The sequence below is a fragment of the Drosophila novamexicana genome, unplaced genomic scaffold, assembly GCF_003285875.2.
Source record: "Drosophila novamexicana strain 15010-1031.04,08,12 unplaced genomic scaffold, DnovRS2.1 tig00002192-arrow-arrow-pilon, whole genome shotgun sequence".
NCBI lineage: Eukaryota > Metazoa > Arthropoda > Insecta > Diptera > Drosophilidae > Drosophila > Drosophila novamexicana.
In genome coordinates, this window is record NW_020824957.1 from 24,341 (window position 1) to 96,429 (window position 72,089).

The following is a 72,089-nucleotide window of genomic DNA, read 5'->3' on the forward strand; positions in this document are numbered from 1 at the left end:
TAAATGTCGAGTTTGGTTAAGATATCTTGAAGAACAAAATGTTTTTTCATACATCAACTAATTTTCGACCGATCGTTCCTATGGCAGCTTTATTATATAGTGGTCCGATCCATATAAATTTTTGTCCATGTAATAGGAGTATAGTAAAACTAATAAATGCCGAGTTTGGTCAAGATATCTTGATAAACAAAATGTTTTTTCATACAAAAACTTAATTTTCAACCAATCGGTTCTATGGCAGCTATATGATACAGTGGTCCGATCCAGCTGGTTTTCACATATGTGCTGCGTGCAGCAGAGAGAGGGACTTCTGCAAAGTTTCATTAAGAAAGCTTTAAAACTGGGAGACTAGTGCGCATAAATTGATGCTGATCAAAAATATATATACTTGAAATATATGTAATATTCTAGCAGCAACATATCATGTTTGGGGAGTCTAGCTCTTATTATTTAACAAAATTGCCCAAAACTAGGATATCGATATCGATTTTTATCGATTGGTTGGAAACGGCGCAAGTTATCTATTATCGGAAACAAACTCGATCTGTGCGGGAACTAGATGCATCTACATCTAAAATTTCAGGTCTCTAGCTTTATAGGTTCTGAGATCCTTGCGTTCATACATACGGAGGGACGGATGGACGGACGGACAGACAGACGGACATGGCTAGATCGACTCGGCTATTTATGCTGATCAAAAATATATATACTTTATGGGGTCGGAGATGCTTCCTTCTGCATGTTACAAACATTTGGCTTTCGCACAAATACAATATACCCTTATATAATAATAATATGATATAGTGGTCCGATCCAGCTGGTTTTCACATATGTCCGTACAACAGAGAGAGGTAGTTTTGCAAAGTTTCATTAAGAGAGCTTCAAAACTGGGAGACTAGTTCGCATAGAAACAGACAGACGGACAGATGGACATGGCTCTATCGACTCGGCAATTGATGCTGATCAAGAATATATATACTTGACATATATATAATATTCTAGCAGCAACATATCATGTTTGGGGAGTCCAGCTCTTATTATTTAACAAGATTGCCCAAAACACAGGATATCGATATCGATTTTTATCGATTGGCTGGAAACTGAGTAAGTTATCGATTATCGGAGACAAACTCGATCTGCGCAGGCACTAGGAGCACCTACATCTAAAATTTCAAGTCTCTAGCTCTTATAGGTTCTGCGATCCTTGCGTTTATACATACGGACAGACGGACGGGCAGACAGAGAGACGGGCAGACAGAAACACGGACATGGCTAGATCGACTCGGCTATTGATGCTGATCAAGAATATATATACTTTATGGGGTCGGATGCTTTCTTCAGCCTGTTACATACATTTGCATTTTACACAAATACAATATAGCCTTTTTAACCATTTTCAATGGGTTTTCGACCGATCGTTCCTATGGCAGCTATATGATATAGTGGTCTGATCTAGCTGGTTTTGACATATGTGCTGCGTGCAACAGAAATAGGGACTTCTGCAAAATTTCATTAAGAGCTTTAAAACTAAGAGACTAGATCTCATAGAAACAGACAGACGGACACACGGACATGGCTCAATCGACGCGGCTGTTGATGCTGATTAAGTTTATATACTTTATGGAGTCGGATATGTCTCCTTCTATGCGTTACGCATTTCACGACAAAATTATAATACCCTCTGCAAGGGTATAAGAACAAGTAAGATGTTCTAGTCGGGAGCTCCCGACTAGGGGATACCCTGAACCCTCTTCTTCCAACATGCATATATATATTCTATTTATATATTATATATATTCTATTTTAGAAGCTATATGTCAAGTTTGGTGATTCTAGCTCTTATTATTTACCATAATTGCGCAAAAAAACATTATATCGATATCGAATGTTACCGATTGCGTGGAAACGGAGTAAGTTATCGATTATCAGAAACAAACTCGATCTTGCGCGGGAACTAGGAGCATCTACATCTACAATTTCAACTCTCTTCTTATAGGTTCTGAGATCCTTGCGTTCATACATACGAAGGGACGGATGGACGGACGGACGGGCGGTCGGGCGGACTGACAGACGGACGGACAGACAAACGGACATGGCTAGATCAACTCGGCTATTTATGCTGAACAAGAATATATACACATTATGGGGTCGGAGATGCTTCCTTCTGCCTGTTACACACATTTGGATTTTGCACAAATACAATATACCCTTATACCCATTCTTAATGGTTTCAGGGTATAAAAACTTTTCCCGGTAGGGCTCGATAAAAAAAGGAAATAAATAGAATTATAGAAGCATTTACCATGCTTTTAGAATGCGAAGCAGAACGTGTGTGTGTACATGTATACGGAAATTCTTAAAGCTACTGCCCCATCTAACTGCGCAGTTGCGTTTCTTCTTAACCGATCTTTATGAAATTTTCTACAGTATATCTTATCGTACCATAGAATATTTGTGTATTCTGAAAATATCAATTGCATTTAAATTGTGGATTAAATTGGTTGGCAATAAAAGTTGATTTATTGCTCTGGGGTGGTAGCGGGGAGGTGGCGATAGGTATAAAATGAAAGATACTTGACATATGTATAATATTCTAGAAGCAACATATCATGTTTGGTGGCTAGCTTTTTATTTACCCAATGTGCTCAAAAAACAGAATGTCGATATCGATTTTTATCGATTACTTGGAAACGATATCCTTGCATTTATACATACGGACAGACGGACGGACAGACGGACGGACAGACGGACATACAGAGGGATAGACGGACGGACGGACAGACAGACTGACAAACAGATTGACATGGCTAGATTGTCTCGGCGTTTGATGCTGATAAAGAATATATATGTATTTTAGGGGGTCGGAGATGCTTACTTCTACCTGTTACATGCATTTGCACAAAAACCCTTTTACCCATTTTCAATGGGTTCAGGGTATAAAATGGTGTATCTATACCTCGACACGCCAATTGAAAACGATAATTAAGGTCATACTGACTTCATCTCCTTCTGTTTATGACTCGATGTGACACTGATATTAGTTTCACATTAAAATATTAACATAAGCGAGTAAAACTCATTCACGCGTGCATAGATAACTTACCTGAGCGTCCAAACGTTCTAATATAGAGTAACAGCTTGCCGTTTACTAAATTTAATGGCTTTTAATATTCGCAACAATTATATTGATTTTGAGTGCAAGTAACAACCGAGTATTTAATCCATTTATATTATACTTTTTGCAAATATGTATGCTCATATTTAGATTTGATTGTGACAGTGTTTATTAATTTATTTAATTGATTTACTAGTTTTTATTTATACCAGTTTGAATATCGATCTAGCCAAACCAAGACTTGTTTTAGGGGTCCTGGTAATATATTTTAATTGGCCAGTTTTGGGATCATGAAGGGCTGGGCGAATGTTTAAACCAGTGCATCGATGTTAAATATTCCGGATGTACATAGCCGCTGTTCTATACTTACGCTGTTCTTTACTTATCTAACCTAACCACAGTGCGTGATTTCGATGAAAAATAATTATAACAATGGAACATCTTGCCCGGCGGAAATTTGTTCTTCAACACCCCCTCATGCCGACAAATCACAGCCGATGACGCCAGGGTGTACTCCGATCAGAGTAAGCCAACCCACTATTGTCACTAAGTCCCATTGGGTCAAGAAAAAAAATTTTGTTGAAAGCAATATTCGCTTTATACACTGGATGACAGAAGCGCGAGCGGAAAAAAATGACAAAGCTCTTTCAATGGCTGGTGCGTTTATAAGCCTAAATGGCTTAGTCACAGATTCATATAATCCAATTGGTATTTCTGCTAAATCCTAGTTACTAAAATACTGGGGTTAACCAAGTTTCTATTATACAGCGTCCAAAAAAGATAACGGGTACTCATTGTAAAGGCGCTTGTTAACAATAATTAGTTGAATATTTTTTTTGTGGGCCAAAAAGTAGGCAATGGAATTTTCGTAATGCAGTTGTGACTAACAATTGGTTTGACACTTACTAATTAGTAGATTTCTTTTAGTTTTAGTAGTATTTTTGTAAGTTATTGTAGTTTGCCTACCTACGCAGAAAATGACAGCAAAAATAAAATATAAATATAAAATAATATAATATATATAATAATATATATATATATTTATATTTATTTCAAATGTTAGCTGAAATATAAAACTACTCGATTACACTTGGAAATTGCAGACTTGTGTTCGATCTACAAGAAAAATGCGTGTCTGCGAATTTTTGACAGACTTGACCTTTCTACCAGTGATTGTCAACCAGAGCAGTCGCATTTAATAATTTTGCGTAAAGCTTAGCCTAACCTGCAAGCACATTTTTCTATGATTTTTTTTGTGCTAAATTTAAAAATACAAGGCTGTAAGTTTAAATACTACAGAAAAGAAATTCATGCTTAATGGCATTGTTCCACAGAACTCCCATTGGACGGAACAACCTTTCCATGTTTTAATTTTGGTGCCAATCCCAAAAGGGTAAATATTTCTTTCCTCTTGCGGACCAGCCGCTCATTGCTTTTGCGCTGTGTATGTTTTTTTTCTAATTATCATTTTCTGTTGTACACAGATTATCACTTATGCAGAAACTCCTAAGCTAAGTTTCTCACTCTCTGAAATAATCGAGCAGAATCGGAATTACGGGCACAGGGAGCCTGGCAGATCATCGCCACCTGACACAGTAGTGTTCGGCATGTTTTGAACAAGCACGGATCGACGCACACAAAAAAGAAAAAAAAAATGTTATAAGTTAGCAAACGAAAGTGCCGCCGTTTGTAATAGTCCGATCCATAACCCACCGTGAAAAATATTTTTGATTTAACAAGTTTGTTATGCTCGAATAATTTAATTGAATAAGCCATAATAGTTAATTACCGAGCGGCCAACCTGGCGACTAAGAAGTTACATATTTTTTTTCGTTTTGCTTTCTATAATATTCCCTTTAATTTTTTTTTATTGTTTATTTTTGCGTTGGGTATAATGTGCTAAAGCGAAAAGTTGCCGAGTTAACAATAAGTGAAAAGCAAAGTGATTTTTGTCGGCAAATGAAAATTTTAAAACTTTAATTCATCTTAAGCAATGCGTCAGAAAAATAAACCCTCCCTTAATACATATTTATAAATACCACTCGTATGGACACCGCCGAAAGTACTTTCGTCGCTGGATCTGCTAAATGGTAAGCTGGAGCACCCCATTATAATTTACAATTGTTCTGTTTAATCAGGGTATTACTTGGCAGGTTCACGATCCAAAATAAGTTTTTTTCTAACAGCCAAATGAGCATGCGTACGATAACTTTAAACAGTTGTTGTTTTTATCGTCTTGTTGTGCCAAAGCGTGAACCGAGCTTATGTGAAACCTGAGTAAACAACGGAAAAAAAACAAAAAAAAATGTTTATTTTGATATTATTTTTAAGCTTAATTACGAATGTAAAATATAACTGCTTTTAAGAAACAGTGGCAAATTGGTCATGTTCGTAGTCCGCAGTTGTGAAAACTTAGCTGGTGAGGTTCAGTGCTACATTTGTCTTAAAGATATTGATCACAGAGCTCAACTTTTATCGACCAGCTGCAATCATTCTTTTCACTGGGTATGGCATATTTGTTGAAGACTTTACATATCGCGTAGACGCAATAACCATCCGAACATTAGACGGAAATTACGAACTATTAGCACGCTATGTTAGTAATTTGTTTGAGGGAAGCGCAACCGAGTGGTTTTGGCGCTATCACAAAAGTGTACATGAAATAAAATGGAAAGAATTGAAAAACGCCTTACGAGTTCAGTTCAGGGAAGAGCGTACAGATGTAAACATTCGAGCTCCAATAGACCGTCGCAAGCAAAAGGCCAACGAAACCTTCGATGAGTTTTACGAAGCTGTTGTTGCAATAGCAGATAAATTATCTGAGCCCTTGCCGAAAGGATATTTATTGGCCTCTATTAAATCAAATCTATTACCGGAAATCCAACACGAGCTTTTATATGAAAAGATCGAAAGCATAACTAAGTTGAGAAGCGTTGTTAGGAAGCGAGAAGTGTTTTTCCAGACAATACCTCAAGTGGCGAAACCACGACCTGCTCCAAGGCCAGCACACCGACTTGTACACGAGGTTGATACCAATTCTGATAATGAATCAGTTACAAGCGATAAAGATGTAGCAGCCATAAGTCTGACCTGTTGGAATTGTGGCAGCAGTGGCTACGACTCTTTGCTTCGTGCACCGCCGAAAAGTGCATGCAGACTATTAGTATCGAAAGCGACCAACACAGATTAGAAGCTTCTAGTGCTTCTAATATATATCTACCGAACTTTACAGACTTACCAGAGGTACCTTTACACAATCGTCTTCAAAATACTAATAATCAAGTCGTCAGCCCCCATAGTAAGAGAATGGCACGCTCCAAGTTTCGGAGAAATGTCTATCATAAACACCGAAAACTCGAGAATAAATACCTGCTATCCGCTATAGTAGGCCACGATATTCGGCCGGACGCAGAGGTGTTAATATTAGGCAGATATGTATCTATTTTATTGGATACTGGTGCGTCCGTTAGTTGCATTGGTGGGAGCTTTGCTAAAAACATATTACAAGATCGAATACCTCACAAACTCATGTGCTCCACTATACGAACTGCAGATGGTAACACACAGAGGGTTGTCGGAAAATTACGTACCGAAGTACAGTATAGAGGAAATACCAAGACGTTGACATTCTATCTAGTCCCATCGTAAGTTCAGCATCTTTATTTAGGTATTAATTTTTTGGGCCGAATTGGATTTACTGCCGTCCGTCTTGACAAATACTGCCAATTTGGCCAGCCTCGAAGGTCCAGATATGGGTGCATATCGACCATTGACGGAATCGCAACAAATAATTTTGAATAAGACTATTCAGTGCTTTCCATCTTTCACGAAAAATGGCTTAGGAAAGACAAACCTTCTTGAGCATGTGATTGATGTTGGCGATTCAAAGCCAATTAAACAAAGACACTATGCCGTCTCTCCAGCGATCGAAAAGTTAATGTTCGATGAACTCGATCGCATGATTGCACTAGGTCTAATTGAGGAGCCATACAGTGCCTGGTCGTCGCCAGTGCTTGTGCGCAAGACCGGCAAAGTCAGACTTTGTATTGATAGTCGTAACGTCAATGAAGTAACACGAAAAGACGCATATCCCATGCCGCTAATCGACGGGATACTCAGCCGTCTTCCGAAGGCAATAAGATGGCAATAAATAACTATCCAGCGCCCCGCTCATTAAAACAGCTTCTCCGTTTTCTGGGTATGACTGGATGGTAGCATCACCGCTCACCGATGCCCTCAAGCACAAACGTCGTTGCGAATGGTCGGAACAAGCTGAAAATGCCTTTCAATCTCTGAAAAGAGCGATGTGCAAAGCTCCTGTATTGCATACACCAGATTTCGAGGCCGCATTTTATATTCACTGTGACGTGAGTCACAACGGTGTTGGAGGAGTCCTTATGCAAATAAATAAACAGGGCGATGAGATTCCCATTGCCTATATGTCACGAAAACTTAATCAATTTCAAAGATGTCAATTTCAATAGTATGTATAAAAAATTCCGTGCATATGTTGAGGGTCAGTCTTTTACTGTGATTACTGATCACGCGTCCTTAAAATGACTGATGGCCCAAACAGACCTAAGCAGCCAATTGGCACGATGGGCGTTGAAGCTGCAGGGGTATACCTTTTCGATTCAACATCGTACAGGATCCAAAAATATTGTGCCCGACGCGTTATCAAGAACTTACGCTGACGACTTATCGGCCATCGACGTCTCCACCTTTATAGACCTGCAATCGCCTTGTTTTCAATCGATCAGGATTTGCGGACAAAAATAGAGAAAAACCAAAATCAGCTACCTGACGTCAAAATAGTGGATGGTTTTATCTATAGGCAAGCTGAGCACGCAAAAGGAGATAAAGTTGCCGATGATTTAGTTTGGAAATTATGGCTTCTATAGCATTAAAAATGACTCATGACACTTTCCGCTCATGGGGGAATCAACAAAAACTTAGAAAGAGTGCGAAGGTATTACTATTGGCAGAGAAAGTAATCGGTTCTTTCAAAAACTTTATGTTAACTTTCTCGGTCCGTATCCGAGATCCAAGGCTGGTAATGTAGGAATTTTTATTGTACTCGCACACTTTACGAAATTTCCTTTTCTGAAAGCCGTAAAAAAATATACTGCAGACGCCATTATACAATTTTTGGAAGAGGACCTGTTTCATTGTTTTGGTGTTCCCGAAACGGTAGTCTCTGATAATGGAGTACAGTTCAAGTCGCATGCCTTTAATAATTTAATGCAAAAGTATAAAATAAACCATGCCTATACAGCGGTCTACGCACCACAGGCTAATGTCTCCGAGCGTGTTAATAGGTCTAGTGGTATTATATATACGCAGAAAATGACAACAAAAATAAAATATAAATATAAAATAAAAAAATAAAAAATAAAATATAATTATATATATATATTTATATTTATTTAAAATGTTAGCTGAAATATAAAACTACTCGATTGCACTTGGAAATTGCAGACTTGTGTTCGATCTACAAGAAAAATGCGTGTCTGCGAATTTTTGACACGGTGAGGTTAGATGACACTTCCACAAGCCAGACTGGGCCTTTCTACCAGTGATTATCAACCAGAGCAGTCGCATTTAATAATTTTGCGTAAAGCTTAGCCTAACCTGCAAGCACGTTTTCGTTTTTTTTTTTGTGCTTAACTTAAAAATACAAGGCTGTAAGCTTAAATACTACAGAAAAGAAATTCATGCTTAATGGCATTGGTCCACAGAACTCCCATTGGACGGATCAACCTTTCCATGTTTTAATTTTGGTGCCAATCCCAAAAGGGTAAATATTTCTTTCCTCTTGCGGACCAGCCGCTCATTGCTTTTGCGCTGTGTATGTTTTTTTTCTAATTATCATTTTCTGTTGTACACAGATTATCACTTATGCAGAAACTCCTAAGCTAAGTTTCTCACTCTCTGAAATAATCGAGCAGAATCGGAATTACGGGCACAGGGAGCCTGGCAGATCATCGCCACCTGACACAGTAGTGTTCGGCATGTTTTGAACAAGCACGGATCGACGCACACAAAAAAGAAAAAAAAAATGTTATAAGTTAGCAAACGAAAGTGCCGCCGTTTGTAATAGTCCGATCCATAACCCACCGTGAAAAATATTTTTGATTTAACAAGTTTGTTATGCTCGAATAATTTAATTGAATAAGCCATAATAGTTAATTACCGAGCGGCCAACCTGGCGACTAAGAAGTTACATATTTTTTTTCGTTTTGCTTTCTATAATATTCCCTTTAATTTTTTTTATTGTTTATTTTTGCGTTGGGTATAATGTGCTAAAGCGAAAAGTTGCCGAGTTAACAATAAGTGAAAAGCAAAGTGATTTTTGTCGGCAAATGAAAATTTTAAAACTTTAATTCATCTTAAGCAATGCGTCAGAAAAATAAACCCTCCCTTAATACATATTTATAAATACCACTCGTATGGACACCGCCGAAAGTACTTTCGTCGCTGGATCTGCTAAATGGTAAGCTGGAGCACCCCATTATAATTTACAATTGTTCTGTTTAATCAGGGTATTACTTGGCAGGTTCACGATCCAAAATAAGTTTTTTTCTAACAGCCAAATGAGCATGCGTACGATAACTTTAAACAGTTGTTGTTTTTATCGTCTTGTTGTGCCAAAGCGTGAACCGAGCTTATGTGAAACCTGAGTAAACAACGGAAAAAAAACAAAAAAAAATGTTTATTTTGATATTATTTTTAAGCTTAATTACGAATGTAAAATATAACTGCTTTTAAGAAACAGTGGCAAATTGGTCATATTCGTAGTCCGCAGTTGTGAAAACTTAGCTGGTGAGGTTCAGTGCTACATTTGTCTTAAAGATATTGATCACAGAGCTCAACTTTTATCGACCAGCTGCAATCATTCTTTTCACTGGGTATGGCATATTTGTTGAAGACTTTACATATCGCGTAGACGCAATAACCATCCGAACATTAGACGGAAATTACGAACTATTAGCACGCTATGTTAGTAATTTGTTTGAGGGAAGCGCAACCGAGTGGTTTTGGCGCTATCACAAAAGCGTACATGAAATAAAATGGAAAGAATTGAAAAACGCCTTACGAGTTCAGTTCAGGGAAGAGCGTACAGATGTAAACATTCGAGCTCCAATAGACCGTCGCAAGCAAAAGGCCAACGAAACCTTCGATGAGTTTTACGAAGCTGTTGTTGCAATAGCAGATAAATTATCTGAGCCCTTGCCGAAAGGATATTTATTGGCCTCTATTAAATCAAATCTATTACCGGAAATCCAACACGAGCTTTTATATGAAAAGATCGAAAGCATAACTAAGTTGAGAAGCGTTGTTAGGAAGCGAGAAGTGTTTTTCCAGACAATACCTCAAGTGGCGAAACCACGACCTGCTCCAAGGCCAGCACACCGACTTGTACACGAGGTTGATACCAATTCTGATAATGAATCAGTTACAAGCGATAAAGATGTAGCAGCCATAAGTCTGACCTGTTGGAATTGTGGCAGCAGTGGCTACGACTCTTTGCTTCGTGCACCGCCGAAAAGTGCATGCAGACTATTAGTATCGAAAGCGACCAACACAGATTAGAAGCTTCTAGTGCTTCCAATATATATCTACCGAACTTTACAGACTTACCAGAGGTACCTTTACACAATCGTCTTCAAAATACTAATAATCAAGTCGTCAGCCCCCATAGTAAGAGAATGGCACGCTCCAAGTTTCGGAGAAATGTCTATCATAAACACCGAAAACTCGAGAATAATATACGAACTGCAGATGGTAACACACAGAGGGTTGTCGGAAAATTACGTACCGAAGTACAGTATAGAGGAAATACCAAGACGTTGACATTCTATCTAGTCCCATCGTAAGTTCAGCATCTTTATTTAGGTATTAATTTTTTGGGCCGAATTGGATTTACTGCCGTCCGTCTTGACAAATACTGCCAATTTGGCCAGCCTCGAAGGTCCAGATATGGGTGCATATCGACCATTGACGGAATCGCAACAAATAATTTTGAATAAGACTATTCAGTGCTTTCCATCTTTCACGAAAAATGGCTTAGGAAAGACAAACCTTCTTGAGCATGTGATTGATGTTGGCGATTCAAAGCCAATTAAACAAAGACACTATGCCGTCTCTCCAGCGATCGAAAAGTTAATGTTCGATGAACTCGATCGCATGATTGCACTAGGTCTAATTGAGGAGCCATACAGTGCCTGGTCGTCGCCAGTGCTTGTGCGCAAGACCGGCAAAGTCAGACTTTGTATTGATAGTCGTAACGTCAATGAAGTAACACGAAAAGACGCATATCCCACGCCGCTAATCGACGGGATACTCAGCCGTCTTCCGAAGGCAATAAGATGGCAATAAATAACTATCCAGCGCCCCGCTCATTAAAACAGCTTCTCCGTTTTCTGGGTATGACTGGATGGTAGCATCACCGCTCACCGATGCCCTCAAGCACAAACGTCGTTGCGAATGGTCGGAACAAGCTGAAAATGCCTTTCAATCTCTGAAAAGAGCGATGTGCAAAGCTCCTGTATTGCATACACCAGATTTCGAGGCCGCATTTTATATTCACTGTGACGTGAGTCACAACGGTGTTGGAGGAGTCCTTATGCAAATAAATAAACAGGGCGATGAGATTCCCATTGCCTATATGTCACGAAAACTTAATCAATTTCAAAGATGTCAATTTCAATAGTATGTATAAAAAATTCCGTGCATATGTTGAGGGTCAGTCTTTTACTGTGATTACTGATCACGCGTCCTTAAAATGACTGATGGCCCAAACAGACCTAAGCAGCCAATTGGCACGATGGGCGTTGAAGCTGCAGGGGTATACCTTTTCGATTCAACATCGTACAGGATCCAAAAATATTGTGCCCGACGCGTTATCAAGAACTTACGCTGACGACTTATCGGCCATCGACGTCTCCACCTTTATAGACCTGCAATCGCCTTGTTTTCAATCGATTGGCTATCAGGATTTGCGGACAAAAATAGAGAAAAACCAAAATCAGCTACCTGACGTCAAAATAGTGGATGGTTTTATCTATAGGCAAGCTGAGCACGCAAAAGGAGATAAAGTTGCCGATGATTTAGTTTGGAAATTATGGCTTCTATAGCATTAAAAATGACTCATGACACTTTCCGCTCATGGGGGAATCAACAAAAATTTAGAAAGAGTGCGAAGGTATTACTATTGGCAGAGAAAGTAATCGGTTCTTTCAAAAACTTTATGTTAACTTTCTCGGTCCGTATCCGAGATCCAAGGCTGGTAATGTAGGAATTTTTATTGTACTCGCACACTTTACGAAATTTCCTTTTCTGAAAGCCGTAAAAAAATATACTGCAGACGCCATTATACAATTTTTGGAAGAGGACCTGTTTCATTGTTTTGGTGTTCCCGAAACGGTAGTCTCTGATAATGGAGTACAGTTCAAGTCGCATGCCTTTAATAATTTAATGCAAAAGTATAAAATAAACCATGCCTATACAGCGGTCTACGCACCACAGGCTAATGTCTCCGAGCGTGTTAATAGGTCTAGTAGTATTATATATACGCAGAAAATGACAACAAAAATAAAATATAAATATAAAATAAAAAAATAAAAAATAAAATATAATAATATATATATATATTTATATTTATTTAAAATGTTAGCTGAAATATAAAACTACTCGATTGCACTTGGAAATTGCAGACTTGTGTTCGATCTACAAGAAAAATGCGTGTCTGCGAATTTTTGACACGGTGAGGTTAGATGACACTTCCACAAGCCAGACTGGGCCTTTCTACCAGTGATTATCAACCAGAGCAGTCGCATTTAATAATTTTGCGTAAAGCTTAGCCTAACCTGCAAGCACGTTTTCGTTTTTTTTTTGTGCTTAACTTAAAAATACAAGGCTGTAAGCTTAAATACTACAGAAAAGAAATTCATGCTTAATGGCATTGGTCCACAGAACTCCCATTGGACGGATCAACCTTTCCATGTTTTAATTTTGGTGCCAATCCCAAAAGGGTAAATATTTCTTTCCTTTTGCGGACCAGCCGCTCATTGCTTTTGCGCTGTGTACTTTTTTTTCTAATTATCATTTTCTGTTGTACACAGATTATCACTTATACAGTTATTATGAGAAACTCCTAAGCTAAGTTTCTCACTCTCTGAAATAATCGAACAGAATCGGAATTACGGGCACAGGGAGCCTGGCAGATCATCGCCACCTGACACAGTAGTGTTCGGCATGTGTTGAACAAGCACGGATCGACGCACACAAAAAAGAAAAAAAAAATGTTATAAGTTAGCAAACGAAAGTGCCGCCGTTTATAATAGTCCGAGCCATAACCCACCGTGAAAAATATTTTTGATTTAACAAGTTTGTTATGCTCGAATAATTTAATTGAATAAGCCATAATAGTTAATTACCGAGCGGCCAACCTGGCGACTAAGAAGTTACATATTTTTTTTCGTTTTGGTTTCGATAATATTCCCTTGAATTTTTTTTTATTGTTTTTTTTTGCGTTGGGTATAATGTGCTAAAGCGAAAAGTTGCCGAGTTAACAATAAGTGAAAAGCAAAGTGATTTTTGTCGGCAAATGAAATTTTTAAAACTTTAATTCATCTTAAGCAATGCGTCAGAAAAATAAACCCTCCCTTAATACATATTTATAAATACCACTCGTATGGACACCGCCGAAAGTACTTTCGTCGCTGGATCTGCTAAATGGTAAGCTGGAGCACCCCATTATAATTTACAATTGTTCTGTTTAATCAGGGTATTACTTGAGCAGGTTCACGATCCAAAATAAGTTTTATTCTAACAGCCAAATGAGCATGCGTACGATTATTTTAAACAGTTGTTGTTTTTATCGTCTTGTTGTGCCAAGGCGTGAACCGAGCTTATGTGAAACCTGTGTAAACAACGGAAAAAAAACAAAAAAAAAATGTTTATTTTGATATTATTTTTAAGCTTAATTACGAATGTAAAATATAACTGCTTTTAAGAAACAGTGGCAAATTGGTCATGTTCGTAGTCCGCAGTTGTGAAAACTTAGCTGGTGAGGTTCAGTGCTACATTTGTCTTAAAGCAGCTGCAATCATACTTTTCATTGGGTATGGCATATTTGTTGAAGACTTTATATATCGCGTAGAGGCATTAACCATCCAAACATTAGACGGCAATTACGAACTATTAGCACGCTATGTTAGTAATTTGTTTGAGGGAAGCGCAACCGAGTGGTTTTGGCGCTATCACAAAAGCGTACGTGAATATAAAATGGGGCCTCGAAATCTGGTGTATGCAATACAGGAGCTTTGCACATCGCTCTTTTCAGAGATTAAAAGGCATTTTCAGCTTGCTCCGACCATTCGAAACGACGTTTGTGCTTGAGGGCATCGGTGAGCGGTGATGCTAGCGAAGCAAAATTGCAAATAAATTTTTGGTACCATCCAGTCATACCCAGAAAACGGAGAAGCTGTTGTTATTGCCGAAATTTTGTCAGGGTCCATAGCTATTGTTCCATAGTCGACCACATGGCCTAAATACTTCACTTCTTTTACGCAAAATTTACTTTTCTCAACATTTATTGTCAATCCTGCGTTAGAAAGGCACATGGTTATCTCTATCAATACAACAATATGTTTCTCAAAAGATTCAGAAACTATCAGTAGATCATCCAAGTATATAAAAACTTCATTTTGCAACCAAACAGGGATTATTCTATCCACTAGCTTTGACATTGAGCACAAGTACCACTGGCGACGACCAGGCACTGTCTGACTCCTCAATTACACCTAGTGCAATCATGCGATCTGGTTCATCGAACATTAACTTTTCGATCGCTGGAGAGACGGCATCGTGTCTTTGTTTAATTGGCTTTGAATCGCCAACATCAATCACATGCTCAAGAAGGTTTGTCTTTCCTAAGCCATTTTTCGTGAAAGATGGAAAGCACTGAATAGTCTTATTCAAAATTATTCGTTGCGATTCCGTCAATGGTCGATATGCACCCATATCTGGACCTTCGAGGCTGGCCAAATTGGTAGTATTTGTCAAGAAGGACGGTTTAGCTGTTTGTGCCACTTAACCTTGAAACGTAGCAGGTGAACTGGTTGGTAAGGGTAGTGAACGAGATTGCGAAGACGATGCTACTTGACTGGTAAAATTCGTCATCAGGTTTCTAAATCCTTCATTTAGCGACTGAGTAATTAGCTCACAATAAACTTTTTTTTTTTTTTTTTATAAAAACTTCAAAATACTTCATTAATATATCCGGAACTTATGGGCCACTTTCCTAAGTAATCATAACACTGTTCATAAATGTGCAACAAATAAAGGCATTTATAATATACGATATCTGCAACATATTGTATACGATGGTTTCTTTATATGTTGATAAAACAACGATCAGCCGCATAGCAAACGGCCGTATGCCTGATCGCTAGAATTATCAAGTATCAAATAAGTATGCTACCGTCTTTCACTGAAAATCAGAAAATCCAATTGTCTTCCTAGTTAAGAAAACGCACCAACAACACTAAGATCACCAGGATCATTAGCCGCCAATATATTATCCAGGAAGATTTTAACAGGTAGCAATGAAAGAGGGAACAAAATGTTATAATCTATGCCTGAAATAAGGTGAAATAACACAAAGAAGAGGAAGGGATGTGTGGTAACTGGGTTGTGATCATTTCAACAATTCACGTTTCCAGTGGGCCACTTAGGGTATCTTAATACCTTGTTTCCATTTAGCGGTAGGCCGTAGAACTTGTCCAAGTTTTAAACCAGCATCCAGCAAAAATTCCACAAAATAATTAAGACTACAAGGATAGTTTACAATAGTTACTGTTGATTGCGGAGTTAGCCTTAATTTGAAAAACCAACTTATCCAGCAATCAGAACTAATGGACATGCGTTTATTTGTTGTTCTATAGGCTAGGACCTGAGCTATGAGAAATGCTAGGTAATCCATAGCCTTTCAACAATAAACAAGGACAAGGGAAATGGAACCATGTTCCAACTGATTGGGGAGTCAGATGTTATCGACTGAGAAAAAAAATTGCTCTATTGTATTTAAGATCGGGGCTTGCCGGATCAGGCCCCACGTTGGGCGCCATATATAATTAATATAACATACAACGTAGGATAGTTGCAGAGTCGAGCTGATAGAAGTATAGACACCTTACGGAGCACGCGCTGGTAATTATTAAAATTTCGCGTGTTGTTTTGGGGGAACAGGTCGCCTATCTATCAGTTGGAACGACATAATAGACAAAGAAAAAAGAAGAAAAAGAAAAGTAGGTCTGCTCTGATTTATGAATGTATAGTGTACGATAGCTACCCCAGAGATGGAAATTGGAAGCAGCGTATGCCCACCCTACCATGATCGTCCAAGGGCCAAGACATGCTTGAGACGATCCCTTGTACATCCTTGATATTGTTTACATTGACGCAAGTCTGCTTTTCATATATCCCGGAATGGGAAAGGGTCTTAGTTAGAATTCATGGTAACTTCTTTATTTATGTCAATTAGATCTTTCATTAAAGTTGTGGTTATTCCTTAACATTCCAAAAGATATTACAACATATAAATGAGTTAATTTTATTTTAAATTAGAAGCAATGATAATATATTATATTATAGTTGCTTCCCTACCACTAACCAAATTTTACATGTCTTTTGCTTACTCTAGGCCAAAAACTAGTTGATTTATTTTATCACTATACCGAAGCGAAAAGATGCTGAAAACAGTAAGGGTTAATATGTACATTTTATATATGCAAATATGTCAAAGACACAAATATGTATCGTTATAATAAAAGTAGGATTAAGCCATGCAGATTATATTATGCGGCTTAAGGCCATTTTAGCTGTTTAGTAAATTTACCGGAGGTGTGCTTAATATTTAGCGCCACTACTGTACGGTGCACAGCTGATATGCATTGCATGCGACAGATCAAATGCTCGCCAATTTGTTATTAATTTTTTTTTTTTTTGTGTTTTTACCGTTGTTTACTCATGTTGCACATAAGCTCGGTTCACGCTTTGGCACAACAAGACGAGAAAAACAACAACAACTGTTTAAAATTGTCGTACGCATGCTCATTTGGCTGTTGAAAAGAAAAAACTTATTTTGGCTCGTGAACCTGCCAAGTAATACCCTGGTTAAACAAAACAATTGTAAATTATAATGGGGTGCTCCAGCTTACCATTTAGCAGATCCAGCGACGAAAGTACTTTCGGCGGTGTCCATACGAGTGGTATTTATAAATATGTATAAAGGCAGGGTTTATTTTTCTGACGCATTGTTTAAGATGAGTTAAAGTTTTAAAAATTTCAATTGCCGACAAAAATCACTTTGCTTTTCACTTATTGTTAACTCGGCAACTTTCGCTATAGCACATTATACCCAACGCAAAAAAAAAAAACAAACAATAAAAAAAATAAAGTGGAATATTATCGAAACCAAAACAAAAAAAAAATATGTATATTCTTAGTCGCCAGGTTGGCCGCTCGGTAATTAACTATTATGGCTTATTCAATTAAATTATTCGAGCATAGCAAACTTGTTAAATCAGAAATATTTTTCACGGTGGGTTATGGATCGGACTATTAAAAACGTGCGGCACTTTCGTTTGCTAACTTATAACATTTTTTTTTTCTTTTTTGTGTGCGTCGATCCGTGCTTGTTCAACACATGCCGAACACTACTGTGTCAGGTGGCGATAATCTGCCATGCTCCCTGTGCCCGTAATTCCGATTCTGCTCGATTATTTAAGAAAGTGAGAAACTTAGCTTAGGAGTTTCTGTATAGGTGATAATCTGTGTACAACAGAAAATGATAATTAGAAAAAAAAGTACACAGCGCGAAAGCAATGAGCGGCTGGTCCGCAAGAGGAAAGAAATATTTACCCTTTTGGGATTGGCACCAAAATTAAAACATGGAAAGGTTGATCCGTCCAATGGGAAATCTGTGGACCAATGCCATTAAGCATGAATTTCTTTTCTGAAGTATTTAAACTTACAGCCTTGTGTTTTTAAATTTAGTACAAAAAAAAATCATAGAAAAATGTGCTTGCAGGTTAGGCTAAGCTTTACGCAAAATTATTAAATGCGACTGCTCTGGTTGACAATCACTGGTAGAAAGGTCAAGTCTGGCTTGTGGAAGTGTCATCTAACCTCACCGTGTCAAAAATTCGCAGACACGAATTTTCTTGTAGATCGAACACAAGTCTGCAATTTCCAAGTATAATCGGGTAGTTTTATATTTCAGCTAACATTTTAAATAAATATATATTATTATATATATTATATTATTTTATATTTATATTTTATTTTTGTTGTCATTTTCTGCGTAGGTAGGCAAACTACAATAATTAACAAAAATACTACTAAAATTAAAAGAAATCTACTACTTACTAAGTGTCAAACCAATTGTTAGTCACAACTGCATTAACGAAAATTCCATTGCCTACTTTTGGGCACACAAAAAAAATAGTCAACTAATTTCTGTTAACAAGCGCCATTACAAGCCCCCGGGCCAAAATCGCACTTGGGGGTACCACAAGGGTGATAAGCGCTTGTGACAAGGACTGAAAGAAAAGTTACTGTTTAATATCTTTTGCATGATATTTTCCAATTAGATTACCCTGCATATCTTCAATCTCATAATAACTGTTTCCTAGCTTATGACGGATTCTTGCTTTTATGAATATCGGGGCATTAAACCCCTTGACAAAATTACTTTGTTGAAATTTTCTGCGAAAGACTTCCTGTCCTACGACATAGGAGACCTTTCGGCTTCTCAAATTGTAAAGCTTTTCGTTTCGTGAATGTTGATTGTGCATCACGTTGACCGTTTTGTTCCTTATTAAATCGAAAGAATCGTCTCTGTTGAATGACACGGCACTATCTTCCAGGTAGTTTAGGTCACGTAAAAGCCGATAAGTAGAGCCATTTGTTATCATATGTTGACCAAAGACAAGTCTATACGGGGTATTATTTACTGCTGCATGTAGGCTTGAGCGTAAGGAGCAGCAAATTTTACTCAAATTTTCATCCCAGTTTGATTGATTGGGATGAATATAGGCTTTTATGGCCGAAATTACAGACCTATTAACACGCTCGGAGGCATTAGCCTGTGGTGCGTAGACCGCTGTATAGGCATGGTTTATTTTATACTTTTGCATTAAATTATTAAAGGCATGCGACTTGAACTGTACTCCATTATCAGAGACTACCGTTTCGGGAACGCCAAAACAATGAAACAGGTCCGCTTCCAAAAATTGTATAATGGCGTCTGCAGTATATTTTTTTACGGCTTTCAGAAAAGGAAATTTCGTAAAGTGTGCGAGTACAATAAAAATTCCTACATTACCAGTCTTGGATCTCGGATACGGACCGAGAAAGTTAACATAAAGTTTTTGAAAGAACCGATTACTTTCTCTGCTTTTTGCAAGTGGGGGTCTGAGTACCTTATTTGGACTTTTAGTAGTTTTGCAGATCTCGCACTGGTTAATGTATTCTTTAACTGATGTCACCAAATTCGGCCTTCGCACTCTTTCTAAAGTTTTGTTGATTCCCCCATGAGCGGAAAGTGTCATGAGCCATTTTTAATGCTATAGGCACTAACTCTGAGGGAAGCCATAATTTCCAAACTAAATCATCGGCAACTTTGTCTCCTGTTGCGTGCTCAGCTCGCCTATAGATAAAACCATCCACTATTTTGACGTCAGGTAGCTGATTTTGGTTTTTCTCTATTTTTGTCCGCAAATCCTGATAGCCAGTCGATTAAAAACAAGGCGATTGCAGGTCTATAAAGGTGGAGACGTCGATGGCCGATAAGTCCTCAGTGTAAGTTCTTGATAACGCGTTGGGCACAATATTTTTGGATCCTGTACGATGTTGAATGGAAAAGGTATACCCCTGCAGCTTCAACGCCCATTGTGCCAATTGGCTGCTTAGGTCTGTTTGGGCCATCAGCCATTTTAAGGACGCGTGATCAGTAATCACAGTAAAAGACTGACCCTCAACATATGCACGGAATTTTTTTATACATACTATTGCGGCTAAACACTCTTTTCCGGTAACAGAGTAGTTTCTTTGACATTGATTAAGTTTTCGTGATATATAGGCAATGGGAATATCATCGCCCTGTTTATTTATTTACATAAGGACTCCTCCAACACCGGTCTGACTCGCGTCACAGTGAATATAAAATGGGACTTTAAAATCTGGTGTATGCAATACAGGAGCTTTGGACATCGCTTTTTTCAGAGATTGAAAGGCATTTCCAGCTAGTTCCGACCATTCGAAACGACGTTTGTGCTTGAGGGAATCTGTGAGCGGTGATGCTAGCGAAGCAAAATTGCAAATAAATTTTTGGTACCATCCAGTCATACCCAGAAAACGGCGAAGCTGTTTTAATGAGCGGGGCGCTGGATAGTTATTTATTGCCGACATTTTTTCAGGGTCCATAGCTATTGTTCCATAGTCGACCACATGGAATAAATACTTCACTTCTTTTACGCAAAATTTACTTTTCTCAACATTTATTGTCAATCCTGCGTTAGAAAGGCACATGGCTATCTCTTTCAATACAACAATATGTTTCTCAAAAGATTCAGAAACTATCAGCAGATCATCCAAGTATATAAAAACTTTATTTTTAAACCTAACAGGGATTATTTTATCCATTAGCTCTGACATCGTCGACAGTGCATTGGTTAGGCCAAAAGGCATGACCGTAAATTGGTAGAGGGCTCTACTGGCACTGTAAAGGCTGTTTTATCCCGAGAACTTGGTTCTAGTGGTATTTGCCAATAGGCATCTTGCAAGTCAAGGCTAGTTATGTACTCAGCCTTCGGAAGACGGCTGAGTATCCCGTCGATTAGCGGCATGGGATATGCGTCTTTTCGTGTTACTTCATTGACGTTACGACTATCAATACAAAGTCTGACTTTCCTAAGCCATTTTTCGTGAAAGATGGAAAGTACTGAATAGTCTTATTCAAAATTATTCGTTGCGATTCCGTCAATGGTTGATATGCACCCATATCTGGACCTTCGAGGCTGGCCAAATTGGTAGTATTTGTCAAGACGGACGGCAGTTAATTGAATTCGGCCCAAAAATTAATACCTAAATAAAAATGCTGAACTAACGATGGGACTAGTTAGAAGGTCAAAGTCTTCGTATTTCCTCTATACTGTACGTAATTTTCCGACAACCCTGTCTATGTTACCATCTGCAGTTCGTATAGTGGAGCACATGAGTTTGTGAGGTATTCGATCTTGTAATATGTTTTTAGCAAAGCTCCCACCAATGCAACTAACGGACGCACCAGTATCCAATAAAATAGATACATATCTGCCTAATATTAACACCTCTGCGTACGGCCGAATATCGTGGCTTACTATAGCGGATAGCAGGTATTTATTCTCGAGCTTGGAACGTGCCATTCTCTTACTATGGGGGCTGACGACTTGTTTATTAGTATTTTGAAGACAATTGTGTAAAGGTACCTCTGGTAAGTCTGTAAAGTTCGGTAGATATATATTAGAAGCACTAGAAGCTTCTAATCTGTGTTGGTCGCTTTCGATACTAATAGTCTGCGTGCACTTTTCGACGGTGCACGCGGCAAAGACTTTTTTCCATGACTGCATCTAGCACAACTTGGTCTATATGTGTCTGCTTGACCACAGCCATAACAGAAAACGCGGCGATCGGCCACGCAGTCTTGATAACGATGGCCACTACTGCCACAATTCCAACAGGTCAGACTTATGGCTGCTACATCTTTATCGCTTGTAACTGATTCATTATCAGAATTGGTATCAACCTCGTGTACAAGTCGGGGTGCTGGCCTTGGAGCAGGTCGTGGTTTCGCCACTTTAGGTATTGTCTGGAAAAACACTTCTCGCTTTTTAACAACGCTTCTCAACTTAGTTATGCTTTCGATATTTTCATATAAAAGCTCGTGTTGGATTTCCGGTAATAGATTTGATTTAATAGAGGCCAATAAATATGCTTCCGGCAAGGGTTCAGATAATTTATCTGCTATTGCAACAACATCTTCGTAAAACTCATCGAAGGATTCGTTGGCCTTTTGCTTGCGACGGTCTATTGCAGATCGAATGTTTATATCTGTACGCTCTTCCCTGAACTGAACTCGCAAGCGCCAAAACCACTCGGTTGCGCTTCCCTCAAACAAATTATTAACATAACGTGCTAATAGTTCGCAATTGCCGTCTAATGTTTGGATGGTTAATGCCTCTACGCGATATATAAAGTCTTCAACAAATATGCCTGACCTACCGGAAAATTTCAGTTTCCAATTGGCGATAATTTGGCTTATCCGATCTGGACGTAGCTCGGTTCCTAATGAAGAAAGCCTGGGCATTAAATTAGTCGGAGTCATACTAACAGGAGTTGCTCGATTTTGGGGCCTTGTTGCATTGTTGGCATTATTGGACGTTCGTGGCAACACAGATGGTTCAGCTGTTTGTGCCAATAAACCTTGAGACGTAGTAGGTGGACTGGTTGGTAGTGAACGAGATTGCGAAGACGATGCTACTTGACTGGTAAAAATCGTCATTAGATTTCTAAATCCTTCATTTAGCGACTGAGTAATTAGCTCGCGCTAGTTTTCCGGCTCTATCCCGTCGACGATGTCATGGATAGAATAATCCCTGTTTGGTTGAAAAATGAAGTTTTTATATACTTGGATGATCTGCTGATAGTTTCTGAATCTTTTGAGAAACATATTGTTGTATTGAAAGAGATAGCCATGTGCCTTTCTAACGCAGGATTGACAATAAATGTTGAGAAAAGTAAATTTTGCGTAAAAGAAGTGAAGTATTTATTCCATGTGGTCGACTATGGAACAATAGCTATGGACCCTGAAAAAATGTCGGCAATAAATAACTATCCAGCGCCCCGCTCATCCGTTTTCTGGGTATGACTGGATGGTTGCATCACCGCTCACCGATGCCCTCAAGCACAAACGTCGTTTCGAATGGTCGGATCTAGCTGAAAATGCCTTTCAATCTCTGAAAAGAGCGATGTGCAAAGCTCCTGTATTGCATACACCGGATTTCGAGGCCCCATTTTATATTCACTGTGACGCGAGTCAGACTGGTGTTGGAGGAGTCCTTATGCAAATAAATAAACAGGGCGATGAGATTCCCATTGCATATATGTCACGAAAACTTAATCAATGTCAAAGAAACTACTCTGTTACCGGAAAAGAGTGTTTAGCCGCAATAGTATGTATAAAAAAATTCCGTGCATATGTTGAGGGTCAGTCTTTTACTGTGATTACTGATCACGCGTCCTTAAAATGGCTGATGGCCCAAACAGACCTAAGCAGCCAATTGGCACGATGGGCGTTGAAGCTGCAGGTACGATTCAACATCGTACAGGATCCAAAAATATTGTGCCCAACGCGTTATCAAGAACTTACACTGAGGACTTATCGGCCATCGACGTCTCCACCTTTATAGACCTGCAATCGCCTTGTTTTCAATCGACTGGCTATCAGGATTGCGGACAAAAATAGAGAAAAACCAAAATCAGCTACCTGACGTCAAAATAGTGGATGGTTTTATCTATAGGCAAGCTGAGCACGCAACAGGAGACAAAGTTGCCGATGATTTAGTTTGGAAATTATGGCTTCCCTCAGAGTTAGTGCCTATAGCATTAAAAATGGGGGAATCAACAAAACTTTAGAAGGAGTGCGAAGGTATTACTATTGGCCCAATTTGATGACATCAGTTAAAGAATACATTAACCAGTGCGAGATCTGCAAAACTACTAAAAGTCCAAATAAGGTACTCAGACCCCCACTTGCAAAAGGCAGAGAAAGTAATCGGTCCTTTCAAAAACTTTATGTTGACTTTCTCGGTCCGTATCCGAGATCCAAGGCTGGTAATGTAGGAATTTTTATTGTTCTCGAACACTTTACTAAATTTTCTTTTCTGAAAGCCGTAAAAAAATTTACTGCAGACACCATTATACAATTTTTGGAAGAGAACCTGTTTCATTTCTTTTGTGTTCCCGAAACGGTAGTCTCTGATAATGGAGTACAGTTCAAGTCGCATACCTTTAATAATTTAATGCAAAAGTATAAAATAAACCATGCCTATACAGCGATCTACGCACCACAGGCTAATGCCTCCGAGCGTGTTAATAGGTCTGTAATTTCGGCCATAAAAGCCTATATTCATCCCAATCAATCAAACTGGGATGAAAATTTGAGTAAAATTTGCTGCTCCTTACGCTCAATCCTACATGCAGCAGTAAATAATACCCCTTATAGACTTGTCTTTGGTCAACATATGATAACAAATGTCTCTACTTATCGGCTTTTACGTAACCTTAACTACCTGGAAGATCGTGCCGTGTCATTCAACAGAGACGATTCTTTCGATTTAATAAGGAACAAAGCGGTCAACATGATGCACAATCAACATTCACGAAACGAAAAGCTTTACAATTTGAGAAGCCGAAAGGTCTCCTATGTCGTAGGACAGGAAGTCTTTCGCAGAAAATTTCAACAAAGTAATTTTGTCAAGAGGTTTAATGCGAAGCTCGCCCCGACATTCGTAAAAGCAAGAATTCGTCATAAGCTAGGAAACAGTTATTATGAGATTGAAGATATGCAGGGTAATCTAATTGGAAAATATCATGCAAAAGATATTAAACAATAACTTTTCTTTCAGTCCTTGTCACGAGCGCTAATCACCCTTGTGGTACCCCCAAGTGCGATTTTGGTCCGGGTGCTTGTAATGGCGCTTGTTAACAAAAATTAGTTGACTATTTTTTTTGTGTGCCCAAAAGTAGGCAATGGAATTTTCGTTAATTGACACTTAGTAAGTAGTAGATTTCTTTTAGTTTTAGTAGTATTTTTGTTATTTATTGTAGTTTCCTACCTACGCAGAAAATGACAACAAAAATAAAATATAAATATAAAATAATATAATATATATAATAATATATATATTTATGTTTATTTAAAATGTTAGCTGAAATATAAAACTACCCGATTATACTTGGAAATTGCAGACTTGTGTTCGATCTACAAGAAAATTCGTGTCTGCGAATTTTTGACACGGTGAGGTTAGATGACACTTCCACAAGCCAGACTTGACCTTTCTATCAGTGATTGTCAACCAGAGCAGTCGCATTTAATAATTTTGCGTAAAGCTTAGCCTAACCTGCAAGCACATTTTTCTATGATTTTTTTTGTGCTAAATTTAAAAACACAAGGCTGTAAGTTTAAATACTACAGAAAAGAAATTCATGCTTAATGGCATTGGTCCACAGAACTCCCATTGGACGAAACAACCTTTCCATGTTTTAATTTTGGTGCCAATCCCAAAAGTGTAAATATTTCTTTCCTCTTGCGGACCAGCCGCTCATTGCTTTTGCGCTGTGTACTTTTTTTTTTAATGATCATTTTCTGTTGTACACAGATTATCACTTATACAGAAACTCCTAAGCTAAGTTTCTCACTTTCTTAAATAATCGAGCAGAATCGGAATTACGGGCACAGGGAGCATGGCAGATTATCGCCACCTGACACAGTAGTGTTCGGCATGTGTTGAAGATCGACGCACACAAAAAAGAAAAAAAAATGTTATAAGTTAGCAAACGAAAGTGCCGCACGTTTTTAATAGTCCGATCCATAACCCACCGTGAAAAATATTTCTGATTTAACAAGTTTGCTATGCTCGAATAATTTAATTGAATAAGCCATAATAGTTAAGAAGTTACATATTTTTTTTTGTTTTGGTTTCTATAATATTCCATTTTATTTTTTTATTGTTTTTTTTTTTTTTTTGCGTTGGGTATAATGTGCTATAGCGAAAGTTGCCGAGTTAACAATAAGTGAAAACAAAGTGATTTTTGTCGGCAAATGAAATTTTTAAAACTTTAACTCATCTTAAACAATGCGTCAGAAAAATAAACCATGCCTTTATACATATTTATAAATACCACTCGTATGGACACCGCCGAAAGTACTTTCGTCGCTGGATCTGCTAAATGGTAAGCTGGAGCACCCCATTATAATTTACAATTGTTTTGTTTAACCAGGGTATTACTTGGCAGGTTCACGAGCCAAAATAAGTTTTTTTTTCAACAGCCAAATGAGCATGCGTACGACAATTTGAAACAGTTGTTGTTGTTTTTCTCGTCTTGTTGTGCCAAAGCGTGAACCGAGCTTATGTGAAACCTAAGTAAACCACGGTAAAATAAAAAAAAAAAAAAAAAATGATAACAAAATGGCGAGCATTTGATCTGTCGCATGCAATGCATATCAGCTGTGCACCGTACAGTAGTGGCGCTAAATATTAAGCACACCTCCGGTAAATTTACTAAACAGCTAAAATGGCCTTAAGCCGCATAATATAATCTGCATGGCTTAATCCTACTTTTATTATAACGATACATATTTGTGTCTTTGGCATATTTGCATATATAAAATGTACATATTAACCCTTACTGTTTTCAGCATCTTTTCGCTTCGGTATAGTAATAAAATAAATCAACTAGTTTTTGGCCTAGAGTAAGCAAAAGACATGTAAAATTTGGTTAGTGGTAGGGAAGCAACTATAATATAATATATTATCATTGCTTCTAATTTAAAATAAAATTAACTCATTTATATGTTGTAATATCTTTTGGAATGTTAAGGAATAACCACAACTTTAATGAAAGATCTAATTGACATAAATAAAGAAGTTACCATGAATTCTAACTAAGACCCTTTCCCATTCCGGGATATATGAAAAGCAGACTTGCGTCAATGTAAACAATATCAAGGATGTACAAGGGATCGTCTCAAGCATGTCTTGGCCCTTGGACGATCATGGTAGGGTGGGCATACGCTGCTTCCAATTTCCATCTCTGGGGTAGCTATCGTACACTATACATTCATAAATCAGAGCAGACCTACTTTTCTTTTTCTTCTTTTTTCTTTGTCTATTATGTCGTTCCAACTGATAGATAGGCGACCTGTTCCCCCAAAACAACACGCGAAATTTTAATAATTATTAATTTGCAAACGAGCGTTTGACATCTTGGAATTCTTTTCTAAATCCCCCATCGCCGGCGAGGTAGAGCCGGAAAACCAGCGCGTGCTCCGTAAGGTGTCTATACTTCTATCAGCTCGACTCTGCAACTATCCTACGTTGTATGTTATATTAATTATATATGGCACCCAACGTGGGGCCTGATCCGGCAAGCCCCGATCTTAAATACAATAGAGCAATTTTTTTTCTCAGTCGATAACATCTGACTCCTTAATCAGTTGGAACATGGTTCCATTTCCCTTGTCCTTGTTTATTGTTGAAAGGCTATGGATTACCTAGCATTTCTCATAGCTCAGGTCCTAGCCTATAGAACAACAAATAAACGCATGTCCATTAGTTCTGATTGCTGGATAAGTTGGTTTTTCAAATTAAGGCTAACTCCGCAATCAACAGTAACTATTGTAAACTATCCTTGTAGTCTTAATTATTTTGTGGAATTTTTGCTGGATGCTGGTTTAAAACTTGGACAAGTTCTACGGCCTACCGCTAAATGGAAACAAGGTATTAAGATACCCTAAGTGGCCCACTGGATACGTGAATTGTTGAAATGATCACAACCCAGTTACCACACATTCCTTCCTCTTCTTTGTGTTATTTCACCTTATTTCAGGCATAGATTATAACATTTTGTTCCCTCTTTCATTGCTACCTGTTAAAATCTTCCTGGATAATATATTGGCGGCTAATGATCCTGGTGATCTTAGTGTTGTTGGTGCGTTTTCTTAACTAGGAAGACAATTGGATTGCATTAACCTTATATTACAGTATACCGCTGATTTTCAGTGAAAGACGGTAGCATACTTATTCGATACTTGATAATTCTAGCGATCAGGCATACGGCCGTTTGCTATGCGGCTGATCGTTGTTTTATCAACATATAAAGAAACCATCGTATACAATATGTTGCAGATATCGTATATTATAAATGCCTTTATTTGTTGCACATTTATGAACAGTGTTATGATTACTTAGGAAAGTGGCCCATAAGTTCCGGATATATTAATGAAGTATTTTGAAGTTTTTATAAAAAAAAAAAAAAAAAGTTTATTGTGAGCTAATTACTCAGTCGCTAAATGAAGGATTTAGAAACCTGATGACGAATTTTACCAGTCAAGTAGCATCGTCTTCGCAATCTCGTTCACTACCCTTACCAACCAGTTCACCTGCTACGTTTCAAGGTTAAGTGGCACAAACAGCTAAACCATCTGTGTTGCCAGGCTTTCTTCATTAGGAACCGAGCTACGTCCAGATCGGATAAGCCAAATAATCGCCAATTGGAAACTGAAATTTTCTGGTAGGTCAGGCATATTTGTTGAAGACTTTATATATCGCGTAGAGGCATTAAACATCCAAACATTAGACGGCAATTGCGAACTATTAGCACGTTATGTTAGTAATTTGTTTGAGGGAAGCGCAACCGAGTGGTTTTGGCGCTATCACAAAAGCGTACATGACATAAAATGGGAAGAATTGAAAAACACCTTGCGAGTTCAGTTCAGGGAAGAGCGTACAGATGTAAACATTCGAGCTGCAATAGACCGTCGCAAGCAAAAGGCCAACGAAACTTTCGATGAGTTTTACGAAGCTGTTGTTGCAATAGCATATAAATTATCTGAGCGCTTGCCGAAAGGATATTTATTGGCCTCTATTAAATCAAATCTATTACCGGAAATCCAACACGAGCTTTTATATGAAAAGATCGAAAGCATAACTAAGTTGAGAAGCGTTGTTAGGAAGCGAGAAGTGTTTTTCCAGACAATACCTCAAGTGGCGAAACCACGACCTGCTCCAAGGCCAGCACCCCGACGTGTATACGAGGTTGATACCAATTCTGATAATGAATCAGTTACAAGCGATAAAGATGTAGCAGCCATAAGTCTGACCTGTTGGAATTGTGGCAGCAGTGGCCATCGTTATCAAGACTGCGTGGCCGATCGCCGCGTTTTCTGTTATGGCTGTGGTCAAGCAGACGCATATAGATCAAGTTGTGCTAGATGCAGTCATGGAAAAAACTCTTTGCCGCATGCACCGTCGAAAAGTGCACGCAGACTACTAGTATCGAAAGCGACTAACACAGATTAGAAGCTTCTAGTGCTTCTAATATATACCTACCGGACTTTGCAGACTTACCAGAGGTACCTTTACACAATCGTCTTCAAAATACTAATAATCAAGTCGTCAGCCCACATAGTAAGAGAATGACACGTTCCAAGTTTCGGAGAAATGTCTATTATAAACACCGAAAAGTCGAGAATAAATACCTGCTATCCGCTATAGTAAGCCACGATATTCGGCCGTACGCAGAGGTGTTAATATTAGGCAGATATGTATCTATTTTATTGGATACTGGTGCGTCCGTTAGTTGCATTGGTGGGAGCTTTGCTAAAAACATATTACAAGATCGAATACCTCACAAACTCATGTGCTCTACTATACGAACTGCAGATGGTACCACACAGAGGGTTGTCGGAAAATTACGTACCGAAGTACAGTATAGAGGAAATACCAAGACTTTGACCTTCTATCTAGTCCCATCATTAGTTTGGCATCTTTATTCAGGTATTAATTTTTGGGCCGAATTCGATTTACTACCGTCCGTCTTGACAAATACTACCAATTTGGCCAGCCTCGAAGGTCCAGATATGGGTGCATATCGACCATTGACGGAATCGCAACGAATAATTTTGAATAAGACTATTCAGTGCTTTCCATCTTTCACGAAAAATGGCTTAGGAAAGACAAACCTTCTTGAGCATGTGATTGATGTTGGCGATTCAAAGCCAATTAGACAAAGACACTATGCCGTCTCTCCAGCGATCGAAAAGTTAATGTTCGATGAACTTGATCGCATGATTGCACTAGGTGTAATTGAGGAGTCAGACAGTGCCTGGTCGTCGCCAGTGGTACTTGTGCGCAAGCCCGGCATTGTCAGACTTTGTATTGATAGTCAAACCGGCAATGAAGTAACACGAAAAGACTCATATCCCGTGCCGCTAATCGACGGGATACTCTGCCGTCTTCCGAAGGCTGAGTACATAACTAGCCTTGACTTAAAATATGCCTATTGACAAATACCACTAGAGCCAAGTTCTGGGGATAAAACAGCCTTTACAGTGCCAGTAGAGCCCTCTACCAATTTACGGTCATGCCTTTTGGCCTAACCAATGCACCGTCGACGATGTCAAAGCTTATGAATAGAATAATCCCTGTTAGGTTGAAAAATGAAGTTTTTATATACTTGGATGATCTGCTGATAGTTTTTGAATCTTTTGAGAAACATAATGTTGTATTGAAAGAACAAATTTCGGCAATAAATAACTATCCAGCGCCCCGCTCATTAAATCATCTTCGCCGTTTGACTGGATGGTATCAAAAATTTATTTGCAATTTTAGTTCGCTAGCATCACCGCTCACCGCCCTCAAGCACAAACGTCGTTTCGAATGGTCGGAGCAAGCTGAAAATGCCTTTCAATCTCTGAAAAGAGCGATGTGCAAAGCTCCTGTATTGCATACGCCAGATTTCGAGGCCCCATTTTATATTCACTGTGACGCGAGTCACAACGGTGTTGGAGGAGTCCTTATGCAAATAAATAAACAGGGCGTTGAGATTCCCAATGCCTATATGTCACGAAAACTTAATCAATGTCAAAGAAACTACTCTGTTACCGGAAAAGAGTGTTTAGCCGCAATAGTATGTATAAAAAAATTCCGTGCATATGTTGAGGGTCAGTCTTTTACTGTGATTACTGATCACGCGTCATTAAAATGGCTGATGGCCCAAACAGACCTAAGCAGCCAATTGGCACGATGAGCGTTGAAGCTGCAGGGGTATACCTTTTCGATTCGACATCGTAAAGGATCCAAAAATATTGTGCCCGACGCGTTATCAAGAACTTTCACTGAGGATTTGTCGGCCATCGACGTCTCCACCTTTATAGACCTGCAATCGCCTTGTTTTCAATCGACTGGCTATCAGGATTTGCGGACAAAAATAGAGAAAAACCAAAATCAGCTACCTGACGTCAAAATAGTGGATGGTTTTATCTATAGGCAAGCTGAGCACGCAAAAGGAGATAAAGTTGCCGATGATTTAGTTTGGAAATTATGGCTTCTATAGCATTAAAAATGACTCATGACACTTTCCGCTCATGGGGGAATCAACAAAAATTTAGAAAGAGTGCGAAGGTATTACTATTGGCAGAGAAAGTAATCGGTTCTTTCAAAAACTTTATGTTAACTTTCTCGGTCCGTATCCGAGATCCAAGGCTGGTAATGTAGGAATTTTTATTGTACTCGCACACTTTACGAAATTTCCTTTTCTGAAAGCCGTAAAAAAATATACTGCAGACGCCATTATACAATTTTTGGAAGAGGACCTGTTTCATTGTTTTGGTGTTCCCGAAACGGTAGTCTCTGATAATGGAGTACAGTTCAAGTCGCATGCCTTTAATAATTTAATGCAAAAGTATAAAATAAACCATGCCTATACAGCGGTCTACGCACCACAGGCTAATGTCTCCGAGCGTGTTAATAGGTCTAGTAGTATTATATATACGCAGAAAATGACAACAAAAATAAAATATAAATATAAAATAAAAAAATAAAAAATAAAATATAATAATATATATATATATTTATATTTATTTAAAATGTTAGCTGAAATATAAAACTACTCGATTGCACTTGGAAATTGCAGACTTGTGTTCGATCTACAAGAAAAATGCGTGTCTGCGAATTTTTGACACGGTGAGGTTAGATGACACTTCCACAAGCCAGACTGGGCCTTTCTACCAGTGATTATCAACCAGAGCAGTCGCATTTAATAATTTTGCGTAAAGCTTAGCCTAACCTGCAAGCACGTTTTCGTTTTTTTTTTGTGCTTAACTTAAAAATACAAGGCTGTAAGCTTAAATACTACAGAAAAGAAATTCATGCTTAATGGCATTGGTCCACAGAACTCCCATTGGACGGATCAACCTTTCCATGTTTTAATTTTGGTGCCAATCCCAAAAGGGTAAATATTTCTTTCCTTTTGCGGACCAGCCGCTCATTGCTTTTGCGCTGTGTACTTTTTTTTCTAATTATCATTTTCTGTTGTACACAGATTATCACTTATACAGTTATTATGAGAAACTCCTAAGCTAAGTTTCTCACTCTCTGAAATAATCGAACAGAATCGGAATTACGGGCACAGGGAGCCTGGCAGATCATCGCCACCTGACACAGTAGTGTTCGGCATGTGTTGAACAAGCACGGATCGACGCACACAAAAAAGAAAAAAAAAATGTTATAAGTTAGCAAACGAAAGTGCCGCCGTTTATAATAGTCCGAGCCATAACCCACCGTGAAAAATATTTTTGATTTAACAAGTTTGTTATGCTCGAATAATTTAATTGAATAAGCCATAATAGTTAATTACCGAGCGGCCAACCTGGCGACTAAGAAGTTACATATTTTTTTTCGTTTTGGTTTCGATAATATTCCCTTGAATTTTTTTTTATTGTTTTTTTTTGCGTTGGGTATAATGTGCTAAAGCGAAAAGTTGCCGAGTTAACAATAAGTAAAAAGCAAAGTTATTTTTGTCGGCAAATGAAATTTTTAAAACTTTAATTCATCTCAAACAATGCGTCAGAAAAATAAACCCTGCCTTTAAGCATATTTATAAATACCACTCGAATGGACACCGCCGAAAAAAATTTCGTCGCTGGATCTGCTAAATGGTAAGCTGGAGCATCCCATTATAATTTACAATTGTTCTGTTTGATCAGGGTATAACTTGGCAGGTTCACGAGTCAAAATAAGTTATTTTCAACAGCCAAATGAGCATGCGTACGACAATTTTAAACAGTTGTTGTTGTTTTTATCGTCTTGTTGTGCCAAAGCGTGAGCCGAGCTTATGTGAAACCTGAGTACGCAACGGTAAAACAAAAAAAAAAATAAATAAATAAATGATAACAAATTGGCGAGCATTTGATCTGATCGCATATCAGCTGTGCACCGTACAGTAGTGGCGCTAAATATTAAGCACACCTCCGGTAAAGTTATTAAACAGCTAAAATGGTCTTTAGCCGCATAATATAATCTGCATGGCCTAATACTACTCTTATTATAACGATACATATTTGTGTCTGACATTTTTGCATATGTAAAATATACATATTAAACCTTACTGTTTTCAGTAACTTTTCGCTTCGGTATAGTAATAAAATAAATCAACTAGTTTTTGCCCTAGAGTAAGCAAAAGATATGTAAAATTTGGTTAGTGGTAGGGAAGCAACTATAATATAATACATTATCATTCCTTCTAATTTAAAGTAAAATTAACTCATTTATATGTTGTAATATCTTTTGGAATGTTAAGGAATAACCACAACTTAAATGAAAAGCAGACTCGAGTCACTGTAAACAATATCAAGGGTGTACAAGGGATCGTGATAGGAGACCTGTTCCCCCCATCGCCGACGAGATAGAGCCGGAAAACAAGCGCGTGCTCCGTAAGGTGTCCATACTTCTATCAGCTCGACTCTGCAACTATCCTACGTCTTATGTTATATCATCGGGAACGGTTTCTTGATTTAAGAGCTAATTATCTACACAAATGCGAAGCTTTTGTATTTCTCAATTATTAAGTTTCCATCGTCCGTGATCGGACGACAAACAATCAATTTGCATACAAACATTTTCCGCCAATTTACTACTGTTTCGGGTGGAATTTGCCAAATCAATGGAACACATGTTCAATAAGTTTTTATGAAGAGTTTTGAAAAGCAAATCGGACAAGCTCAAAACTTCACCAAAAAAAATCTTTGAGTTCCACTCTCCAAATATGTGAAGCATGTCGGTAATGATTTTTATACCCTGAACCCATTAAAAATGGGTATAAGGTTATATTGTATTTGTATGTAACAGGCAGAAGGAAGCTTCTCCGACCCCATAAAGTATATATATTCTTGATTAGCACCAATAGCTAAGTCGATCTAGCCATGTCCGCCTGTCTGTCCGTCCGTCCGTCCGTATGTATGAACGCAAGGATCTCAGAACCTATAAGAGGTAGAGACTTGAAATTTTAGATGTAGATGCTCCTAGTTCCCGCGCAGATCGAGTTTGTCTCCGATAATCGATAACTTGCGCCGTTTCCAAGCAATCGATAAAAATTGATATCGATATCTTGTTTTTTTTGCAAATTTGGGAAAATAATAAGAGCTAGAGTTACCAAACTTGACATATAACTCCTAAAATAGAATATATATATGCATTTGATGATTGAGAAGAGGGTTCAGGGTATCCCCTAGTCGGGAGCTCCAGACTAGAATCTTTTACTTGTTTATATAGATCCAAAGAAATGCATTTCACGGCGAAACGGCGAAATGACCCCCATTTTTACGAAGAAGGGATGGGTTCTGGTACTGCTTTTCATAATACTCATCAAATGAATTTAAACAAAGATCTTTGAAAATAAGTTTGAGGCCGATCTGATGGTAAGCAAACAAATTTTTTTAAACGTTTTCGCGATTTTGTGCGAACATCACATGATGTAACTTCAGTGAAACTTTCAGCTTCCTAGCTCTGACGGTTTGGGCCGTGCGTTGATCACCAATCAGTCAGTCAGGCCAAAAAGTCTTATTTATAGAGATTACTATTTGTTATAATCCCACTTGTTCCACTTCAATTTTTAAATCCATTGGCTGATTTTTACTGTATGGCAACTTTCCTTATTTTAAGTACCCACATTACCGATTGCTTACAGTAATAGAATTTCGAAAACATTAATAAATTTAATGATTTTATTTTTAAAATCAACATGTCGGATGAAAAGCTACTCATCTTGACCTTGCATTTTCTGTATATTGGAATTCACTTGGAACTTTTGTTTTAATGCGTTATTGTTGGTGTACAATTCATCATTATTGGTGTATATGGTTTTAAAAGTTTGTCATATTTTTCATTGTTGATGTATATACAATTTTTGTGTTAAGAATTCGAAATGCATCTCCCTCTAGTAAAAATATTTATTATTATGTTAATATATTCAATTCAATTTCTAACATTTATATTCTCTAATCTCTACTCCAATTGCTTCAACTGTTTGTTCGAAATTATTAGATCGAAAGCTTTGTTGATTATTTTGTGATTGGTTAAAATTCTGATTTGGTCTGATATTTATACCCTTGTAGAGGGTATTATAATTTTGTCGTGAAATGTGTAACGCAAAGAAGGAGACATCTCCGACGCCATAAAGTATATATATTCTTGATCAGCATCAACAGCCGAGGCGATAGAGTCATGTCCGTCTGTCAGTTTCTATGCGAACTAGTCTCTCAGCTTTAAAGCTATCTTAAAGAAATATTGCAGAAGTCCGTCTTTCTGTTGCACGCAGCACATATGTGAAAACCAGCTGGATAGGACCACTATATCATATAGCTGCAATAGGAACGATCGGTCGAAAATTAAGTTTTTGTATGAAAAACATAAGGCTTATCAAGATATCTTGACATAACTCGGCATTTATTATTTTTAATTTACTCCTCATATATATGAAAATCCTATTAAGATCGGACAACTATATTATATAGCTGCCATAGGAACGATCGGTCGAAAATTAAGTTTTTGTATGAAAAAACTTTGTTTTTCATGATATCTTGACCAAACTCGGCATTTATAAGTTTTACTTTACTCCTCATATATATGCAAAGTCCCATTAAGATCGGGCCACTATATTTATAGCTGTCATAGGAACGATCTGTCGAAAATTAAATTTTGTATGAAAAAACATATTGTCTTTCAAGATATCTTTACTGCAGACACCATTATACAATTTTTGGAAGAGAACCTGTTTCATTTCTTTGGTGTTCCCGAAACGGTAGTCTCTGATAATGGAGTACAGTTCAAGTCGCATACCTTTAATAATTTAATGCAAAAGTATAAAATAAACAATGCCTACACAGCGATCTACGCACCACAGGCTAATGCCTCCGAGCGTGTTAATAGGTCTGTAATTTCGGCCATAAAAGCCTATATTCATCCCAATCAATCAAACTGGGATGAAAATTTGAGTAAAATTTGCTGCTCCTTACGCTCAAGCCTACATGCAGCAGTAAATAATACCCCGTATAGACTTGTCTTTGGTCAACATATGATAACAAATGTCTCTACTTATCGGCTTTTACGTAACCTTAACTTACTGGAAGATCGTGCTGTGTCATTCAACAGAGACGATTCTTTCGATTTAATAAGGAACAAAGCGGTCAACGTGATGCACAATCAACATTCACGAAACGAAAAGCTTTACAATTTGAGAACCCGAGAGGTCTCCTATGTCGTTGGACAGGAAGTCTTTCGCAGAAACTTTCAACAATGTAATTTTGTCAAGGGGTTTAATGCGAAGCTCGCCCCGACATTCGTAAAAGCAAGAACTCGTCATAAGCTTGGAAATAGTTATTCTGAGATTGAAGATATGCAGGGTAATCTAATTGGAAAATATCATGCAAAAGATATTAAACAATAACTTTTCTTTCAGTCCTTGTCACATTGTTTGTTAACAAAATTTGTTGACTATTTTTTTTGTGTGCCCAAAAGTAGGCAATGGAATTTTCGTTAATGCAGTTGTGACTAACAATTGGTTTGACACTTAGTAAGTAGTAGATTTCTTTTAGTTTTAGTAGAATTTTTGTTATTTATTGTAGTTTGCCTACCTACGCAGAAAATTACAACAAAAATAAAATATAAATATAAAGTAATATAATATATATAATAATATACATATATATATATATATATATATATATATATTTATATTTAGTTAATATGTTAGCTGAAATATAAACTACTCGATTACACTTGGAAATTGCAGACTTGTGTGCGATCTACAAGAAAATGCGAGTCTGCGAATTTTTGACACGGTGATGTTAGATGACACTTCCGCAAGCCAGACTTGACCTTTCTACCAGTGATTGTCAAACAGAGCAGTCGCATTTAATAATATTGCGTAAAGATTAGCCTAACCTGCAAGCACGTTTTTGTATTATTTTTTTTTTGTGCGAAATTTAAAAATACAAGGCTGTAAGTTTAAATACTACAGAAAAGAAATTCATGCTTAATGGCATTGGCCCACAGAACTCCCATTGGCTTGAGTCCATGCAGGCAGCTATCAATTGGTACATAGCAGACCATAGTTTGAAAAAGCAGAGCCCACAGTCGGACGGAACAACCTTTCAATGTTTTAATTTTGGTGCCAATCCCAAAAGTGTAAATATTTCTTTCCTCTTGCGGACCAGCCGCTCATTGCTTTTGCGCTGTGTACTTATTTTTCTAAATCTCGTTTTCTGTTGTACACAGATTGGCACTTATACAGAAACTCCTAAGCTAACTCTCTCTCTGAAATAATCGAGCAGAATCGGAATTACGGGCACAGGGAGCATGGCAATTCATCGCCACCTGACACAGTAGTGTTTGGCATGTGTTGAACAAGCACGGATCGGCGCACACAAAAAAGAAAAAAAAAATGTTATAAGTTAGCAAACGAAAGTGCCTTCGTTTGTAATAGTCCGAGCCATAACCCACCGTGAAAAATATTTTTGATTTAACAAATTTGCTATGCTCGAATAATTTAATTGAATAAGCCATAATAGTTAAGAAGTTACATATTTTTTTTTGTTTTGGTTTCGATAATATTCCCTATTATTTTTTTATTGTTTTTTTTTTTTTTTTGCGTTGGGTATAATGTGCTATTGCGAAGTTGCCGAGTTAACAATAAGTGAAAAGCAAAGTTATTTTTGTCGGCAAATGAAATTTTTAAAACTTTAATTCATCTCAAACAATGCGTCAGAAAAATAAACCCTACCTTTAAGCATATTTATAAATACCACTCGAATGGACACCGCCGAAAAAAATTTCGTCGCTGGATCTGCTAAATGGTAAGCTGGAGCATCCCATTATAATTTACAATTGTTCTGTTTGATCAGGGTATAACTTGGCAGGTTCACGAGTCAAAATAAGTTATTTTCAACAGCCAAATGAGCATGCGTACGACAATTTTAAACAGTTGTTGTTGTTTTTATCGTCTTGTTGTGCCAAAGCGTGAGCCGAGCTTATGTGAAACCTGAGTACGCAACGGTAAAACAAAAAAAAAAATAAATAAATAAATGATAACAAATTGGCGAGCATTTGATCTGATCGCATATCAGCTGTGCACCGTACAGTAGTGGCGCTAAATATTAAGCACACCTCCGGTAAAGTTATTAAACAGCTAAAATGGTCTTTAGCCGCATAATATAATCTGCATGGCCTAATACTACTCTTATTATAACGATACATATTTGTGTCTGACATTTTTGCATATGTAAAATATACATATTAAACCTTACTGTTTTCAGTAACTTTTCGCTTCGGTATAGTAATAAAATAAATCAACTAGTTTTTGCCCTAGAGTAAGCAAAAGATATGTAAAATTTGGTTAGTGGTAGGGAAGCAACTATAATATAATACATTATCATTCCTTCTAATTTAAAGTAAAATTAACTCATTTATATGTTGTAATATCTTTTGGAATGTTAAGGAATAACCACAACTTAAATGAAAAGCAGACTCGAGTCACTGTAAACAATATCAAGGGTGTACAAGGGATCGTGATAGGAGACCTGTTCCCCCCATCGCCGACGAGATAGAGCCGGAAAACAAGCGCGTGCTCCGTAAGGTGTCCATACTTCTATCAGCTCGACTCTGCAACTATCCTACGTCTTATGTTATATCATCGGGAACGGTTTCTTGATTTAAGAGCTAATTATCTACACAAATGCGAAGCTTTTGTATTTCTCAATTATTAAGTTTCCATCGTCCGTGATCGGACGACAAACAATCAATTTGCATACAAACATTTTCCGCCAATTTACTACTGTTTCGGGTGGAATTTGCCAAATCAATGGAACACATGTTCAATAAGTTTTTATGAAGAGTTTTGAAAAGCAAATCGGACAAGCTCAAAACTTCACCAAAAAAAATCTTTGAGTTCCACTCTCCAAATATGTGAAGCATGTCGGTAATGATTTTTATACCCTGAACCCATTAAAAATGGGTATAAGGTTATATTGTATTTGTATGTAACAGGCAGAAGGAAGCTTCTCCGACCCCATAAAGTATATATATTCTTGATTAGCACCAATAGCTAAGTCGATCTAGCCATGTCCGCCTGTCTGTCCGTCCGTCCGTCCGTATGTATGAACGCAAGGATCTCAGAACCTATAAGAGGTAGAGACTTGAAATTTTAGATGTAGATGCTCCTAGTTCCCGCGCAGATCGAGTTTGTCTCCGATAATCGATAACTTGCGCCGTTTCCAAGCAATCGATAAAAATTGATATCGATATCTTGTTTTTTTTGCAAATTTGGGAAAATAATAAGAGCTAGAGTCACCAAACTTGACATATAACTCCTAAAATAGAATATATATATGCATTTGATGATTGAGAAGAGGGTTCAGGGTATCCCCTAGTCGGGAGCTCCAGACTAGAATCTTTTACTTGTTTATATAGATCCAAAGAAATGCATTTCACGGCGAAACGGCGAAATGACCCCCATTTTTACGAAGAAGGGATGGGTTCTGGTACTGCTTTTCATAATACTCATCAAATGAATTTAAACAAAGATCTTTGAAAATGAGTTTGAGGCCGATCTGATGGTAAGCAAACAAATTTTTTTAAATGTTTTCGCGATTTTGTGCGAACATCACATGATGTAACTTCAGTGAAACTTTCAGCTTCCTAGCTCTGACGGTTTGGGCCGTGCGTTGATCACCAATCAGTCAGTCAGGCCAAAAAGTCTTATTTATAGAGATTACTATTTGTTATAATCCCACTTGTTCCACTTCAATTTTTAAATCCATTGGCTGATTTTTACTGTATGGCAACTTTCCTTATTTTAAGTACCCACATTACCGATTGCTTACAGTAATAGAATTTCGAAAACATTAATAAATTTAATGATTTTATTTTTAAAATCAACATGTTGGATGAAAAGCTACTCATCTTGACCTTGCATTTTCTGTATATTGGAATTCACTTGGAACTTTTGTTTTAATGCGTTATTGTTGGTGTACAATTCATCATTATTGGTGTATATGGTTTTAAAAGTTTGTCATATTTTTCATTGTTGATGTATATACAATTTTTGTGTTAAGAATTCGAAATGCATCTCCCTCTAGTAAAAATATTTATTATTATGTTAATATATTCAATTCAATTTCTAACATTTATATTCTCTAATCTCTACTCCAATTGCTTCAACTGTTTGTTCGAAATTATTAGATCGAAAGCTTTGTTGATTATTTTGTGATTGGTTAAAATTCTGATTTGGTCTGATATTTATACCCTTGTAGAGGGTATTATAATTTTGTCGTGAAATGTGTAACGCAAAGAAGGAGACATCTCCGACGCCATAAAGTATATATATTCTTGATCAGCATCAACAGAAGTCCGTCTTTCTGTTGCACGCAGCACATATGTGAAAACCAGCTGGATAGGACCACTATATCATATAGCTGCAATAGGAACGATCGGTCGAAAATTAAGTTTTTGTATGAAAAACATAGGGCTTATCAAGATATCTTGACATAACTCGGCATTTATTATTTTTAATTTACTCCTCATATATATGAAAATCCTATTAAGATCGGACAACTATATCATATAGCTGCCATAGGAACGATCGGTCGAAAATTAAGTTTTTGTATGAAAAAACTTTGTTTTTCATGATATCTTGACCAAACTCGGCATTTATAAGTTTTACTTTACTCCTCATATATATGCAAAGTCCCATTAAGATCGGGCCACTATATTTATAGCTGTCATAGGAACGATCTGTCGAAAATTAAATTTTGTATGAAAAAACATATTGTCTTTCAAGATATCTTTACTGCAGACACCATTATACAATTTTTGGAAGAGAACCTGTTTCATTTCTTTGGTGTTCCCGAAACGGTAGTCTCTGATAATGGAGTACAGTTCAAGTCGCATACCTTTAATAATTTAATGCAAAAGTATAAAATAAACAATGCCTACACAGCGATCTACGCACCACAGGCTAATGCCTCCGAGCGTGTTAATAGGTCTGTAATTTCGGCCATAAAAGCCTATATTCATCCCAATCAATCAAACTGGGATGAAAATTTGAGTAAAATTTGCTGCTCCTTACGCTCAAGCCTACATGCAGCAGTAAATAATACCCCGTATAGACTTGTCTTTGGTCAACATATGATAACAAATGTCTCTACTTATCGGCTTTTACGTAACCTTAACTTACTGGAAGATCGTGCTGTGTCATTCAACAGAGACGATTCTTTCGATTTAATAAGGAACAAAGCGGTCAACGTGATGCACAATCAACATTCACGAAACGAAAAGCTTTACAATTTGAGAACCCGAGAGGTCTCCTATGTCGTTGGACAGGAAGTCTTTCGCAGAAACTTTCAACAATGTAATTTTGTCAAGGGGTTTAATGCGAAGCTCGCCCCGACATTCGTAAAAGCAAGAACTCGTCATAAGCTTGGAAATAGTTATTCTGAGATTGAAGATATGCAGGGTAATCTAATTGGAAAATATCATGCAAAAGATATTAAACAATAACTTTTCTTTCAGTCCTTGTCACATTGTTTGTTAACAAAATTTGTTGACTATTTTTTTTGTGTGCCCAAAAGTAGGCAATGGAATTTTCGTTAATGCAGTTGTGACTAACAATTGGTTTGACACTTAGTAAGTAGTAGATTTCTTTTAGTTTTAGTAGAATTTTTGTTATTTATTGTAGTTTGCCTACCTACGCAGAAAATTACAACAAAAATAAAATATAAATATAAAGTAATATAATATATATAATAATATACATATATATATATATATATATATATATTTATATTTAGTTAATATGTTAGCTGAAATATAAACTACTCGATTACACTTGGAAATTGCAGACTTGTGTGCGATCTACAAGAAAATGCGAGTCTGCGAATTTTTGACACGGTGATGTTAGATGACACTTCCGCAAGCCAGACTTGACCTTTCTACCAGTGATTGTCAAACAGAGCAGTCGCATTTAATAATATTGCGTAAAGATTAGCCTAACCTGCAAGCACGTTTTTGTATTATTTTTTTTTTGTGCGAAATTTAAAAATACAAGGCTGTAAGTTTAAATACTACAGAAAAGAAATTCATGCTTAATGGCATTGGCCCACAGAACTCCCATTGGCTTGAGTCCATGCAGGCAGCTATCAATTGGTACATAGCAGACCATAGTTTGAAAAAGCAGAGCCCACAGTCGGACGGAACAACCTTTCCATGTTTTAATTTTGGTGCCAGTCCCAAAAGTGTAAATATTTCTTTCCTCTTGCGGACCAGCCGCTCATTGCTTTTGCGCTGTGTACTTATTTTTCTAAATCTCGTTTTCTGTTGTACACAGATTGGCACTTATACAGAAACTCCTAAGCTAACTCTCTCTCTGAAATAATCGAGCAGAATCGGAATTACGGGCACAGGGAGCATGGCAATTCATCGCCACCTGACACAGTAGTGTTCGGCATGTGTTGAACAAGCACGGATCGGCGCACACAAAAAAGAAAAAAAAAATGTTAGAAGTTAGCAAACGAAAGTGCCTTCGTTTGTAATAGTCCGAGCCATAACCCACCGTGAAAAATATTTTTGATTTAACAAATTTGCTATGCTCGAATAATTTAATTGAATAAGCCATAATAGTTAAGAAGTTACATATTTTTTTTTGTTTTGGTTTCGATAATATTCCCTATTATTTTTTTATTGTTTTTTTTTTTTTTTGCGTTGGGTATAATGTGCTATTGCGAAGTTGCCGAGTTAACAATAAGTAAAAAGCAAAGTTATTTTTGTCGGCAAATGAAATTTTTAAAACTTTAATTCATCTCAAACAATGCGTCAGAAAAATAAACCCTGCCTTTAAGCATATTTATAAATACCACTCGAATGGACACCGCCGAAAAAAATTTCGTCGCTGGATCTGCTAAATGGTAAGCTGGAGCATCCCATTATAATTTACAATTGTTCTGTTTGATCAGGGTATAACTAGGCAGGTTCACGAGCCAAAATAAGTTATTTTCAACAGCCAAATGAGCATGCGTACGACAATTTTAAACAGTTGTTGTTGTTTTTATCGTCTTGTTGTGCCAAAGCGTGAGCCGAGCTTATGTGAAACCTGAGTACGCAACGGTAAAACAAAAAAAAAATAAATAAATAAATGATAACAAATTGGCGAGCATTTGATCTGATCGCATATCAGCTGTGCACCGTACAGTAGTGGCGCTAAATATTAAGCACACCTCCGGTAAAGTTATTAAACAGCTAAAATGGTCTTTAGCCGCATAATATAATCTGCATGGCCTAATACTACTCTTATTATAACGATACATATTTGTGTCTGACATTTTTGCATATGTAAAATATACATATTAAACCTTACTGTTTTCAGTAACTTTTCGCTTCGGTATAGTAATAAAATAAATCAACTAGTTTTTGCCCTAGAGTAAGCAAAAGATATGTAAAATTTGGTTAGTGGTAGGGAAGCAACTATAATATAATACATTATCATTCCTTCTAATTTAAAGTAAAATTAACTCATTTATATGTTGTAATATCTTTTGGAATGTTAAGGAATAACCACAACTTAAATGAAAAGCAGACTCGAGTCACTGTAAACAATATCAAGGGTGTACAAGGGATCGTGATAGGCGACCTGTTCCCCCCATCGCCGACGAGATAGAGCCGGAAAACAAGCGCGTGCTCCGTAAGGTGTCCCTACTTCTATCAGCTCGACTCTGCAACTATCCTACGTCTTATGTTATATCATCGGGAACGGTTTCTTGATTTAAGAGCTAATTATCTACACAAATGCGAAGCTTTTGTATTTCTCAATTATTAAGTTTCCATCGTCCGTGATCGGACGACAAACAATCAATTTGCATACAAACATTTTCCGCCAATTTACTACTGTTTCGGGTGGAATTTGCCAAATCAATGGAACACATGTTCAATAAGTTTTTATGAAGAGTTTTGAAAAGCAAATCGGACAAGCTCAAAACTTCACCAAAAAAAATCTTTGAGTTCCACTCTCCAAATATGTGAAGCATGTCGGTAATGATTTTTATACCCTGAACCCATTAAAAATGGGTATAAGGTTATATTGTATTTGTATGTAACAGGCAGAAGGAAGCTTCTCCGACCCCATAAAGTATATATATTCTTGATTAGCACCAATAGCTAAGTCGATCTAGCCATGTCCGCCTGTCTGTCCGTCCGTCCGTCCGTATGTATGAACGCAAGGATCTCAGAACCTATAAGAGGTAGAGACTTTGAAATGTAGATGCTCCTAGTTCCCGCGCAGATCGAGTTTGTCTCCGATAATCGATAACTTGCGCCGTTTCCAAGCAATCGATAAAAATTGATATCGATATCTTGTTTTTTTTGCAAATTTGGGAAAATAATAAGAGCTAGAGTCACCAAACTTGACATATAACTCCTAAAATAGAATATATATATGCATTTGATGATTGAGAAGAGGGTTCAGGGTATCCCCTAGTCGGGAGCTCCAGACTAGAATCTTTTACTTGTTTATATAGATCCAAAGAAATGCATTTCACGGCGAAACGGCGAAATGACCCCCATTTTTACGAAGAAGGGATGGGTTCTGGTACTGCTTTTCATAATACTCATCAAATGAATTTAAACAAAGATCTTTGAAAATGAGTTTGAGGCCGATCTGATGGTAAGCAAACAAATTTTTTTAAACGTTTTCGCGATTTTGTGCGAACATCACATGATGTAACTTCAGTGAAACTTTCAGCTTCCTAGCTCTGACGGTTTGGGCCGTGCGTTGATCACCAATCAGTCAGTCAGGCCAAAAAGTCTTATTTATAGAGATTACTATTTGTTATAATCCCACTTGTTCCACTTCAATTTTTAAATCCATTGGCTGATTTTTACTGTATGGCAACTTTCCTTATTTTAAGTACCCACATTACCGATTGCTTACAGTAATAGAATTTCGAAAACATTAATAAATTTAATGATTTTATTTTTAAAATCAACATTTCGGATAAAAAGCTACTCATCTTGACCTTGCATTTTCTGTATATTGGAATTCACTTGGAACTTTTGTTTTAATGCGTTATTGTTGGTGTACAATTCATCATTATTGGTGTATATGGTTTTAAAAGTTTGTCATATTTTTCATTGTTGATGTATATACAATTTTTGTGTTAAGAATTCGAAATGCATCTCCCTCTAGTAAAAATATTTATTATTATGTTAATATATTCAATTCAATTTCTAACATTTATATTCTCTAATCTCTACTCCAATTGCTTCAACTGTTTGTTCGAAATTATTAGATCGAAAGCTTTGTTGATTATTTTGTGATTGGTTAAAATTCTGATTTGGTCTGATATTTATACCCTTGTAGAGGGTATTATAATTTTGTCGTGAAATGTGTAACGCATAGAAGGAGACATCTCCGACGCCATAAAGTATATATATTCTTGATCAGCATCAACAGCCGAGGCGATAGAGTCATGTCCGTCTGTCAGTTTCTATGCGAACTAGTCTCTCAGCTTTAAAGCTATCTTAAAGAAATATTGCAGAAGTCCGTCTTTCTGTTGCACGCAGCACATATGTGAAAACCAGCTGGATAGGACCACTATATCATATAGCTGCAATAGGAACGATCGGTCGAAAATTAAGTTTTTGTATGAAAAACATAAGGCTTATCAAGATATCTTGACATAACTCGGCATTTATTATTTTTAATTTACTCCTCATATATATGAAAATCCTATTAAGATCGGACAACTATATCATATAGCTGCCATAGGAACGATCGGTCGAAAATTAAGTTTTTGTATGAAAAAACTTTGTTTTTCATGATATCTTGACCAAACTCGGCATTTATAAGTTTTACTTTACTCCTCATATATATGCAAAGTCCCATTAAGATCGGGCCACTATATTTATAGCTGTCATAGGAACGATCTGTCGAAAATTAAGTTTTGTATGAAAAAACATATTGTCTTTCAAGATATCTTGACCAAACTCGGCATTTATTAGTTTTACTTTACTCCTCATATGTATGCAAAATCCTATTAAGATCGGACCACTATATCATATAGCTGCCACAGGAATGATCGGTCTAAAACTAGGTATCGGTCTAATAACTTACTCCGTTTCCAAGCAATCGCTAAAAATCGATATCGATATCCTGTTTTTTGGGCAATTTTGGGAAATAATAAGAGCTAGAGCCACCAAACATGATATGTTGCTTCTAGAATATTATAGATATTTCAAGCATCCAGAGCTATAAATCAAGTTAATAACCTAACTTTTATTGCCAACCAATTAAAACTGCAATTTAAATTCAATTGACTTTTTCAGAATACACAAGTATTCTATGGTACAAGAAGATATACTGTAGAAAATTTCATAAAGATCGGTTAAGAAGAAAGTTATATGCAACTGCGCAATTGAATGGGGCAGCAGCTTTAAGAATTTCTGTATACGTGTACAGACACACATTCATGCGCGTCTGCTTCGCATTCTATGGCATGGTAATTGCATCTTTTTTTGTAATGTTACTTTAGTTCCTTTTTTTATCATAAGTACTTAGTTGTTGGTGTGGCTGCTGAGTAGAGGCATAGCAAGTGGTGCGGTCTGTCGCGAGCTCGAGCCCTACCGGGGAAAGTATTATTTTTTTTATTTTTGCTGGTGTGGCTGTTGAGTAGAGTCGACAGCAAGTAATGCTGTCAGTTGCGAGTTCGAGCATGCCAAGGGACCTTTTTTTTATTAATTTATTTGGCGTTGGAATAAGAGGGTTCAGGGTATCCCCTAGTCGGGAGCTCCCAACTAGAACATCTTAATTGTTCTGGTTCGCCCCGTTCTGTTCGTTTTCAACCTGTAGTGATGCCTGAGTCGAAGTTTACATTCTTCTCAGGTTAACGCTTAGTTTGGCCTGACCTTTTACCTTGTTCTTGAAGATATGATGGTTTATGTCTTATTCGTACATAACCTGGCTCACTGGTGCTATGCATCCATTCTTGTCATTGCTGTCTTGTGTGGATTCCGTGAATCTACTTGATAAGAGTAGTGGGCATACATTTTTGGGTGTGAACTTTGAACGTTTGTTTTCGCGAAAATTATTTATTGCTAAATAATAAGAGCTAGAGTCACCAAACTTGACATATAGCTTATATATATGCATTTGATATTGGAAGAAGAGGGTTCAGGGTATCCCCTAGTCGGGAGCTCCCGACTTTTTATTACGGACTGTCACCAAGCGCATCGGCTATGATGTTAACATTTTAAGACACTTTCGAACTACAGTTTACATTTATATGTCAATTTTATTGGGTCGAGTGCAATATTTTTCATGGGAAGTAACGCTGGGGGCGGAAAGAATGCAAAATATAACGCGGATAAATCTTCAAAATAAATATGTAGCATAAAATAAAAAAACTTGCAGAGGACACTAATGATATATTTCATTGATGACCACGAAGAGCATTTAGATAATGCATACTAATAAATAGCATTATTTTGTTCGGTTTGTTTGAAACTTTTTTCGAAGCTCTACATAAGAAAATAATGAATACGGATTTAAGAGATTTTCAAAGTTCTATTCCCGTAATTGTGTTAATTACGGAACGGGTTTGTACCGTTTGTAGTTTAGTACCCGACCGGAAAGTTAATATTGCTTATGCGAACTTTTGGTTGTTTACTTAATAATTTTAAAATATCTGTTATAATATATAAGACTTACCCTTTCCCGTCTGAATCCATATATATAATAAAACCAAACTTACCCATTCTTGTCCGTATCCATCTTCTAAATCTTCAACATCTTTTGAGTCCCAATTATGCCTTATACCAATTAGCTTGGAAGGAGGAAAGCCATGCTCGGCCATTATTGCAAAAAAGGTAAAAAAGCATGCTACGGTTTGAATTACACCAATTTGTAGGTATGCCATTAGAATTAGTCTAAATTACAAAATTAAAAGTTGAAATATGTTGTGTACTATTATACAATTCATACTTTTTATTCACCAAACGATCCTCATAAGGATCTCGAGGCATACGAGACATAATATCCGATTCTGCTTTTTCATAGGCAAGAGATATTGCCGGTAACATATCAGTGCCGATGTCAATACATAGAATAGCTAAGGTCCCTAGAGCTAGGGGTATGTCGAACATCATGAAGAACAAAAATGGTGTTATCTCTGGTAGATTTGAAGTAAGAGTATATGCAATGGACTTCTTTAAATTATCAAATATTAGGCGACCTTCTTCGATGGCTACTACAATAGACGCAAAATTATCATCGAGTAAAATCATATCTGCAGCCTGCTTAGAAACATCTGAGCCAGCTATTCCCATAGCTACCCCTATATCGGCACGTTTTAATGCTGGAGAGTCGTTAACACCGTCACCAGTTACCGCCACTATTTCACCACGTCTCTGACAGGCTTCCACAATGATCAGCTTTTGCTGTGGTGAAGTTCGTGCAAATACAATTTCGTTATGATAGCAGATAACAGCATCTAGATCTTCGGCCGTCATGTCGCGCAGCTCGCCACCATGTACAACAATAGAACTAGCCTGACGAGGATCTACTTGATTGATTGGGACACCACGTGATTTGGCAATGTCCTCCACGGTAGGATTTGTTATTATACCCACACTTCGGGCAATGGCTTTCGCTGTGATTGGATGGTCCCCTGTAACCATAATGACTCGAACACCTGCAGTGCGGCATTTAGCAACAGCATCAGGGACAGCAGCTCTTGGTGGATCAATCATCGAAATCAACCCTAAGAATCGCAGGTTTGTTAATGGAAAGTTAGGCGGCTCACTGCTAAATTCATAAGATTGGGGATACTGGTCTTTTGGTAGAATTAAGTCGGCAAAACCCAGAACACGTTCACCCATTCCACCCATGTCCATATATGCCTCCTCAAATTGTTCTTTTAAACTTGTAGTTAGCAAAGTAGTATCACCGTTGATTATAATCATGTTGCACCGGTCCAAAATGCGCTCAGGTGCCCCTTTCATCTCTACTATAAAAGAGGAGTCGCTAGTATTGAACGAATGAACTGAGACTTGGTATTTATCAGTTGAGTTGAACGGTATTTCAGTAACTTTGAAGTGTGTCCGACGTACGGGCCCTATGCCTCCATATACAATTTCAGCAAATTTAAGAAGTGCTGCCTCAGAGGCGTTACCGTTGACATCCTTCTTTAATGTATGCACTTCTTCTTGGCCACCTTTGAAATCGGCAGAGTTACACAATGCTGCGCATAACAAAAGCGCATTGAATGACCTATCATCCTTATTAAATTCTGATCCCTTAAATGATTCGGTTGTATTTGATTCCACAATTGATTGATCATACCATAAATGGGCGACGGTCATACGGTTTTGAGTAAGTGTTCCAGTTTTATCAGAACAAATTGTTGAAGTTGAGCCTAGCGTCTCCACGGCTTCTAGGTTTTTCACTAGACAGTTTCTACAAGCCATTCGCTTAGCTGTTAGTGTCAAGCATACTGTTACGGTCGCGAGCAATCCTTCAGGAACATTGGCTACAATAATCCCAATGAGAAATATTGCTGCATCAAGGAAGGTATACCCAAGGATCATAGCAATTATAAAAAATGTACAGCCCAAAATAACCGCAAATACAGTAATGATGCGTATGAAGTGCTCTATTTCTCTAGCGATCGGCGATTGTACCTGGTCTAATCCTGCAGTAAGATTTGCAATGCGACCCATAACAGTTCTATCACCAGTTGCGATAACAACTCCGCGACAAGTACCTTCAAGCACATTGGTTGAGAAAAATGCCAAATTTTTTGTCTCCAATGGATTGTCATGCGTAAACTCTATTGAGCGTACCTGAGGCTCAGATTCGCCGGTAAGTGAAGAGTTGTCTACCTTAAGACTGTGAGATTCTAAAATGCGAATGTCTGCTGGTACACGATCACCGAATTTTACTTCTACGATATCACCAACTACAAGATCTTCAGCAGATATGGTATTAATCTCCCCGTCACGTATTACTGTTGCATACTGTGGTACAAGATTTTTAAAGGAATCCATAATGGCAGATGATTTATGCTCCTATTCTAAGTGAACATTTTGCTATATTTATGTAAAGGATTTAATGCTGCCGGTTGAATTTACCTGAAAGTACGAAAACAATCCTGTAACAATGACCACAAACAACAAGGCTCCACCTAAGTACAAATTGTCATAGGCTGGTTGGTGCTGAGTGCTTCTTTGTATAATATAAGCTATAAAGCAAAGAATAGAACCCGACCAAAGCAATATAGCAAAGCCGCCAAACATGTGTTTTAAAAAATTAATCCACTCTGGCGTTCTTGGTGCTGGCGTTAACATGTTAGGTCCATCCGTCTCAAGCCTTAACATTGCTGCCGAATGCGACAGTCCCTAAGGCAAAAGATCACTATTATGAGCTCAACCCCACCTGAATACAGTAAGACTTACCAAGTGCTGGTCAGTACCCAGGCGTGTTAATAATTCTTCCACTGATATCTTGTGGTTATCTGTTTCTACTTCCTTTTTAAAAGACTGTATGTCCTTTTTGGTTTTTTTACGACTCTTTTGTTTTTTTTGCTCATCTCTAGCCTTAACTTTCTTAGACATCTCGCTAAAGGTTGAACTTATAAATAATTTTATCTCAAAACGATCGAATATAATAAAGCGGGTAATATTTTTACACTAACTAAAATCAGTGCTATGGTGATGTGTCAGATTAATTTCTAAATTTTGACTCAAGTCTAACTAGTACAAATTTGTAAATTAATATTTTTGGATTAAGTTTGAGATTTCCATTTATTTTCTTGATACCAAAATTGCATTGGTCTCGCAGCTTAAACAGCTAGAGCGACCGCGCGACTGGTTAGAGCGGACCATCTTACTTTGACGCTACTCTGAATAGCAACTGCTATTCTTAAAATATCTCCTTTCAATGCATTGATCTGGTGCTCTTGGCAAATACGAATATTTACTGACCTGGCAATAACGTATGGTAAGGCGTCGATGCGAGTTTGTACAGCAAAAATTCTTTTTGTGTTAGTGTTAAAGCTTTTTATAGCTTTCAATAGGCCTCAAAGCACACAGCCAAACCAAGGATTGAGTTAGAAAAAAAATAAATATTTTACAAAAGAGCAGCATATACACAGAGCACAACATGCAATACAATCGAAATTGCAAAATATATTCATGTGAATGCATGTACATTTACAGTGATATTATTTTACATTGCGTTTTTAAACTGGTTTTTATAAATTGATGAACTGATTATTTTGACTTGTTGTAGATATTTATAACCAATATTTGTATATACGCACAGATAATAACAAAATCATTATTTATAGTTTTTTTTTGTTGGATATTTCCAATTGAAAGTGATAGGAGACAGCGTCGCAGTCCTTGCCGATCATATATTTGGCAGACAGACGGTCATGGGTAGATCGGCTCAACTATTGATGCTAATCAAGAAAATATATACTTTTTGTGATTAGAGATGTTTTACTCTAATACTTGCTCTTTCCACTGCAATTATAACTAAATCCTAAATGGTTTTCTAGAAAGGTAGGACTTCGATATAGATTATTATTGATTGCTTAGAAGCAGTACAGTTTAGCGATGATCGGAATTAAATTCTTAGTGCGCAACCACTGGCAGCACCTATTCGCGAAAATCATACATACAGGGAGACAGACATGATGTTGACTAAGAATATGTATATATCGGCGGATAGTGATTACTATCCAGTTAATTCTGAATATTTGGCAGCACAGCAAGTTCTGTTCGTGATAGCAGCCCCGAGAGACTGAGTTCTCAAAACTTCATTTAGTTTTATTTTATTAATAAATTAGTAACTCAAAATAGTGTAACTATTCTTCTCTCCCTTACTCAATTGCCTTTTCTTGGCTCAGACATAGCGAATTGTAACGGATTGTATTGCGCCTATTTGGCTCCATTAAAAATGTACGCGAATCTTCTGTGACATACTGTAAACCATCTGCGGCACGGCCTTCTTGACAAATCACAAGTCCTCGTGTGTTGTCCGTAACATAAAATCTGTTTATTAAACCACAAAACTTAACCTCTTCCTCCACACCAAAACATTTTGCTTTCTTTTTCCCTTTTTTCGCTGTTTTCATTAATTTTATTACCACTATGATTCAAAAAGTTAGTGGACATGGACAAAACATCAGATCTTATTGGGTTCATAACATTTATTTATCCTTTCAAATTAACACCTTTTTCAAAATAAATTAAAGTATATTAAAACATAAGACATAATTTAACTTTTCTTTAATTTAACAAAATTGCCGTATGTTCTTCAACAGCCAACTATTTCGACCCACAACACATTTCGCCACAACACTTCTCGTTTATTCTAAGCATATGTAATGATGCGGTCTTCATAGGATTCAGACGCAAATCTTATGCAATCTTTATCTTTATTCCACTCGTGGGAATCAGACTCATTTTCACTTCTGTCTCTTATGACTTCATGTAATTCACCAATTAACTGCCTATTTGGTAACACTCTTAAGAATTCATGTGAGTATCAATACGTTCGCTTATATGTTAGTGATTTTAAATATTTAAATAAATCTATCTCCGTCTTAAACTTTAACTATTTGAAACGAAACTTTATAATTGTTAACTTTTTTATCATATCTTGCAATATGTTCCATAAGTTAACATCAAATAAATTCACAAAATTCAAAATGCTGACTTGGTGTCTGTGCCATTTCCTCCACGCGCCGACTGGCAACCGCCGAAAATTCCAAGAAGAATTACCCAACGGGCCAACAACATCAGCAGCGACGCCGCTGCCAACGCCGAGCGGCCTAAGCCACAGGTGACTAGGGCTAGAATTGATTTAAGTTTATAAAGGAAGTCTTGCTTCCCTAAAAATTATATTTTTTTCATCGTTTAATAAACTTTGGAATGAACTGGCGCCCGATCAGGGACCGGCTCGTATTACAACAGAACAAAACGCTTCTACGTGCGCGTTAGTCGGTTATACACGAAAATAAAACCAGTGCAACTCTCGTCGATTAGGTTCAACGATTGGTGAAATTCGCGAAAGGCAATTGGAACTTAATTGTTCAATTTTGCCCATCGGTGGACAACGCATCTTGTAAGGCCCGCCCGCAGGATACTCTCAACGACGACTGGTCGCAGGATCCCCAGTAGATACCCAAAGGCTTAAAAAAGGATGAAATCCGGACCGTCAGGGGAGGTTGCCACATCAGGAATAGTACTGTAAGTTAAAAATTAAGTGAAACACAAAAAAAAAAATAAACGAACAACTAACACAAAAAAGTGAAATAGAATTATAAGAATAATAAATACTAAATATTGTAGAACATTAAGCAAGATAAAGAAGTGTAAAACGAGAAACAAACATAAAGACTAAAAACGTAGTATAAATTATTTCCAACTTTGCGACTCCCAAGGGACCCTCCAAAGTAGAAGGAAGAAACCAGCCACTGGGTTTAAAACAAAAAAGAAAACAAAAAACGATCAAAAATTCAATGAAAATATAGAGTAAAAAATTAACACTAGATTTATATATACTTCGAAAATATCTTAAAATATACGTATATAAGTAATATATCTCGTTTATGGCTAATGAAAGCAATTTAGTTAGGCCCCCAATAGTATCAGATCAACCACAGGTAGGCGGACATAACTTGAACAGACAGCAACAACGACAAATCGACAGACAAAACGAACATTTACAAAATAGAGTCAGGGTGAATAACGCAGATCAGATGATAGCAGCCACGGTTAGCCAAATTTTGGCACAACAACTGCCGACATTAGTAAAGCAGTTAGTCAACCCCTCTAGGGAGTTTAGTGACGTAGACGACCAAACAATAACTGCCAACCATAATTTTAATGACTTAGACAGAGTTCCGGACATAGTTAAAAGCCTCAGAGAGTTCTCCGGTAATCCAGCGGAACTTAGCTCATGGAAGAAGAGTGTAGATCGTATACTCTCTGCATATGCTGCTGAGGCAGGTTCGCCAAAATACTTTGGCATATTGCATACAGAGAGAAACAAAATAAGTGGCAATGCCGACACGGCCCTCGAGTCGTATAATGTTCCCCTAAATTGGAGCGCTATCTCCAAATGTCTCACGCTGCACTACGCAGACAAAAGAGATCTGGGAACATTAGAATATCAGATGACAATGTTAGTGCAAGGTAACAACCAAACAGTAGAAGAATTCTACCAGGTCGTTTACAACCACTTGTCGCTAATATTAAATAAAGTAGGTTGTATGGAATTAAATAGAGAATCCGAAACCTTTATGACAAAAATATACCGAAATAAAGCATTAGATACCTTCAATAGAGGTTTGAAGGGAGATTTACCACGGATTCTTGGAATAAAGCAGAAAAAAATAGAGGCGGTCAACACGGTAATACCACGGAGAGAACATATGACAAACGAACAAAAAAATAGACTAACTCAACTTGTTAAAATGCACCCACACCTATTCGCCAATCCGGACGAAAAACTGACATACACAACCAACGTCAGAGCAGAGATTCGAACAAAAACCGACTCCCCCATATATTCAAAATTTTACCAATTTCCAATGTCTTTAAAAGACGAAGTACACAACCAAATCAAAGAACTTTTAGAGGACGGAATCATCCGACCCTCCCGATCCCCATACAATACACCTGTGTGGATTGTTCCGAAAAAATTAGATGCCTCCGGGCAAAAGAAATATCGCATGGTTATAGACTACAGGAAACTAAATAAAGAAACTACCGCAGACAAATACCCTATACCCGAAATCAACGAGGTACTAGCACAGCTAGGCAACAACAAAGTTTTCTCTGTCTTAGATTTGAAAAGTGGCTTTCATCAAATATCCCTTAAGGAATCAGACTTAGTAAAAACTGCCTTCTCCGTTAACCACGGAAAATACGAGCTTATACGACTCCCATTCGGTCTCAAGAATGCGCCCTCAATTTTTCAGAGAGCTCTTGATGACATCCTTCGTGAGCATATTGGAAAAATATGCTTCATTTATATTGACGATATCATTATCTTCAGCAAAGATGATTATGCGATTGCAGCACCTTGCCTTGCACCTTGCCGCTATATTCAGAACTCTACAAGAAGCCAACATGAAATGTCAGTTGCACAAATGCGAGTTCTTTAAAAGCAGAGTAGAATTCATGGAATTTGTCATCTCTGACAAGGGGATAGAAACTAATCCAAACAAATTGAGACAATAAGGAAGTACCCACTTCCAAAAAAACTCAAAGATTTAAGATCGTTTATTGGTCTTGCCAGCTATTATAGGAGTTTCATAAAAGACTTCGCAAAGCCCCCTACCTCTCTTTTAAGAGGTGAAGATGGACGCGTGTCCAAAAACGAATCAGCTAAAAAGCTCATTAATCTCAACGAAGAAGCGATCGATCAAAAAAATAATAAATTTCCTAGTTTCGAATGAGGTAATACTCCATTACCCGGACTTCAGCAAAGAATTTCATCTGACAACAGATGCATCCCACTTTGCTATTGGGGCTGTCCTATCCCAGAACAAGCGACCCATTTGTTTCCTCTCTAGAACTCTCTCCAAAACAGAGGAGAACTACGCCACTAATGAAAGGGAAATGTTGGCAATAATTTGGGCCTTAAAGCCCTCAAGAATTACCTCTACTGTAAAGCGAGTGTAAAAATATACACCGACCATCAACCTTAAACCCACTATCTTAGCAGTTGGAACGGCAATGCTAGGATAATGAGGTGAAAAGCTTACCTAGAAGAGTACGATTATGAACTCCTCTATAAGCCAGGTAGGGATAACATTGTAGCCGATGCGCTATCACGTATCCCTGTGATCAATAATATTGGACCACTATCGTCTACCCCATCACAGTGCAGACAGTTCAAGCCACAACTTAATTCCGAGCATAGAAGCTCCAATTAACGTATTCAAAAACCAGTTATTTCTCAGTAGACCCAATGAAACGAATTACGAATTCCACATCCCATTCCCAACATTCCACAGGCATACAATTACTCAACCAAATTTCTCAGAACACGACCTTACGCAAATACTGAAAGCTCATCTAAACCCATCCGTAATCAACGGAATAATGACCTCAGAAGAAATAATGAACCAAATTCAGCAGATATATCCCCAACGTTTTAGTAACTTCAAGATTAGATTCACACAGTCCTAAGTAAGAGATTTAACAAACGAAACAGAACAAGATGAGATGATATTGGTTACACACAACAGAGCCCACCGAAACGCACTAGAAAACAAAATGCAATTGTCCGAAAGATTCTATTTCCTAAAAATGAAGCAACGAATAACTGAGTTAGTCAAACAGTGTCAGGTTTGTAAAGAAGAAAAATACGACAGGCATCCCACTAACCCAAAACTCAAAGAAACACCAATCCCCGAATACCCAGGACATACAATCCACATCGACATATGCACGACAGAAAAAAATTTAGTACTAACGGCAGTAGACAAATTTTCGAAATTAGCTCAGGGACGAATAATTAAATCTAGAGCAATAGAAGACATTAAAAAACCACTTCACGAAATCCTTTTTTATTGTGGCGTACCTAAAGCCGTTGTAATAGATAACGAAAAATCCCTTAATTCAGCCTCAATCACTTTCATGATGCAGGACCAATTAAATATAGAAGTTTATTAAACACCACCCTACAAAAGCGCAGTGAATGGTCAGGAAGAAAGATTTCATTCAACACTATCAGATATAATAAGATGCAACAAAAGAAAACAGGAATACAAAACATTCGAAGAACTACTTAACAAATCAATATACGACTACAACTACACTATACACTCGACAACTAACAAGAGACCATTAGACATATTCTTCGGCAGAAACGTGACTACAGACCCAGACCAATACGAAAAAGCTAGGAAGGAGAACATTGACAGACCCAAACAGAAACAATCGTCTGACATGCAGAATCATAACACGAAACGTAACGACATACGAACCTACATACCTGGTCAAGAAATATTCATCAAAGTCAATACCAGATTAGGTATTAATCTGTCACCCAGATACAAAAAAGAAATAGTGAAAGAAAATAGAAACACAACTGTACTAACAACAACTGACAAAATAGTACATAAAATCAATATAAAAAATACATAAAAATTACAGATTCCTATTAATGATGACAATAAAAGCAGCCGGCAGTCCGGACAACGACGACTTATTAATACTTACCGACAACATAAACAAACATATAGAAAACGACAACAAACAGCTTATCATAAACAGGCAATCAGAAGATCGAATTACTAAACTCACGAAAGTCTCAAATGATTTAACCAATAGCATAAGAAAGGAATCTCTCATAAGTGATGAGATAGCTATTAGCTTACAAAATCAAATTAGGCTCATAAAAGAAGAAATAATTAATATTAAGTACGTCATACAATGGGCGAAATTAAATTTAATAAACACATTCCTACTTGGCGAAAATAAAAAATAGAGATAGTAAACGATAATTTTAATAAAAGCAACATGCAACCTTTAAATATTGAAGAAATGCTAGAATTCGCAGATGTATCCATTTTGCAAAATGGAACCACTCTGTTTTATATTGTAAAAACTCCAAATTTAGAAGAAATAGAATGCAAAAATACTATAATAAAGCCAGTAGTAAAAAATAACAATATAATAAATTTAGAATTTAACGAACTGTTTCATTGTAATAAACAATCTATGGCATAAACAACTAATGTAAAAGATACCATAATATTAAAATTTGTAACAAATCAAAAATTGTAAACTTGAACACTAATAACTGTATACCAAAGTTAGTTAGTGGAGAGCAAGCGCTCTGTGGCTTTAGCAATGCAGATCATATCCCGGAGATCGAGGAAATTGACGATGGACTTATACTAGTGAACGACTTCAACGGCACTATTAGATGGCAAGAAGAGAAGAAACGCGTGAGAAGCACCTACACGATCAACTTCTGGAATGAAACCTTATTTATCAGCATGACCCCAGGAAATCCTACAACCCCAATAGAAATCGAAATATTTAAGATTCTTTCTCTGGAAGCACTAGAAGAATTGCACATCAACAATATACTTCAGACGCACTCTATAGCAAATAGAGTCGGTTTCATAGCCCTGTTCACAGTTGCCATCCTTCTTACCTGAATATTACACGTAATGAAGAAAAATAACTGGCAACCGCCGAAAATTCCAAGAAGAATTGCCCAACGGGCCAACAACATCAGCAGCGACGCCGCTGCCAACGCCGCCGCCGCTAAGCCACAGGTGACTAGGGCTAGAATTGATTTAAGTTTATTCAGTTGCAAATTAACATCAAATAAAGAAAGTCTTGCTTAAAAATTAAATTTTTTCATCGTTTAATAAACTTTGGAATTAACTCATATTCTATTTAGCTTGCTTTCTTAAATATTCTCTCCTACCTCGTCTTCTTCTTCTAGCTTCTTATCCGATCAACATTTCTAACGGGCTAATCTAAGATTCTCGATTTGCCGTGCAATTCTTGTTGAGTTTAACTTCAATCAACGCAACCCGCCACGATCTTTGACTGTTAACATAATCTTGAGTGTATTCTTTACTTTTTCTACTTCGCCATGAAACCTACCTCTAGCAATCAAATGTAAGTGAAATTTTTGGGACCAACTAAAATCCACGAAAACCTGTGCTAGCAAAATAATGGATTTAGTCCGGAATTACTCAAGTAGGCAAACCAAATAGAGACACTACCGATTTCAAGGCTTAACTCTCGGTATTCATCTATATCTATATCTGCCATAGGAACGATCGGTCGAAAATAAAGCTGTATGGACAATTTTTTTGTTTATCACGATATCTTGATTAAACTCGGCACTTATTAGATATACTAGAGAGAGCACCATTTATGCAAAATCTTATTTACATCGGACCTCTATATCATAGGGCTGCCATAGGTACGATCGGTCAGAAACTAAGATGTATAAAACATTTTTGTTTATCAAGATATCTTGACCATACTTGGAATTTTTCCTTTGCCTCTTAGATACTGGCAAAGCACTATGAGCATTATGGAAAGGTTGCGTCTGCAAGGGTATTTCTTTCTCATTCTTTTTCATTTTCTATTCGGGTCACCGGCTTGAGTAGCGCTACTCTTGAGTTCTTTAGATATATATTGCCCATATTTTTGAAAGTATCTGTTGAAGTGTTTTCAAAGATCTTTTTGCTCGGTGCTTTAAGTTGGCTAATGCCTAATATACCCGCTTCTTTGTGCAAGGTCACTATTTTTCGTACATCGTCATTTTTGATGACGTCATACACGTTAGGCTGAGAAGATTTTTAAGGGTTTTACCTAAGCAAATTTCCTTTTTCTTTTCCTGAGCAGGATTTTTTTGTCTACTTTGTTGTCTTATAGTGACTTTCAAGACATTTGTTTTTGTATATTTTAAATATTTGATGGTTATTCTAGATAACGCATCTGCAACAAAGATATCTTTTCCCTATAGATATTCAACAGTAAACTCTTACTCTTCTAAATCCAGTCTCATTCTAGTTATACCCTTGCAGAGGGTATTATAATTTTGTCCTGAAATGTGTAACGCATAGAAGGAGACATCTCCGACCCCATAAAGTACATATATTCTTGATCAGCATCAACAGCCGAGTCAATATAGCCATGTCCGTCTGTCCGTCTGTCTGTTTCCATGCGAACTAGTCTCTCAGTTTTAAAGCTATCTTAATGAAATTTTGCAGTAGTCCCTCTTTCTGTTGCACGCAGCACTTATGTGAAAACCAGCTGGATCTATATCATATAGCTGCCATAGGAACGATCGGTCGAAAATTAAGTTATTGTGTGAAAAAACACTTTGTTTAAAAACTCGGCATTTATTAGTTTAACTAAGCTCCTTATATGTATGGAAAATCCTATTAAGATCGGACCACTATATCATATAGCTGTCATAGGAACGATCGGTCGAAAATTAAGTTTTTGTATGAAAAAACATTTTGTTTATCAAGATATCTTGACCAAACTCGGCATTATCTAGTTTCCCTGTGATTCTTAGATACGGGCAAAGCACTATAAGCATTATGAAAATGTTGGGTCTGCAAGGGTATTAGATCTTCGGCATTCTTTCTCGTTAGTTTTGAATGAAAAGTTAGCAAATTTCTAGATGTAGTGTTAGGTTGTGTTTCCTACATAAGTCAAACACATTTGTTTAATTTTTGACCATATGGTTTTCATAACAACCGATGACTATTATTTTATCCATCATTGTCATCCTTCTTTGAAAAGAATTTGGCGCTGTCGTGTAAAACTATATGAGCCATTGCTCGTTAAAAAAGGCGTTACATTTCTGGACTCTTCTTTTAATTCTATTTGTTGAAAGCCGGACATTAAATCTAAACATGAGAAGTATTTTGCTCTGCCTAGTGGGTCAAGACAAGAGCTTTATGTTGGTTTGATGATAGTCTATAACTAATCGCCATCTCTTAGTATCGGATACTGGTAGAACTCTCTTAGGTACTATAAGTATCTGACTATTATATTTTGATACAAAGGGTTCATCTATTTTATCTAGAATGAGTTTTTCGATTTGCTTATTAACTTCTTTATGAGTATAAGTTATTTTGTAATTTTTAATGTACACTGCCTCAGTATCTTTTAGTCTTAATTCTTGCTTATAAAAATGATTGGTCGTTATAGATTCAGTTTCGAGTCCGAATATGTCTGTGTACTTGGTGCAGAGATCTTTTAATTGTGTTCTTTTAATAATGGGGGAGTTTTTTCAAAACTTTTTTTGGCCCTCTTTGCTAATTTCATGGACTGTTTCATAGTCACTTAGCTTTTCTATTTTAATGTCATTAAGGATTATTGTTTTTAATGAACTTGTGGTATTTAATATTCGTACAAAAGTTTGTTGATTATTGGAAATTGTATTTCCGATGAAGATTCCTTTCTTTCTTGATTTGGAATGAAAATATTCTTTTCTGGAGAAAGAATTTTAATTTCTTTTCTTTTCTTTTCTGGAGAAAGAATTTTAATTTGGCGGAGTACTTCAGAACGAGCTGGAAGAATCGTGGCATTATTATCACATGGGTGAAATTTTGGTAAATTTATTGGGTAATTTAAATCACATGTTTGTGTGAAATTTAGTTGGCAATTATACTTTTTAAAGAAGTATATACCAATAATGCCATCGCTAGGTATTGGAAAATCTCCGGATATGTAAAAGTCGTGTGGAATGACATATTTTCCGGTAGATAATTCTACGAATGCTAAACCTCTAGAGAAAGCTGAACCTTCACAAATTCTAGAAATTGGGGTTGGCTGTTTTATTAGGACTTAATAGCGAGAAGTTAAGGATGTTATAAAAATTCCGCTTTTTCTTATAAGTTCATGTCACGGGTTGATTTATTTATATAAATGCTTATAGCGAGCGTATTGACAATATGCGAAAATGTACAATTTTTAGCGAAACGATCGATAAGAGGTCCGATATAGCGAACATACGAGACAAGAATGCATTGCGACATAACTAGCATTGATGCGCTAGCAGCTTAAGACAAAATGCAAAAGGTAAAAGAGCGCGATAAAAGAAACTACGATGAGCGCAAAGCGATAAGCACTAGATAGTTAACAGCAAATAATATTGAGCTATTTTATGACATGCGAGAAGAGCCAAACAAAACAAAATAGTGACATTGCTTGCCTCGCAGGGCAATATGTAACTGAAATGTTATGTGAATATAATACTAGTATAATTTTTAGCTGCTCAGCCGAATATACTCCCCCCGTTCAACAATTGAGCTTATTAGTTGCTCGCTTTATGATTCCATTAGCTATCTTGAGAACTGTAACGTGTGTGATGTCATCAGTTTCGTTGACCAATTCAACCACTCTAGCCAGTGGCCATTTGAAAGGAGGTAAGTTCTTTCCTTTTACAAGAACGATGTCATTGAGAGATACACCTCGCTTGGGAGTCCCCCAGTTTGAACGCTGTTGCAGAAGATTTAAATATTCTTCTCGCCAGTGAGACCAAAAAAACCTGGCTTGTGGGCCACCAACCAAAAAATGAGCAGAGGTAAGAACATCAAGGTCTTCTGGATCTTCTGAAATAGGAAGCAGTGGTCTAGAATTAATGACTGCAGTTATGTGGCACACAACCTGATAGAATTAATGTTTTGCAGTTTTTACCGCCGCCTCCCAAAGGTCACAAAAGTGAGGGGAGCGCGGTTGAATGAAGCGCCAGTCAATTGTGTCCGCCAAGCAAAACTGGAGCACAGCCTCTTGATGACAGCTACTGAGGAAGAGATTTTTTAGCTCCAACAGCTCGTTTTTGGCGCCGACAAAGTTGGTGGCATTGTCTGACCAAATCTGACGTGGCTTCCCACGAGTGCATATAAAGCGCTTTAGAGCATTGAGAAATGCCCAACTCCAAGTGAATAGCTTTCATGGAGAAGCAAATAAATACGCTGATGTAGCATTTTATAGGAGCTTTGTTTCGAGTGTCAGGCTTGTATAAGAATGGTCCGCAAAAGTCCACACCAGTTATATCAAACGCTCAAGTTTCAACAAATCACTCCTTTGGAAGATTAACCACTAAGTGCTCCACCAAGCGGGGCTTGTTCCGAAACATCTGATGGATTTGTTTATAATGTTGGAAACTGTTTTGCGGCCACCAATCGGCCAATATTGCAGACGAATTGCTCCCAACAAGGCTCGTAGTCCAGCTTGGAGATTCCGCTTATGGAAGTGAGTGACAATGGCGATGGCAACAGGATGTTGATTTTTAGAGGCTCGAAGAATACCAAATTCATCCTGAAAGGGCAATAATGATGAGAGTATACTGGAACGAACGTCCACGCCCCTTGATTGCACGTTCTTTATAGCATCCCAAAGAGAGCCTTTTGAACGTTACGTAAAAGTAGGAAGGATCCAAAACTTATGTCGGAGATCAAAAGTCCGGGGCACCAAATACGATGGATTAACTTGTACACATAGGCAAATACTCGTTGAATAGCAGAAAATGAATTCACACATTTGCACCTTAATATGGCATTATGTGCAGGTTCTGTGATGAGCAATACTCTTTTTCTTAACCCCAGCATTGGTTTTTCAAGAAGACAAGTGGTAGGCCAGCACCAGTCAAAAATGTCAGAATGTCAGCACGATTACTGGCTGTTGGATCATAATGCCACTGGAAACCCGCTGTGAGTTCCTGGATGGTGGCTATCCGATTTGCAACGAATACGTTGACCTTCGACGATTCATCTCAGATCCATGATAGACATATTGATGAATCTGACCAACAATGGAATGTACCGGTAAATAATTTCATTTCAGCTACTTCCTGCATCAATTGGGCTAACAAAAGTGCACCACAAAGCTCGAGTTTTGGTACCGTAAGAGTTATAAGTGGAGCCACTCGTGATTTAGAACAGAATAGACGTGCGCTCAAATTATGTCCCTTTAAAACCACATAAATGCAAGCTCCGTACGCGGTAATGCTAGCGTCACAGAAACCGTGAACCTCTACATCGCACATTGTATTGCAAACAAACCGGGGAAAGGTGGATAATTGGACATTGCTGAAAGTTTGGCAAAGTTCCTGCTAGGCAGTATTTAGAGAAGTTGGAAGACTCTCATCGTAATCCAAGTTTTCCTTCCAAAGAAGCTGTATAAAGATTTTGGCCTTAACGATGACTGGTCCAATTAATCCTAGTGGATCGTTAAAACGAACTATAGTGGACAGAACAGATCTCTTGCAAGGTTTAAGTGTCTGATTGGCAGGCGTGAGAGTAAACATTAATTTTTCAGTTGAATGATCCCACGCAAGGCCCAAGGTTTTGGTAATGTCGCTTCCATCGCTAAATTTTAAAAACGAGATCTTATCCTTGTCAGGAATGCCTTTTAGCACAGCAGAGTGACTTGAGCACCATTTTCTAAGTTCATCGCCTCTTGGACCGAGCTACCGCAAGATATAAGGTCATCTACATAGAAATCGCGTCGAAGAATTTTCGCCCCAATTGGAAATGAATGTTGCTCTTCTACTGCGAATTGCTGCATTGCTCGATCGGCAAGAAAGGAAGCTGGTCTTGTGCCATACGTAACTGTGTCCAACTTGATGACACTTATTTCAGAATCAGTAGAATTTCGCCACAAGATGCTTTGTAGGTAGTTATCTGGGACCGTAACTCTGACACAGGGATACATCTTGCCAATGTCTCCAGCAAGGGCAACAGGGAACGTGCGAATCAAAATGTTAAACAGCTTCGGTTGTATGACGGGCCCAGCCATCAACACTTCATTCAGCGATCATCCAGTGCTGGTGATAGCTGAACCATCAAACACGACACGAAGTTTGGTGCTCGTGTTTTGTTCCTTCAGCACGCAATGATGAGGGAGAAAATATTTGCATAAACGTAACGACTCTGGAGGGACAAGAGTCATATGTCCGAGCTCCATATACTCTTGAATGAACGCGCAATACAGGGATTTAAAGTTAGGATATCGATGCAACTTTCTCTCAAGATTCGCCTAATTGATCCAGAGTGAGTTTGAGAGAGAGTCGCACGGAATATGCTCCTGTTGGCAACCTTTGGAAATTCTTAAAAATGCTCCTCGCAGTCAAGCTCTTCCTTTGTTGCCTTAGCACCAGGGTCTGGAAAACTTTCTACTTCCCAAAATAGTTAAAATCGCTAATCGATTCGGCCATTAGACGATACACGATTGGCCAAAAGAGAGGTACCGCCTTGCTGGGAACCGCCACCTGCAACTATCCATCCAAAGCGTGTCTTCTGCAGAGCCAATCCCGGTAGCAGTTTTATTTGGCTGAGACACATAAGCTCGTAGAAAAGACCAACTCCGATTAATAAGTCAACTCGCTGCGGCTTGTAAAAGCAAGGATCAGCGAGGCGAATATTTCCAGGCACATTCCAATTAATTGTATTAAGGGCGATGCTTGGCTGGCGATCTGCTATAGTGGAAACTACGATGACTGTGATGATTGCAGAGTACTCTGACGTTTGAGATTGTAGATTGACGGTCCCAGTGCATCCATCAGTAGCGAAAGGGGCGTTTCCCAGGTCAGCAACTACGGCTGAAGATAGACTTTTGTTAAATTGAAGCTGTTGAGCGAATTGGGTTAGATCTTGCAGCTGGTTTGGTTCAAAACTTGCTAGTGAAAATAGATCTTCTGGAACATATATTTCGATATTCTGTCTAATACCAATGTTTTTCAATCTGGTAAATACCAGAGATTGTATGACTTTAAGACATTGTTTGACATGTATAAAAATAGATCTTCTGGAATATTTATTTCGATATTCTGTCTAATACTAATTTTTTTCAATCTTGTATTTAGAGGTTGTATGACATTAAGACATTGTTTGACATGTTCTTGTGTTAGTTTATTATACCCTTGCAGAGGGTATTATAATTTTGTCGTGAAATGTGAAACGCATAGAAGGAGACATCTCCGACCTCATTAAGTATATATATTCTTGATCAGCATCAACAGCCGGGTCGATATAGCCATGTCCGTCTGTCCGTCAGATCGTCTGTCCGTGTGTCCGTCTGTCTGTTTCTATGCGAACTAGTCCCTCAGTTTTAAAGCTATCTTAATGAAACTTTGCAAAACTCCCTCTTTCTGTTGCACGCAGTACATATGTCAAACCAGGATCGGACCACTATATCATATAGCTGCCATAGGAAAGATCGGTCGAAAATTAAGTTTTTGTATGAAATCATTTTGTTTATCAAGATATCTTGACCAAACTCGGCATTTACTATTTTCCCGGTATTTCTTAGATACGAGCAAAGCACTGTGAGCATTATGAAAACGTTGGGTCTACAAGGGTGTTAAATCTTCATCGTTCCGAAGATAGTCCTTCTTTCTCGTTTTTAATTGAATTTACTGCATACACCATATTGTTATATTGCTTTATTAATATTTGCATGGTATATTAGTGTTTCTTACTTTATAGGTATGCCTTTATTAATGCATTTACGTGACAAGTCACTGATCTTTGAAGTCATTGAAATTTTTCACTAATATACTCCATTCCATATTATTATAATAGATGCCTATCGACGCAGTAGCACCATTAGTATTGTTGCTGGTCCCAAAATTGGGTGGTCTTTAATAACTAATTTTACTGATGCATATGGCAACGTACTTAGTATGATTCCCTTTACGATTTTTGAACAATGTATTAATGGACATGTCCGTGTATTCGTATTCGAAATTACACACTTTTATGAAATCGGTATGTAATCGCAGTACGTTTAGTGCGCGTGTACGAAAGGCTGGCTCATCTCTATACGTAAGCCTGATGAGCGCATCTATATCTGACATATTCAAATTTGTATTTATTTTGTTTTAATATATTCAGACCTTATCTAGTCCGTCTGATCTACTTTTATATCGTTTCTTAATTTTCTTTGTATGCATTGCATACACTTTCAATGCTAGTGATACAAGAGATACTGTAGTAATTATAATTAGCAAAATAGTAATATTTCCTAAATGTTCTTTATGGTCAATTACTTTTACATTATTTATAACATTTGCGGCTGATTTTGCAACATTGGATTCGTTTGAACCCATTTAATTAAAATTTCTTACAAATTCATATAATGTTTTTAAAATCATATCATGTTTTTATGTAACATATAATATTTTTAGTTTTAAACGCCAATGTTTTTAGTTTCAAGGTTTCAATATTGCTAATAATACAAAATACTACCTAGCGTTTCGCATAGCTTTACAGGCTATGCTGCTAATCGAGCGGAGGTGTTTCCGCTCAGTTTTACAAAAAAAATTTTTTTTGTTTTTAATTAAAAGTAATTAGGGATATAACTGCAACTGTTGTTCATCGTTGCATCAGCTGGGCGTCGCCGAATATGGCATGCTGATGCTCCCTCGTATGCGCAAGTGGCGGTGTGCCTCTCGCACTTATTCCGATGGCACAGCTTGTTGCGCTGGAGGTACCGGTGCTGGTCTTCGCACAGGTGTTTATATGTTGGAGTTGCCGGCTGTGCAGTGTCTGCACGTATATTCCCAGAAGGGGCTGTCGAGTGGGCCTTCGCAATCCTGAGTGTAACTTTATTAGGTGTTTGGTTTATTATAGCTTTTATATTTGAGTGAGTAGAGGTGTTTGGTTTTCTCTGCTTAATTTTATTTTGCAGATAGTCGAGCTCAATTTATAACTTATGAGCTGTCGACCATGCGGGTGTTGGCTGTATTGTGTATAGCAGCCCCCTTAGGTACGCTATTCTTTTATTAATTTAATTTTTTTAGCCACCGCGTTTATGAACCATAACACTCACTCTCTACTCACTCAGAATGCGGGATGTTCAATGTTCAAGTTACGACGGCAGGTGTTATAGATGGCCTCTCATTGATCATGAAGTTCCTTTTCCACTTGGATATTATAGATGGCGTCTTTGTTGGCCATGAAGTTCCTTTTTCACTTGTTCTACTGCCTCCAGGCAGGGATTCGTGAACATGTCACGGTCGCCATGTAAATTTTTACAAAAGCACGTTATTGCTGGTTCACTTTGGGATTGAGAATGAATTTATTCAAAGTAAAAATAGCTTAGCCTATGGATACATGTATATACTTATGCTGTTATTGGGTAACAGATACAAAGAGAGGAAGAACGAGAAGCATATGCCTGTGTTAGTGAGCATAAATGTTGCTCATAGAATGCGCTCAGACGGAGCGTGGAAAGAGCAGCGTAAGCATAAACGTTCAGCTAGAGAGGCTAGTGAACTGCGCTGCGTAATATAAGCCAGAGCCAATATATAAAGTGGCTCTGGGCTAATATATAATTGTTATTGTATGCGAAAAAGTGCCGCATACTTTATATTTGCATATGGGGTGCATATACACACTCCAAAACTATTTTGATCAAGTGTTTAATTAATTTTCTTTCGCTCATTGAGGATACGATAGCACTTACGTGCGAATAAAGCGTTTTACAGATGATAACTTATTAAATTTAAATGATGTCGGTGAACGATGATTTATGAAAGCGATATAAGAGATACAACAGTGATTATCATTACAAAATTTTTATGTCCTCTAAATTTTCTCTAAGATCGATTACTTTAACCTTTGACTCGTTTGAGCCCATTTTAATTTGAATTTTGAACATTGATTGGAATTTTTGCAAATTGTTATAAATCAATTTTCTCTTTAGATTGTATGTTATGTATAATTTTAAATATATTTTTTTCGTATTTCGTATTTGGTTTTAAAACATATTTAGGCAGAAGGCCTTCGTATTTGTTTTACTGATATTTGCCTACTTCGATCAATCCAGTGATTTCCTCTCTAATATTTCATACAATTTATTTGGTTGTACTCTGCCTTGACCCACAGAACATAGTGGGCGTCATTACAATATTACAAAATTTTAATATAATCTTAGATAGTGCTGCTTCTTCTGCTGCTGCTTTTAGTGTGATGCAATTTCTTCTTTAGTTTATTGGGCTACCTTGGAGTGGTCAGCGCTGCCGGTGCAGGTCATCGCACAGGCCGTGGTGTATAGTGGTCCAGAGCAGTCGTCAGGGCATCTCTTCATCGGTTTGGGCAACTGTTTTTTCTTTGCCGGTTTTCTATGATTTTTAATTGTTTTTATATTTTGAGGAGATGGTGTTTTCTGTGTCGCTTAAGTTGCTTTGCCTCTTCTGAAAGGAAATCTAGCTTTCTTGCTAGTCTGTTCGCGTGTTCTCAAGTCGGCGGCTTATTGCTATTATATAATAGCTGGCATATCTCAGCTTTTCGTTTCTTAATACGCGGCTGTATTCTGTTTTCGATTTCTTGGTTTTTTAATTTCAACGCTTTCTTGATTGACGGCCGGGGCTGTAATCTTCTCGCCCTATACTCATCTAATATAATGCGTATGGACATTTGCGACAGATTTTTTTTTCAAAACACCTTACACACTTATTATACTTTGTTTTCAACCGCCAGGTTAATTTCCCTCTACGTATTTTGTTGCAGTTTTATTTTTTCATGCGGTTGTAGCTTGTTACTGCTGGTCATCTCGTTGTTGTTGTTGTTGCTGCTGCCGCTTTTTCTTTTGTTGCTGTTGTTGTTGTTCTTTTAAATATTTGGTTCTTCCGTTGTGTGACACTTGTCACGGTCGCTATGCTATGCGCTTGAGTCTTTTATATTTGTTTATACTTGCAACAAAGTGCTACTGCCCATTTCAAACCTGGGGCCAAGGGTATGTATCAGCCGACCAAACTTTTCACCTCTCGGTGGACAATAAGCAATTTTCAGATCACGCAGCATATTATTGATTTTTATAAGTACACATTGGACCCAATCCTCTTGAATAGTTGCGAGCTCAATGTATTTTAGATTATTCCTGATAAGAATTGCCGCTCCGCCACGAGCTCTTCCATTGACGTTTTAGTTTCGAATGAATTTATTGTATTCAAAATGGTCTTATTGTAACTAACAAGTTGGACTTAGCATAATTATGTTAAAGCTAACATAGTCAGATAGAGAGATGGAGAGGGTACTCATGCATGTATATATGCATTAAGGTATAAGTGCGCGAGCAGCTATGTATAAGACAGTGCCCGTCAAGTGGGTGATCATATTTTATTTAATCGAGTCGTTGACTTGAGCTTATGTTTTGATTTGTTAAATTATTACCATTGTTATGAATGGCAATATTTACACCTCCCTTTTCAAAGGAAATAACGTAATTTTTTGAAGTTGTTTTATTTCTTATGTTGCTATTTAATAATATATTTATTCTTAAAAAAAAATTTGTTCAATCATTTTCTTCTGTAACTAAAAAGTTTGTTGGTTTTTATACATTTTTAAAAAATATTTTTATTAGGTATTTTATATATATAGAGACATATTCACAACAACAGTACTTTGAACCACTGCATAAGCTACATTGCATAGTATTTATTTGTTTATTTATTTATTTATTTATTTATTTATTTATTTATTTATTTATTTATTAATGGTCGAAAAAATGAGTGCATTCCTCATTATTTAATACTTACATAATTTCAATTAAGTGCTAAAAGACTAGTTGGACAACACAATTTTCTAATACGATCAGCGACTGATGGAGGTGTTTTATTTGCCAGTCCGGCCAGTTGTGCCCCTCTTCACAGCTAATTTTGTCAGTGACGACTACAGCAAAGAAGGAGGGTGTTAAAAGGTAGAGAAAAAAGTGTTCTTTAGTTAATATTAAAAATAATCTTTATTTACTATATTAATAAAGAAAATACAATAAATAGGGAAAAATAAAGAGAGAATTTATTAATAAAGTAAAGGAATTAAACAAGATGTATAAAATGTTACGTAAATGGAATAGAGAGATAGTTAGCCCGGGGAGGAGAAATTTAAAGCAACCTATGCCCATCTCATAGCTGGGAATAGTCAGTGACTTCCCGAAGGTATCCTGATAGCAACGATTTTACTATGGGGAAGAGAAAGTTCGGTAGGTAGTTCGTGATGCAAACAATTGTAATTTTTACATAGCAGGCGAGAAGAATTGTGCATGGCGTAGTCTGTTGTGCACGTAGATAGGAATAAGGGGGAATAATTTCTGGTTGGTCTACCCGGAACAGAGAATTGAAGACGCCCTAGCAGAAAAGGAGAATCTATATCGCCAACAATCAACTTATGTAGAAAGACAACATCAAGAATTGTCCTACGGTTGGTTATCGACTGAAGATTAGGATGGCAACCGAAGATAAGGGTCCCAATTTAAACCTCGTAAGGCAAAAAGCAGAAATTGCTTCTGAAAAGATTCACTACGATCCTGGCTATTGTTATACTGCGGAGACCAGAAGCCAGAGCAGTATTCAAGGATAGGGCGAACAAGAGAGATGTACAGTTTCGTTATAAAAGGTTCGTTAAGGTCTTTAGACCATCGTTTAATTAATCCAAGTACATCTTTTGACTCATTAACGATGATATCTATGTAAAAGATTGAAGCAGAGTTTAGAATCAAAAATTACGCCTAGATCCTTAACTGTTAGTATATGTTGCAATGGAGTATTCTCGATTGTATAACTTACACGATAAAGTGTAGTACGATTTAATGTCAAACGCCTTACTGAAGTCAGTGTAAATGACATCAGTTTGCATTTTCGAAAGGAATGCATCATTTATCAAGGAAGTTAACTCAGGTCGTAGTTGACCGATTCTATACCAATCAATGTTGAACAGGGGAAACAACTGATTTGCAGAAATGCTGCAAATTCGAAGTGATTATATTTTCAAATAATTTAGGAACAGGAACAGCGGACTGATTTGCAATGCTCCTACAATTTTGTATATTTCTTGTGGAGAGGAATGATATGGAGATATGGAGACAGAAGATTCAAGGGATAGATTAAAAAGCTTTAGCAATGGATAAACAAGGGAAGGACTACAGGAGAGTAAGAAGTTTTTAAAGAATTTATAGCTAAAAGAAGAGAGGAATGGGAAACAATAGGAGGAGGTATAGAACTAGAGGAAGTAATAGTATGACGGAAAGAATTATTATTAAGGCAGACAGGTTAGGTTAGGTTAGCAGAATCAGAGTCATTGCTATTTTTATCTATACCGACAGAAAAAGAAGATGGCAAAGTTAAGGCTTACGCTTCAAGATTACATAATTGTAAAACTGTCTTCAGTTTTGGGCAAATTGCCTTTTGCATCGAGTTAGATAGCATTCTCATGGCATTGAGAATTCAGAAGAAAGAAGTTCGACTTGGCTAT

The 72,089-nt window shown here is 37.3% G+C and overlaps 1 protein-coding gene across 4 annotated transcripts; it reads right to left on the reverse strand.

Annotated features, from left to right (window-relative positions):
* Positions 1 to 9,513: 9,513 nt before the first annotated feature.
* LOC115769035 (sodium/potassium-transporting ATPase subunit alpha) lies at positions 9,514 to 50,995 on the reverse strand. Of its 4 annotated transcripts, none has more exons than XM_030713742.1 (5): positions 50,776 to 50,995; positions 50,452 to 50,718; positions 48,305 to 50,388; positions 48,075 to 48,249; positions 9,514 to 9,791 (listed from the first exon to the last, which is right to left on the reverse strand). In XM_030713742.1, exons 1-5 carry the CDS (start codon positions 50,932 to 50,934, stop codon positions 9,747 to 9,749), a joined length of 2,730 nt encoding a protein of 909 aa, XP_030569602.1. In that variant the 5' UTR covers positions 50,935 to 50,995; the 3' UTR covers positions 9,514 to 9,746. The 4 variants fall into 4 exon arrangements, with proteins under 4 accessions (XP_030569602.1, XP_030569600.1, XP_030569601.1 ...); XM_030713740.1 differs by lacking the exon at positions 9,514 to 9,791 and adding an exon at positions 13,761 to 14,039; XM_030713741.1 differs by lacking the exon at positions 9,514 to 9,791 and adding an exon at positions 43,161 to 43,423.
* Positions 50,996 to 72,089: the final 21,094 nt, after the last annotated feature.

What these genes read in the sequence shown, in the direction of transcription:
- LOC115769035 (XM_030713742.1), bottom strand. Translation starts at nt 50,934, where the DNA reads ATGTCTAAGAAAGTTAAGGCTAGAGATGAGCAAAAAAAACAAAAGAGT. An exon ending in GATTGTTTTCGTACTTTCAG is followed by an intron (nt 50,389 to 50,451) that starts GTAAATTCAACC and finishes CACTTAGAATAG; the next exon opens with GAGCATAAATCATCTGCCAT. An exon ending in GATCGTTTGGTGAATAAAAA is followed by an intron (nt 48,250 to 48,304) that starts GTATGAATTGTA and finishes TTTGTAATTTAG; the next exon opens with ACTAATTCTAATGGCATACC.